The sequence below is a fragment of the Carcharhinus amblyrhynchos genome, chromosome 24 (assembly GCF_965287045.1).
Source record: "Carcharhinus amblyrhynchos chromosome 24, sCarAmb.v2.hapA, whole genome shotgun sequence".
NCBI lineage: Eukaryota > Metazoa > Chordata > Chondrichthyes > Carcharhiniformes > Carcharhinidae > Carcharhinus > Carcharhinus amblyrhynchos.
In genome coordinates, this window is record NC_137347.1 from 44,275,916 (window position 1) to 44,348,004 (window position 72,089).

General features: G+C 43.6%; 2 protein-coding genes across 3 annotated transcripts in view; one reads left to right on the forward strand and one right to left on the reverse strand.

Moving 5' to 3' along the window:
- Positions 1-3,557: 3,557 nt before the first annotated feature.
- LOC145357885 (myotubularin-related protein 9-like) lies at positions 3,558-44,503 on the reverse strand. Of its 2 annotated transcripts, XM_080211443.1 has the most exons (11): positions 43,543-44,503; positions 29,564-29,623; positions 26,405-26,513; positions 24,316-24,441; positions 23,277-23,450; positions 21,724-21,941; positions 19,105-19,266; positions 14,596-14,737; positions 13,409-13,629; positions 9,207-9,358; positions 3,558-5,077 (listed from the first exon to the last, which is right to left on the reverse strand). In XM_080211443.1, the coding sequence occupies exons 1-11, from the start codon at positions 43,743-43,745 to the stop codon at positions 4,932-4,934; spliced, it is 1,713 nt and encodes a 570-aa protein (XP_080067569.1). In that variant the 5' UTR covers positions 43,746-44,503; the 3' UTR covers positions 3,558-4,931. The 2 variants fall into 2 exon arrangements, with proteins under 2 accessions (XP_080067569.1, XP_080067571.1); XM_080211445.1 differs by lacking the exon at positions 29,564-29,623.
- A 19,508-nt stretch (positions 44,504-64,011) lies between these two features.
- The window catches only part of fam167b (family with sequence similarity 167 member B), a 14,096-nt gene continuing 6,018 nt past the window's right edge, over positions 64,012-72,089 (forward strand). Inside the window, exon 1 of the mRNA XM_080211590.1 lies at positions 64,012-64,528. Within this exon, the coding sequence (XP_080067716.1) occupies positions 64,229-64,528 (300 nt within the window). The 5' untranslated portion in view covers positions 64,012-64,228. The remainder of the gene's footprint in view (positions 64,529-72,089) is intronic.

Sequence of the window (72,089 nt, forward strand, 5' to 3'; positions counted from 1 at the left end):
TGTTTTTGGAAAGAGCAATAGGGGCACATACACAATCACCCCCCACAGATTGAGACATGCCACTTTAGCAGTGCTGGAGGGCCATCAACGCAGAAAAACATATTCTTAAATAAAATCAGACATTTATAACATTAATCATCTCCCATAAGCTGTGAAGCATCAACTATCCTATTACCTGTGAGGCCTAAAAGAATTTCATATGTTTTATTCATCCTTTTACATGTGCGCCTACATGGTGCTCAGTCTTCACCCACCAGCCAGTTGGCCTTGCTGGCATAACCTCTGGCGGTCATCCTGTAGCTGCATGGCAGGTCCTGGCACGCTGAGGTGTTCCTGCTCAGGTGCCATTGCAGCACCCTAAGGCAGTGGCAGAGGGACCGAGGGGCCAATTTCCACACTCGAAACACCCGAGAAGAAATCTCCAGAAGCAGATGTGGGACAGGTTCCGGGAATACAAATTCCAGGACAGCAGGGGGTGCTAATGAGCCAGTGTTCTGTTTGATCAATGGTTTCATAGCAATTTAAATGGGGAACAGAGAAAAACTCCAACTAGGCCAGGGAAGAGTGAGTGTGACGCCCCACAAACTGAAAAGCCACAGGGTGCAATAGCCAACGCTCGCCTGAAGCCTTTGAGTGAAGGTATCCCAAAAGATACAGAACAGGAGCTCAGGCAGGTCAGGCTCTGTGCAGAGCACTCTGCAAAGGAGAGCCTGGATCCCTACTGGATGAAGAGGTCTAGCCGTCTAAAACATTGTTACTTTCAGACAGGGAGCCCCAGAAAGGAAACCAGGCAGACACCCCATTGGTGAAGAAACTGTTTTACCCCAATATCAATCCAAACACAAACCTGTATCCCTGCTGGGTAAACAGGAGGAAACCCAACTTTCCAAATTTGGACAGAGAAAAACTCCACTAGACCAGTGAAGGCTGGGAGCCCAGCGAGGGGGCTGGTGATGATTGAGTCTGTTGATCTCTTCATGGCGAAATTCTGTGGAAGCGATTTATTTGATAGTAAATTCACTAGCTTTCGGGTTAGCCCCTTCGTCAGGTGAAGGGGCTAACCCGAAAGCTAGTGAATTTACTATCAAATAAATCGGTTGGACTGAAACCTGGTGTTGTCAGACTGTTTACCCCAGTTCAATGCCGGCATATCCACATCAGAACTTCTGTGGAGCAGAATCGTTTCCAAACTTTGCTCAAAGAGTGAGAGTGATTCCTGTTGTTAAGCCAGAGGTAAAATAAGAACTGAACCTCCACCAGAGAGCAGGAGTGTCCCCAAGCACATGGGGCAGGTTAGGGCAACCCCCCCTCCCCCCGCCTCAAACAAAGGAGGAAGAGAGGAGAACCTACCTTAAGGAACACAGCGTGTGTAGCAGAGTAATCCATTATATCATAGGATACCTACACTGCAGAAGAGGCCATTCAGTCCATCTGAGTCTGCACCGACTCTTGGACAAAGCATCCCACCCAGGCCCTCTCCCCCACCTTGTCCTCATAACCCCACACATTTCTTATGTCTAATCCGTCAAGCCTACACATCTTGGGACACTAAGGGACAATTTAGCATGGCCAATGCACCAAACCTGCACATCTTTGGACAGTGGGAGGAAACCAGAGTGCCTGGAGGAAACCCACGTGGACACTGGGAGAATGTGCAGTCTCTGCACAGACAGTGACCCGAGGCCAGAATTGAAGCTGGGCTCCTGGCACTGTGAGGCAGCAGTGCGAACCACTGGGCCACCGTGCCATCCATGCAGGGGGAGCCCTGGTAAACCAGAGTGATCGAACAAGCTGTTTGATGAGCCGGAACTAGAATTCTTACAGGAGGAGGCAGAACTGCCCTAAATCTCTCATCAATTAGACCTGAGTTGGAACCAGCCAATCCATGGGTCCCAGAGGCAGGAAGATAGTGATACCTGATCGGAATGGCTGAGCCCAACAGCCAAGAAAAATACCCAAACCCCATCAATGATACTTAGTCCAGTGACACAGAGAGGACTGACTGATAGGGCTACCTGCCAGCGCTGCCAGACCCCCACCCCCTGACCCTCCTGCCCCTCATCCCACACTAGTGGAGCCCTCCCTTACAGACATGGACACCAACTATACACCCCCCTCCCCAAAACAGAACACTCCCCAGCATTCAATCCCCCCCACACCCCCACCCCGCCCCCTCAGAACCCTCCAACAGATCCTTCGTCCTACAGAATAAGTAATGGGTTCTCTTTGAGTTGGGTTATCTCAGTCCAGGAAAAGTATGGAACTTGTCAAAAAATGTACTGGATGGGAATTCCTGACGAAGCCAAAGACCTCTCCAGACACACCCAGTTGTGGTGAAGAGAAGTGGAGGGATTGTGGAGGGGGGCCATTGGACAATTCATCTGTGGATTCCCCTGCTTCCTCTTGATTGTATAAGTCATTGGTCAGGCTGCACTTGGAGTACTGTGTACGGTTTTGGTCACCCTGTCTTAAGAAAGGCATCGATAAACTAGAAATGACACAAAGAAGATTTACGAGGATGTTGCCGCGACGTGTGGGCCTGAGTTATAGGGAGAAGTTGGCCAGACTAGGACTTTATTCCTTGGAATGTAGGAGAATGAGGGGTGACCTTATTGAGGTGAATAAAATCATGAGGGGCGTTGATAGGATGAATGCACATAGTCTTTTTCTCAGGGAAGGGGAATTGACAACTAGAAGGCATTGGTTCAAGGTGAGAGACTCTTCCAAGCTTTTCCCCTCTCCCCCATTATACACGTGTATGTGTAACGCAATCATGTAACTTTATTCCTGTGAAATTCATTGGAAACTGAATTTCATACCAAATCATATAAAACCACGGTTCGGCTGCATTTGGAGTATTGTGTGCCGTTCCGGACACCACATAACCTGAAGGACATGGAAGCTTTGGAGTGTAAAGAAGGTTCACCAGGATGTTTCCTGGTCTCGAGGGTATTGGCTATGAGGAGAGGTTGAATAAACTGGAATTGTTTTCACTGGAAAGATTGAGGCTAAGGGGAGACCTGATAGAGTCTACAAAATGATGAGGCACAGACAAGGTGGATAGTCAGAGACTTTTTCCCAGGGTGGAAGTGTCAATTACAAGGGGCACAGGTTCAAGGTGAGAGGGGGCAAGTTTACGGGAGATGTACGGGGAGATTTTTCATGCAGAGAGTGGCGGGTGCCTGGAATGCGCTGCCAGAGGAGGTGGTGGAAGCAGGCACATTAGCAACATTTAACAGGCATCTGGATGGGTGCATGAATAAGGAGGGAATAGAGGGATATGGACTGAATAAGGGCAGAAGTTTCTTTTAGTTTAGTTAGGGCATCATGATCGCACAGGCTTGGAGGGCTGAAGGGCCTGTTCTTTGTTCAGTTACCTATCGGTGACCAAATCTGGAATTGATTTAATTGTAGAAATTGTGTAAAAAAAGTAAAAAAACTTCAAATGTAAATGTTTGACATTGCAAAAAAAGTATTAAAAATACAATGTTACAAATGAGGATTATACTAATAAACTTTATTTAAATTTTGATTTTATACAAATATAAATGCTTTGAAACTTTACTAATTTGCAGAATTAACAAACTCATTCTGACTTTTAAGTGAAATAAAACTTGTCTCAGTCCCATAGACACAAAGCTTTTTGGTCACTTTGTAAAGCACATTAATTTAACAACTCTGTTAAATGTTTACTTAGTGCCATCAAATTTCGAATTGTCTGAAACAACCTATTAAAAATACAGGAAACATTCACTCCAACACACTTTGAAATATGTTATTAACACATTTGGAAAACTGTTCGCTTTCATCATTTAATATCTTTTCAGTGTGTTGCATTTTGCTATGAATTGAACCGACCTCACCCAATATTACTGCAGCATTTCTTCACCAGCACTGGATGGCATTGCATTGCTGGAACCTTCATCTTCATGAAAATGTGAATTATTGAGACAGGAAACCTACAGTAAGATTAGTATCTGTTCTGTTAACTAAAGTTCAATTCCACAACTATTGAGGGTCAAAGCCTCCACACCTCTTACACTTTACCCTTGTCTATCAACCTTCCTATAGAGGAAAATAGATGTCCACGTCATTTAGATAGCTGCCTAGTGAAATATTGGGCTGAATTCTCTGACCTCGCTCACAGTCAGGATTCTCTGCTCCCCTTGCGAGTGATCGGACATTTTGCTGAGTGCCAAACTCTCCATTCTTGCTGGCAGCGATGGTGAGGCATGAACGGCTGCAGAATTCTGGCCATTATCTCTCAATCTGAATGCAGGTTTCTAATGGAGCTTCTCTGCATAAACCAAAGCCATTGATAATTGCATAACTGCAAAGTGAAATTATCAGCTCAAAAACAGACTCTGCCTTGGAATGTCTTCAGGGAAACACTTCAAAAATATAATAAAGTTTTTCAACTTAATTGGAAACCATGCTACCTCTGTATTTAAAACAAAAAGCATCCTGAAAACAGTGTAGGCTTATCCAGTTCCATAACTGGAGAGACTTACCCAGTTGTCCCTTTCTGAAGTTGTATTGTTGGGGCTGTAACCATGAACATGTTTCAGATTGGAAACAAATATAGGTGAGCTGACTAAATAATCAGCAGCTCAGGAGCGAGGGATCTGGTCACAGCTTGTTAACTATTACACATTCACAGCTGGTTTATTATAGTTTTCATATTAACGGAGCAAATAATGGAGTAAAAACTGTGCTTAAAAATCTTTATTCAGCTACAGTTGTATTTCCCCACTGTCCTTCCAACTCAATCATCAACAGTTTCCCCTGTCTGCTTCTGTGGGTACACAGGCTGAGCTTTAGAATCTTCCACAGTCTCACAGCTGGAGATGACCTTGAAATGTTGAGACTGAGAAGTTCTGAAAATCCTTCAGATCGCCACCAGCCTCTGAATACCAAATACTGAAACCTTCCTACTCTCGAGCACTGCCTTCTTTAATAACAGATGGTTCAGTACTTGTTGGATTTGCTTTTCTCTTGCAGTGTTCCATGATGTGATTAATCTGCTCCCAAGCCTCGTTTCGGTGCTCCGGTGATCGAATCCATCTCAGGAATAAACCTGAAATAAAAACAACAAAACATCATTAAGGTGTTGAACTAGGCTAATTCCATATTCACATTTACACCAAGGTGAACTCTTCACAATTTCTCCCTGCTTTATTTATCAGATTTTCTTTTAACATAGAACATAGAACACTACAGCACAAACAGGCCCTTCGGCCCACGAGTTGCGCCGATCACATCAACACCTACCAACCTACAGACCTATCTATAACCCTCAATCTCATTAAACCCCATATACTCATCCAGAAGTCTTTTAAAAGACCCCAGCGAGTTCGCCTCCACCACCACTGACGGCAGCCGATTCCATTCACTCACCACCCTCTGAGTGAAAAACTTACCCCTAACATCACTTCTGAACTTCCCTCCTTGCACCTTAAATCTGTGTCCTCTCGTAGCAACCATTTCAACCCGGGGAAATAGCCTCTGAGAGTCCACCCTATCTATTCCTCTCAACATTTTGTAAACCTCTATCAGGTCGCCTCTCAACCTTCGTCTCTCCAGGGAAAAGAGTCCCAGCTCCCTCAACCTAACTCTTCACTCTCAGCTTTGTTCTCCTTTCCACTTCAATGCTTTCTCCTTTCCTTACAGATTCCTCATTCCCTATCCACCTGTTTCCTCTTTTACCAATTTTCTTCTTCCTCGTGTTTATCCATCATCTTCACTTCTTCCAGAAACATTTTCTCCCATTCTATCTACTCTCTACATTACTTCATTATTCTTCATTCTTTCAGGTTCACATTCATAATCTTCTTTACCTCATCTTCTTTCTCTTCATTCCTCTAATTTTCTTTGCAACATGTTACTGCAGATACAATAGAGCTTTTTCCTTTAGACTTGAGTTGTGGAGTCATAGAATTATACAGCTTCAGCCCATCCAATCTGGATTGACAATAATTACCATTAAAGGCGCGCTAATCTCATTTACCAGCACTTGTCCCATATCCTTGAATGTTATGATGTTTCATGTGCTCATCTAAATATAGTATAAAGGTTGCAAAGTTTCCAGCCTCCACCACCTTCCCAGGCAGTGCATTCCAGACTCCCACCAACCTCTGAGTGAAAAAATGTTTTCTCAAATCCCCTCTGAATCTCCTGCCCCTAAAACCATGCCCCCCTCGTGATTGACCCCTCAACCAAGGGGAACAGCTGCTCCCTACCCACCCTGTCCAAACCCCTCAAAATCTTATACACCTCAATCATGTCCCCCCTCAGCCTCCTCTGCTCTAAAGGAAACAATCCAAGCCTACCCAGCCTCTCCTTATAGCTCAAATACTCCATCGCAGGCAACATCTTGGTGGTGGTGGAGGCGAACTCGTTGGGGTCTTTTAAGAGACTTCTGGATGAGTACATGGGGTTTAATGGGATTGAGGGTTATAGATAGGCCTGGTAGGTATGGATATGATCGGCACAACTTGTGGGCCGAAGGGCCTGTTTGTGCTGTAGTGTTCTACGTTCTATGAATCTCCTCTGTAGCCCCTCTCATGCTATTACATCCTTCCTATAATGAGATGACCAGAACTGCAAACAGTACTCCAGCTGTGGCCTCACCAACATTCTGTATAGCTCTAACATTACCTCCTTACTTTTATAATCTATGTCACGACTGATGAAAGCAAGTGTCCCAAATGCCTTCTTAACTATCCCATTCACCTGCTTTGCTGCCTTCGGCATCTGTGAATAATTACCCCAAGATCCATCTGTTCCTCTGAGCTTCCCGGTGTCCTGCCCTTCATTAAGTATTCCATCATCTTGGGTATGTTTTTTCTTCCAAAGCACACCCCCTTTCACTTATCAGGGTTAAATACCATTTGCCACTGCTTAGCCCATGTGACCAACCCATCTATATCTTCCTGTAACCTATGTTCTTCTTCACTATTAATCACCCTACTAATCTTGGTATCATTTGCTAACTTGCTTATCATTCCCCCCACATTCTGATCTCTGTCATTTACGTATACAACAAACAAGAAAGGTCCCAGCACTGAACCCTGTGGGACACTGGCCTCCAGTCACTCAACCAGCTTTCTACCACTACATTTTGTGTCCTATAATGAAGCCAGTTTTGGATCCATTTCACCAAGTTTCCCTGAATTCCACGTGCTTCAACCTTTTCAATCAGTCTCCCATGTGGGATTTTGTCAAAGACTTTGCTAAAATCCATATAAACTACATCAGCTGCGCTTCCCTCAGCCATATACCCGATCACTTATTTGAAGAATTTATCAAATTTGTTGGCATGCCTTCCCTCTGGCAAAACCAGGCTGACTATCCCTTATCAATCCATGTTTTTCCAAGCAGACATGAATCCTCTCCTTCAGAATTTTCTCTAATAGTTTCCTGGTCACTGATGACAGACTCATCGGTCTGTAATTTCCTGGTTTATCTCTACCACCCTTCTTGAAAAGGGAGACCACATTAGCCACCCCCAGTCCTCCGGCACCTCCCTGTGGCTGGAGAGGAATTAAAAATTTGTGTCAGAGCCCCTGCAATTTCCTGCCTCGCCTCCCATAGCAACCGGGTTCATCTGGGTCAGGGGATTTGTCTATTTTTAAGCCTGACAGAGCCACAAATACTTTCCTATTAAACTGTTCAAGCTCCTCACTGTCCCTTTTCCTGAATTTTGTATCTATGTCCACCTTGTCCTGAATGAAGACCAATGAAAAGTATTTATTTAACACCCTTACAATGTCCTGTGGCTTCACACACAGATTGTTCCCTTGGTCGCTAATGGGCCCTACTCTTTACCTGGTTAACCTTTTCCCCTTAATGTATTTATAGAATATTTTAGAATTCTTCCTAATCTTGTTCACAAGTCCTCCCTCATGCCCCCTTTTTGCTCCTCTAATTGCTTTCTTAAGTTCCCTCTTGCACTTCCTACATTCCTCTACAGCTGCAGCTGAGTTGCTCCCCTTTGGACTTTCTCTTCTTCCTCATCCAGTCCTGAATGCTCCGAGACATCCAGGGTTCCTGGAATTTATTGCCTCTACCTTTCACCCTGAAGTGTTGGACCTGTACTCTCCCCAGCTCCATTTTGAATGTCCCAGTATGAACCAAGCAACTTTATTGTTCGAGAGAGTTCCGTAACAACTTTACTGAAAATTTACAGATAAGAATAATTATCTTTCAGCAACAATCAGACTCTTCTCTGCTATTTTGCCAATGATTGATGAAGGAGAAAGCGTTTATTTAAAACACGCCTCATAAACTTGCTTCTTCCTTTAAATCAGTTGCAAATGAAAGTGACAATTCCATCCTTTCTCCCTTTGGATCATCTTTCATTAATTTGTTCTCCAACTTGCAAACTGATAAGCTTACAAAACCTTTGAGTTGCGAACGAAATGATGTCTATATATTTGGGAAATATTGTTATCCAGTGAAGTTCTCCTTTTCAGCTGTGAACAGTCCTCCGTGGTTTTGACTTGGTTACAATTCCTTCCCCACTCACCCACTTTGAGTGGTTTCAGAAACTCTGCACTGTCAGCAGCATGATGCACATTCTTAAATCCTCCCATCCATCTTGCAGGAGAAATCTCACTTGAGTTTGATTTTTGAACATGGTTGGTCATTTGTTTGGAGTTAATCATTCGAATGTTTTCTCTTCTATCTGTTCCCTCATGGGGGAATGTCAATATCAAAATCTGCTGATAAACTTCTAAACCACAGTGACATAGCCAAAGGAGAGAACCAGAGATGGTGAGAAAGAGAGATAAAGGCAGATGGAGAAGCATAGAGAGAGAGAGAGAGAAAGAGAGAAAGGGAGAAAGAAAGTACTTAGAAAGAATCTTTCACAACTTCAAGGTGACTCAAGTGCTTTACTGTTAATAAAATATTTTGGAGTGTAGTCACTGTTGTAATGTAGGAAACACAGCAGCCAATTTGTGCACAGCAAGATCCCACAAACAGCAATGTGATCATGAGCAGATCATCTTTTTTTTAATCTATGGTGATCAGAGGGTAATTCTCTGCCATCAGTGAGGGTAGATGGGATCTGGTGAAAGCCTCACCTACAATCTATTTCACGTCCCCTGATGCACCAGCTGATGGGTGGGTCAGGGAGAGCAGGCAAAAAGGAGGCAGAGGTTACACAATCTGCCATTATAAGTGAATATTTAAATCAGACATACCTTGCCAAAGTTGCAAGCTTTGTGGAGCAACTGATGGCCATATGGCGAGGCTGTTTCTTTCATATAGAGGATTAACGTACTGTTTTCGCTCAGAAGGACTATTTATCCGAGCCCAAATGGAAATTGTCTGTTCCTTCACGTTCAGAGTAAACCTACAAACAAAAAAGCAAAATATTCCAAAAGTGAATGTACTTTATAGAGTTTCTGCTGTTTCTTTATATTTTCTGCCAATTGTTGCAAACTTGTCAATTGGGAAAAAATTCGATACAACAAATGTGTTTTGCTCTCTTTCCCTTTACAAATGGAACAGGTGGCCTGGGTGGTACGGTGGCACAGTGGTTAGCACGGCTGTCTTACAACTCCGGGGACCTGGATTCAATTCTTGGCTCGGGTCACTGCGTGTTTGTGGAGTTTGCACATTCTCCCCATGTCTGCGTGGGTTTCCTCCAGGTGCTCTTATTTTCTCCCACAGTCTCAAGATGTGCAGGTTAGGTTGATTGGCCAAGCTAAATTGCCCCTAAGTGTCAGGGGATTAGCAGGGTAAATATGTGGAGTTTCGGGGATAGGCTGGGTGGGATTGTGGTCAGTGCAGATGTGATGGGCCAAATGGCCTCCTCCTTCACTGTAGGTGCAAAATAACTATGATAAGTGGCATGAACCAGGATACAATGATAATGGTGCTGAATAATAACAGTGACCCTGAATGGAAGTCTGAGATGGTGACTGTCGCTGATCCACTTGAAGCCTCCTTTTATGTGAGTTGTAATAAAATGGCAATTTATTAATCAGGCCTCAGACTAATTGGCTAATTTACCTTTGATTATTAGATAATGATATGCTAGCTTTTATACCAGATAACATTAATTGTCACAAAGTAAATCTTTTTTACACATTGATTAGGATTAAATTCCTTTCTAAGCAATAACTCAGTTTTGTGTGACACACACTGAAATTTTTAAAATGCAGGAGGAGACTCAAGGAGCAGATAAATGTTTATATTGGTGTGAGGTTCGATGATGGGGAGGTTCAGACAAAGCCCTTGAATCTCTGAGTGTCCTCATGTTTTCATCGGGACCTAATGGGGAGTCCATAGGAAGCAGAACATGTCTCTGATTAACAATCCTGGGATTTAGGAAAAATCATCTCCAGAAGGTCAGCTCAGGGGACAGGGTTTTACTGGAGTGAGCCATCTTGCCACACACGAGTTAGAATTGTTTGTGCAAATTTAGCTTTTAACTTCTTTTGCCCACAAAATTACTGCAGGTGTTGTTACTGGACACCAGGGTGCATTGCAAAAGCATTATTCATTTCAGCAAAATCTGGCCACAGAATTTACATCATTTGTACGGATAGATGCTGCCAGTGGTGGGAATAGCACAGGCTTGTCGCCAGCAGCTCAATATCAATATAAAAGTCTCTTACAATATGCGGAAGAGACACAGTCAAGCTTCTTCTAGTAACATAATTGCCAAATCACATTAAAACGGCCTGATCCAAACTGCAATGATATTGACCACCTGTGTTTTCTCTGATCCAATCCAGGTACAATTCCCCACAATCCTTCTTTAAATTGGACAATTTTACTTGTCTGTCTCCAATAGGAGGAAACAACAAAGGTACCACTTTCCTCTTTCATTTTTAAGATGATGAAATCAAAATCTGCTTTCTCAGTCATAGTGAAAGGAGCAATCTGAGTTACACTGTGGGAAACAACTTCCTCTGATGTGACATTGAATAACTCGAGGAAGGAAGGTACGCCAGGAGTTTAGAGTGAAAAGTAGCTAAGAATTATTCCTCCCACCAGAGAACCAGCTCGTTTCAGAGACAAGATGCTTTTATTAAATGGAATTAGTGACCTTAATGGAGGTCAGTGTGGCTCATGGAAAATAACAAATCATTGCGAGTTCCCAAATCTCCTTCCAATTTGTGTTTTAAATAAACCTAATTTTGAACTTTTTAAGGTTTCTTTCTCTCTGGTAGATTCCCACTAATCTGTGAACTTACTGCTCCTGCAGAAATACTGGTAGTTATTCAAGAGTCCAGATGGTAAAATCTTGGCTAATCGATATAGTCCTGTGTAAGGAAGTTACTCAGTCTGCACACTTAGGAAATCTGGAATCAAGTTCATGTCCTATCGAGCGTTGATATTGTACACGAGCGCAACCAAGGACAAATTCTGATTCTTCCCCCAATCACTGGATTTTGCAAGAGTACTGGTAGCTATGTCTTAACTTCTGCTGAACTGGATTATTTTGATGGTTGGCTGGTCTATATTAAAGTTAGGGAAGTCATTTATTGCACATGAGTAGAATTTCACATATCCGCACCATGTGTCAGTGGACTTGACTGAAACTACAGCCTTTTCCACAGCTAAAGAGGAAGCAGAATTGAAATAGAAACAAAATGATCACCTCCATGTAACTGTTATTTTAGCAAGAGAATTAGTCTCCATTGGCTGGGGTACAGATTTCTCTGAGGGAGCTCAGCGAGGTTTGGGCCATTTAAACGCCTTGGTTTTATTTGAAAAAAAGCAGGACCATCTCAAACTCAGAAGGATGGACTCAGAGCTGATGGTCAGTGATCTGAGGACACTGGGCTCACAATGAACCTGTCCCTGAGCTCTGGCGCTGGGGAGGGGGCTTGAATGAAGAGATTGCCACTGGGAGAAAGCAGTAAGGCTGTGGATGAGGAGGCCAGGGATTTACTGCAAAAATCAGTGGTGCAATTCCATTTCTCCTGCATCCCCCCCGGCCCCCTACTGCACTCCCTCACCCCCACTGCCCTCCCCCCACCCTTCCCCACCCCCCCCACTGCCCTCCCCCCACCCTTCCCCACCCCCCCACCGCCCTCCCCCCACCCCCACCCCCCACCGCCCTCCCCCACCCCCACCCCCCACTGCCCTCCCCCACCCCCACCCCCCCACCGCCCTCCCCCCACCCCCACCCCCCCACCGCCCTCCCCCACCCCCACCCCCCACCACCCTCCCCCACCCCCAGCCCCCACCGCCCTCCCCCCACCCCCACCCCCCTCACCACCCTCCCCCACCCCCACCCCCCCACCACCCTCCCCCACCCCATGAAAGTAAAATGTTGATACTTGTTGAACTGCTGCTTTTTGCCAGGATTTGCTGTCAAATATTTTGGCCTCACAGATTTTTCAGTTGTGCTCAATCACTGGGGCAGGATTTTTATAGGTAATAAAGATCCCCCAACTCCGCAGGAACAGTCAAACATTCCATGATTGATCTAGGGTCAGAGGGTGGAGCTGGAACATTATACCCATACCCCCTCCCCCAAATATTGACTCTCCTACCCACTCCCTTCCTGTTGTGTGGGTCGGCTTGAAGTCAATCCTGGTATTTCCCACCTTTACAATTCTTTGACATTTTTAATGGGCTAAGTTCTGGGAAAGCAGGAAACTGCTGCCACTGGGAAGCACGGGGCAGGTTGATGGGGTAAAGGTGGGTATATTTGGTCATCCATTGCCCATTAGGATTTATTTTATTCATGCCACATGAACTTTATAGTTCACTGTGATGCTGAGAGGTTGTTCCCCCTTGTGGGAGAGTCTAGAACCAAACAGCTTCAATGCAGAGTAAGGAGTCACCCATTTGAGACGGTGATGAGGAAGAATTTTGTTTTAGAGGGTAGTGAATCTGTGGAATTCTTTACCACAGAGGGCTGTAGAGATTCAGTGTGTTTGATGTTGAGATAGACAGATTGTTAATCACTAAGGGAATCGAGGGCTTGGGAGATAAGGCAGGGAGGTGGAGTTGAGGATTATCAGATCAGTCATGGTCTCATTGAATGTCAGAGCAGACTCAGTGGGCCGAATGGCCTACTTCTACTCCTATCTCCTATGATCTTGTGGTCTTTATAATAAGACCATAAGACATAGGAGCAGAATTAGGCCACTCAACCCATTGAATCTGCTCCGCCATTCAACCATGGCTGATTTTTTCCTCATCCTCGTTCTCCTGCTTTTTCCCCATAATCCCTGATCCCTTTATTAATCAAGAACCTATCTATCTCTGTCTTCAAAACATTTAACAGTTTAGAACAGGCAGGAAACATTGACCTAAAGAAGTTCAGTGCTGAGAATATAGTTACTCAGACATCAATCGGAAAGGAGTTGGCAGAGATTCACTGACAGTGACCTTTGCGTTAGGTGGAGTTTGGTGAAATGATTTTCTCGTACATTACCGTTCCTTTTCATTGTTACACAGGAAAGTCCCGAAGCAGGAGGCGTATGCATGTTCAAACAGGGTGATGAGGAAGTGCTCATTAAACTGGAATGAGCAGGGGAATTGGCAACTCAGCTGCCAGCAGCAATCCAGGAAGATGAGGAAGATTGGCGCCTCTTGCTTCAGCTTGGCGTGGGAATAAGCTGAAGTGGCACAGCGAAGCTGGAAAGGGTGGCCCGCCTGAGGAAAAGGAAAATCCAGATGTGATTGAGGGCTCCAGGGTGAGCAACACTTGTCCATTCATATCTTCAAAGATAGCAGAACAGAGACAACTTCAGGATCAGTAAAAGAGAAATAGCATTAACATTCCTTCTCAAAAAAACACTTCTTCATTCTGTGAGCCTGGAGAATGAATGCTGGCAGGCCATTCAACCACGTGAACCGTCACAGCTGAGCATTATCCTGTCTCTCTGCAATGTATAATTCCAGAGGGATCACCAGATAGCTATCAGAAGCTGTGATTCTAGAATCATAGGATGCGATCTCACTGCCCAAACACAACACACTCCCGCTAGGACAAGGTTGGACAATTTGGCAGCCTGCCAAATCTCTGTTCATTGCGGCGGAATGAGAAAATCCCGCCAGTGGGAATGGTGGCAAGATTCTGGAGATAAAATTCTATGTGCAGAAAGAGGCCATTCGGCTCATCAAGTGTCTGCTTGCTCTTTCAAATTGAATTTCACTAGCCCAGCAATGCTTTGCCAATTATAATTTACAAGCCACTGTGTTGCCTGGGAACACCTACACCTTCCAGCTAAGGATGGCTGAGTCCCACATGAGCTTCTGCACAGAGCCGTGGGGACTGCCTGTTTTCACTGTTCAAGGTAGATCCCTCAACCTCTTGAGATTCCAGAGATAGTTAAAGCCCAAGAGATCAAATACTTTGTGGATCAAAGCCTGTTGCTGAGCTGGGGTGGGGCAGCATGGAGACAGCAGCAGGTTAGGATGAATACCAGGTACCACTGTTAACCCAAAGATGTGAGGATGAGTGTAGGGGAATGGCAGGTATTCATGCAGGCTTTAGCCTTCCGTGATTAAATAGGCTGGATATAGTCTCCAATAAGATGGACTGCGCATGGTCTGTGTAAAGAGAAGACTAGGAAGGACTAATTTTTCTTAATCATACCTTTTTCTGACTTTACATACCTGTAACCATTCCCGTTCAATAAGTGCTTGAAAACCACCAATGGTCCTGCAGTCTGGATCCAAGATGATTTGTGCCAGGGATGTGAGCTGTAGTGTTGTGTCTCTCCCCTCGGAGCCATGGATCAGGACAGACGCTTCTTCCCTGTACAGAGTAAGGGCAGAACTCTCATCGATTCAATTATTCAGCCCTTTATTTTTCAGATTTAGCTGCAGTTAGTTAAATTAATTTTAAATTAACTTGATATTTGGTGTTGACGTAATCAAATTCTTTGCTAAAATCCAAATTCTTTGTCCAAAACAAAAAAAAACATTAGCTGAAAGAATTCTTTGGAAGGTTTTTGTCTTCAATGAATTTAATTTTGAAGTGTGGTCCATACTGTGATGCAGACAATCTTTAGGTATTAGGGGGCTAAAGTTACGAGCACCTGTTTAAATCCTGGGGAGATTGCAGCCATTTGGACCCCACCACAAGCTCAGTTGCCCAGTATTGATTCCATCCATCTCCCTGGTTACTGGAAGGCTGAACTGGAACTTTCTAACCCTTGACTCCCTTATGAGCTCCGAATTATATATTTCTGCCATCACTCAGACTGCCTCTTTCCACCTCAGTAACACTGTCTCTTGCTGTCTCTCACTGTCTCTTGCTGTCTCTGCTGCAGAAACCCTCAACCTTGCTTTGTTATCTCTGGGCTTCATTATTTCATTGCACTCCTGATCCAGTTCTCATGCTCTGCTTCACACAAGCTTGAGATCTTCCAGACCTCTGCTGCCTGTGTCACACACACAACAAGCCTTTGTCCGCTATCAATTTCTGCTCACTCGCCTACATGGGCTCCTGGTCCAGTAACGCCTTGGTTTTAAAAATCTCAGCCTTGTTTTTAAAGACCCCCCCCCCCCCCGATCTTGCCCCTCCGTATATCTCTGTAATCTCCTGCAGGTCCACAACTCTCTGAGATCTCAGCACTCCTCCAGTTCTGGCCTCAGAGTAGACCCTTCTGCTGCCTGGATCTGAAGCTCTGGAATTCTCTCCCTGTGGCTTTCCGTCTTGTGACCCACTTCCATTCTTGAAGACACTCCTGAAAAGCTGCCAAGATTTTGTTGTTCTGACCGAATATCTCCTTCTGTGTTTCGATGTCAAACATCATTTGATGATGCTCTCATGATGTAGCCTGGACTGTTTACCACAGTAAGGCTGTTATATAAATACCAGACTTTGTAGATATTGTTAAAATCCACATTTTTCCAATTCTCTTCAAGCAACAAAATTTATATTTTTATGTCTGTGTAATCAGCCACTTTTGTTGCCAACTAAGATGGCTGCTTTGTAGAACATCTTTCCTCAGTTCACAAACATGACCCCAGCCTTCCTATTGCTTGTCATTTTAATTTAACATCTTGCTCCCAGGTCTGTCCTTGACCTGCTGCAGTCTTCCAGTGAAGCTCAACACAAGAGGAGCAGTTTCTCATCTTCTGATTAGACACATTACAGCCTTCAGGACTCAACACTGAGTTCAACAACTTTAGAATATGATCTTCTCCTCCATCTTAAACTGTTTTTAATAAAAATCCACTCATGTATCGTCTCAGTGCAAAAATCCTCCCTCTCCCACACCAGGCCATCTGTTTCTTGTTCTTAAGGTTGCTACACTTTGTTGCAATCTCTCACAGCCACACTTTTAATATCCAACACATTTCCTCCTCTCTTTAATTCTGATGAAGACTCAAATGGACTCAAAACATTAACTCTGTTTTCTCTCTCTAGAGATGCTGCCTGGCTTGTTGGGTTTTTCCAGCATCCTCCGTCCTGTCTCAGATATATTAGTCTGACCGATATCATTTATTTAGAACATTATTTCAAAGTTCCAATTATCAGCATGTTCAAGAAACAGAAAGTGTGCTTCACTGCTACAGAAATACAAATAATCTGATGTTCAATATAAACAAGCAAAGCTATCAAGTCCCAATATTGTAATAAAGTTACCAGAAGAGATTCTGAATTCGCCACTTTTTGCTGTAATGTTTGCCAACATTAAGGGCATTTAAATGGTCATTGGATAAATATATGGATGATATTGAGGGCATCTTGAGGGGAATTGCTTGATAGAGCAGACACAGCACGGTTTCGTTAAGGGGAAGTCATGTCTGACAAATTTACTGGAGTTCTATGAGGATGTGTCTAGGGCGGTGGATAGAGGAGAGCCGGTGGATGTGGTCTTTCTTGATTTTCAGAAGGCGTTTGACAAGGTACCTCACAAGAGGTTATTGCAGAAGGTCAGGGGACATGGAGTTGGGGGTAGGGTGTTAGCGTGGATAGAGGACTGGTTGTCAAATAGGAGGCAGAGAGTGGGGGTTAATGGGTGCTATTCAGATTGGCGGATGGTGACTAGTGGAGTGCCCCAGGGGTTGGTGCTGGGGCCTCAGCTATTTACCATTTATATAGATGATCTGGAGGAGGGAACCGAGTGTATGGTGTCGAAATTTGCTGATGACACCAAGATTGGTGGAACGGCAAATTGCATGGAGGGTGTGGAGAGTCTGCAGAAGGATCTAGATAGGCTGGGCGAATGGGCCAGGAACTGGCAAATGGAATTTAATGTTGGCAAGTGCGAGGTGGTCCACTTTGGTAGGAATAATGGTAGGAAGGACTATTACTTATGTGGCGAAAAACTGCAGCAGGCGACGGTGCAGAGGGACCTTGGGGTCCTTGTGCATGAGTCGCAAAAACCCAGCTTGCAGGTGCAGCAGGTGGTCAGGAAGGCGAATGGGATGCTGGCCTTCATCGCGAGGGGGATTGAATATAAAAGTAGGGAGGTCTTGCTGCGGCTATATAGGGCATTGGTGAGGCCGCAGCTGGAGTACTGTGTGCAGTTTTGGGCGCCGTACTTATGCAAGGATATTTTGGCCTTGGAGGGAGTGCAGAGGAGGTTTACTAGGCTGATGCCGGAGTTGAGGGGGTTGAGCTATGAGGAGAGGCTGAATAAACTAGGCTTGTACTCATTAGAGTTTAGAAGAATGAGGGGAGATCTCATTGAGATGTATAAGATGATGAATGGGATGGATAGGATAGAGGTGGAGAGACTCTTCCCGCTCAGAAAGGACAGTAGGACTAGGGGGCACAGCCTCAAGATAAAGGGGGGGCGGTTTAGAACGGAGTTGAGGAAGAACTTCTTCACTCAAAGGGTGGTGAATCTCTGGGATTCTCTGCCCGTTGAAGTGGTGGAGGCTGCCTCACTAAATATTTTTAAGTCGCGGGTTGATGGGTTTTTGATAAGCGAGGGGATTAAGGGTTATGGGGAGAGGGCGGGAATGTGGAACTGAGCCACGACAGATCAGCCATGATCTTATTGAATGGCGGGGCAGGCTCGAAGGGCTAGATGGCCCACTCCTGCTCCTATTTCTTATGTTCTTATATTGGAATCATGGAGGTTAGATGGGCTTTAGATTGGTTTCACAGGTTGGCGCAACATCGAGGGTTGAAGGGCCTGGACTGCTTTGTGTTCTATATAGTTTTATGTTCTATGTAGTTAGGTCAGTGTAACTGTCTCAATGTTTGTGGGAGGAGTTTTTTAACGAGATATTCTTCTTGATTTCTACCAGGTAACTATGCAAGGAGGAGTGTTTTTATGAACACCAGGAAGATTGTTTGCCATTTTATCACACAATTCTGCTCCCATGGTCACATGTCTGTCCCTGGGCTGCTGCAATGTTCCAGTGACACTCAACGCAAACTGCAGGAACGGCAACTCAGCTTCTGCAGGAACGGCAACTCAGCTTCTGGAGGAATGGCAACTCAGCTTCTGGCTGGCACTTTACAGCCTTCCACTCTCAACATCAAATTCAACAACTTCAGATGATTTGCTCTCCCCCACCTTGAACCCTTTGTTTTCATTCTATTTTGTTTAATTTTTTACTGCTCTCTACCTTCTATTTCTTTATCGTCTTTCTTCTTTTCCTTCCCCACTCTTTCCCCTTACTTCATTCCCCTTCCCTTACCTTTTCTCCCCCTACTTCCCCTTTTCTACATTCTACCTCTCGTTTCCTCTCGCACGCGCCCCCCCTCACATTTTCATCTTTTACAGTTTACAGCTTCTCTGCTGTTTGGCCATTCACACCCTTTATTCTCTCTGTGGACAGTCTTTTCCCCTGGTTTCTGTGGCTATGACTCATTTTTCATTCTCTCTCCCTGCAGTATAAACATCTTCCACTTTCTACGCCTTTTAGCATCTAGACTCGAAACGTCAGCTCTTTTCTCTCCTTACAGATGCTGCCAGACCTGCTGAGATTTTCCAGCATTTTCTCTTTTGGTTTCAGGTTCCAGCATCTGCAGTAATTTTCTTTTAACCAGAAAGATTGGGTTTGACTGCAATGGCTCATAGTTGAATAGGTTGGGGATAATCTACCTCCATTAAGGAGAGAAGAGAAGAAGACTGAGATAGCTGCTGGGGTATGAAAGATGTCCAGGCAGGATATAGTTTTGTTTAAAAAGCAACTAGGGTTCGAGTCCATTACCTCTCGATGCACTGTGCAGCCAGACAAGCTGTTGTCAGGACAGTTTTAACATGAGTCAGCCATTTGGAAGCCTCCAGTTTACTGAGCCACCTGTCAATGCTATTGGATTGGTCATTGCAAGCATCAACTAACTTCACCAGACTTTCCTGCAGCACTCTGCCTCTGCAATAAAGGAAATTAGAAAAAGTTTTGTTCTGTTGACAGTAATTCATTGAAAATAATTCAGCAACACTCTGCCGTTCTGTTTTATCATCGTTACAGTTCTATAGGCTAGTCTGCAGGGACAATGTGTGACAAACTCACTGGTGTTATTTTGCAGGTGGAAATGGGTGTCAGCGGGTTCCATAGCGTATCAGGAAGGGATGTAGTCTCCTCGGAATGGAAGGCTGGATGAAGGAGTCCATCTGCCTGATGTCAGAGGTGATTGTGCTGACACTCCAATGCAACAAAGTCAACACTGGTAGAGTGACAGTCACCATAGACATCTTGGTCCGAGACTTCTGCCCTACAGAGCAGCAGGACACACACCCCATGGTACAGGACACACACCCCATGGTGCAGGACACGCACTCCATGGTGCAGGACACACACCCCATGGTGCTCAATACAGCTGTCCTCCTATCTAAGGGAGAAAGCCAGAGGCCTTTGTGCACTCAAAGAGAGGAGGACCAACTGTAAATGATCTCTCACTAGTTGCCTCTTTAATAGCTCCATGTTCCTCCCCACAAATCAGAGCCATTAAACCAATCCCAGAGTAAACAGAAACAACCCCCACTTAAGCTGTAGGAGCAGTAATTAAAGGAGATCTCCAGTCAAGCTGGTAAGAAATGACATCAGTTGAGGCTATGAGCTAAGAAGCGCTGAAGCTGTGACTACCGCAGAGATCATGATTTAAAAAGAAATCTCTTAAAGGTACACTAACATCACAATCTACACAGGCTACAGAGTTAGCATGCCCATTATCGCTAGATTCATGGAGGATGATGAGGAGATCCAGTGAGGACATCCCATATCTTCACATCAAATCTGTGAGCATTGCTGTCCCATTTGACTGAGGGAGTGCCGCACTGTTAGAGGGTCAGTGCTGAGGGAGCGCTGCACTGTCAGAGGGTCAGTACTGAGGGAGTGCTGCACTGTCAGAGGGTCAGTACTGAGGGAGCGCTGCACTGTCAGAGGGTCAGTATTGAGGGAGTGTTGCATTGTCAGAGGGTCAGTACTGAGGGAGTGCTGCACTGTCAGAAGGTCAGTGCTGAGGGAGTGCTGCACTGTCAGAGGGTCAGTATTGAGGGAGTGTTGCACTGTGAGAGGGTCAGTACTGAGACAGTGTTGCACTGTGAGAGGGTCAGTATTGAGGGAGTGCTGCACTGTCAGAGGGTCAGTACTGAGGGAGTGCTGCACTGTCAGAGGGTCAGTGCTGAGGGAGTGCTGCACTGTCAGAGGGCCAGTACTGAGGGAGTGCCGCACTGTCAGAGGGTCAGTATTGAGGGAGTGCTGCACTGTCAGAGGGTCAGTGCTGAGGGTGTGCCGCACTGTCAGAGGGTCAGTACTGAGGGAGTGCCGCGCTGTCAGAGGGTCAGTACTGAGGGAGTGCCACACTGTCAGAGGATCAGTACTGAGGGAGTGCCGCGCTGTCAGAGGGTCAGTACTGAGGGAGTGCCACACTGTCAGAGGGTCAGTGCTGAGGGAGTGCCGCACTGTCAGAGGGTCAGCACAGAAGAAGTGCCTCACTGTCAGAGGGTCAGTGCTGAGGGAGTGCCGCACTGTCAGAGGGTCAGTACTGAGGGAGTGCCACACTGTCAGAGGGTCAGTGCTGAGGGAGTGCCGCACTGTCAGAGGGTCAGTGCTGAGGGAGTCAGAAGAAGCTTAACACTTGTCCAGAACAAAGCAGCCCGCTTTATTGACACCACATCTACAAACACTCAATCCCTCCACCACTGGCACTCAGTAGCAGCTGTGTATACTATCTACAAGATGCACTGCACCAATCATCAAAGATCCTTAGACATGTATCCATAGACAGCACCTTCCAAACCTACAACCACTTCCATCTAGAAGGACAAGGGCAGCAGACACATCGGAACACCCCCACCTGCAAATTCCCCTCCAAGCCACTCACTATCCTGACTTGGAAATATATCGCCGTTCCTTCACTGTCATTGGATCAAAATCCTGGAATTCCCTCCCTAATGGCATTGTGGGTCAATCCACAGCACGTGGATCGCAGCGATTTGAGAAGGCAGCTCACCACCACCTTCTCAAGGGCAACTAGCAATGGCCAATAAATGCTGGCCAACCAGCGACACCCATGTCCCACAAATGAATAAAAAATTATATAAAGGTGATGATATCACTTTGCAGCGATCTCACCGGTGAACAGAGTAGATTTGAGGAGCGAGGGAGATGAGGAAATCACAGACAGACATTCAGCTCAGGCAGAGTGAGAGCATCGACCCGCTCCCGATTGTTAGAATTGTTAATGGTCATACAGAGAAAAAAAACATCTTTCACCATTTTAATCTTACTCCTAATGGACATGAATTCACTGAAAAATGGCATTGTAATTCCCATTGTTTTTGCACTCCCTGCCCTGAGGAATATCTGTTTTGTTGTGGTCCTTACCTCTCTACGGATCTGTGCAGTCTTTTCCAGTTGTGGTAGTTAGTTTTCGATTCAAAGCCACCACCCTTCACCTTTGCCTGATGTGCCGCCTGTGTTGACCGTGTATCAATGATATAACCCTTCTTATCAGGCTGAAGAACAGCAGCCAGGAAATGTTCATCTTCTTTACATCTCTTTCCATTGGCCCCAGTCAGTGGCTGGCTACTTCGCATTATTACCTACAGTTAACAATATCTTCAGATCAGTCCAAAAACAGCATCAATGAAATCAGAGTCCAATTTACTGTTACCAACTGGACTGGAAAGTAAAATACACAACATTCCCTACTGGCCTATTGGAAGACATTACCCGACATTACCCATCCTGGGCTGGCCGATGTGTGATTTCAGAGCTACAGCAATGTGGTTAACTCTCAACTGCCCTCGGGCAACTAGGAATGGGCAATTAATACTGGCCAGCCAACAGCGTCCATATCCCACAAATGAATTAAAAAAAGATGCAGATTTGAAAGGATATGGTGAACAACTGATTTAGCCATCTACCCCCAGATTTGGCTGGACCATTTAAAAGACATTATTGGGTTCTGCCCTTGTCTGCTGACACTGCTCATGGTTCCAGAATAACCCCAGAATTCAAAGATAACATAGTGGAGCATTTAGAAAGCAGTGGCAGGATCAGACAGAGTCAGCATGGATTTATGAAGGGGGAATCATGCTTGACGAATCTATTGGAATTCTTTGAAGATGTAACTAGTAGAGTTGACAAGGAGGAGCCAGTCGATGTGGTATATTTGGACTTTCAGAAAGCGTTTGACGCAGTCCTGCAAAAGAGATTATTGTGCAAAATTAAAGTGCATGGGATTGGGGGATGTGTGTTAAGATGGATAGAGAACTGGTTGGCAGAGAGGAAACGAAGAATAGGAAGTAATGGGTCCTTTTCAAATTGGCAGGCAGTAACTAGTGGGATGCGACTGGGATTGGAGCTGGGACCCCAGTTATTCACAATATATATTAATGATTTGGATGAGAGAACAAAACGTAACATCTCAAAGTTGGGTGGGAGAGTGAACTGTGATGAGGATGCAGATATCCTTCAACATGATCTGGACAGGTTGGGTGTGTGGGCTAATCAATGGCAGATGCAGTATAATTTGGATAAGTTTGAGGTTATTCACTTTGGAAGCAAAACCAAGAAGATAGCAGCAAGTGAATTCTGGATGAATCAAGTTGCACTCTAAACAGTTTAGATTTGGTGGACAGGTTTACAAAATTAACCAGCTGGACGTCTCATCCGCCAGAACAACAGTGTGAAATACTTGTGAATATTATTTCAGACTAAATTAAATCAACACCTTTTCCTCATTTGTTGTTTGAAAGATGTAGAGCATTCAGGATTTTCTTTGAAAAGATTGATGTCTTTCTCCAGGTGTCAGTGCTGAGTACAGCCGGACAGTTATGGCAGGGGACAGCTTCATAGATATTTGACACTCTAACTACAATAATGAAGGTCTTGAACTGCCACATCGTAAATAGTAATGGAATACGGTTTCTTACCATCCCAGTCTTTTTGTGGTAATAACTGAAGACTGGAAAGCGGCCACCTTGTCGAAAGGCAGCTATAGTTTTCAGTGCTGCATCATCAATAGATCGGTGAACAATCACAGCATCGGGATAGGTTGGGCACACAGCAAAGTCTTTGTTCACGTAGCTAAGCCTCCAATTATCAGTCTGTGTGAGAAAAAACAGTTAACAGACAATGTCTGGTTAATTATTGAACAGAATAGGAACTGTTGCACTGAAAATGAATGGATATATTGAGAGTGGGACACTGGCAGACGGAGTGATGGGTTGCAAGTTCTTGCTGACATGGAGAGTTTTCCATCTTAGGTGGGATACCTTGGGAAAGGCACCCCCATTGCGGAAGGATGCATCTTGAGCCTCCTAACAGCTAACTTGGAGGTAACAATTTAAGGCAGGCACAGATACAGCTGAGTGTGTAAATGGCTGGTCTATGAAAGGGGGAACAGAATACTTTCCAATCCTGGAAACCAGGTTAAAATGGACATGAATTGTCCAATTCAGTAATTTGCCACCAATGTCAAGTGTCTGCAAAACTAATGGATGTCAGCCACCTGCCAAAGGTTCCTGGGAGAAAAGCCATCCTCATTTGGCCTTTTGCTTTGGTGGCTTTGCAACCACACTTTACAAAAGACAAACAAATTGATTGCGTGGCATTCAGAAACATTGAGTCTGAGCTGTCAAAGAACAATCATGTTTGAAAGATTTCTCTCCAGCATTGAAAGCAACACAGCATTTCAATCATTCCTTTCACCAGTCAGTGGCTGCAGGTTTGATAACCAAGTGGTGTTAATGAGCTGGACACGTGTCTTGCTGTGTGGGAGATACAGCTATTTGGATCGTGCATTGACCATGTTCCATTGGTCATGTTCATCTCTGCCCTTCACTCCCACAACAAAAGGGGAGAGAAATTTGAGGGAATAAAATAGGAAAATATTAACTAAACATATTTAAATATGAATAATCTTTACACTTTTTTCTTCAAACATTTTAAAGAGCACATGAATAAACTAACATGTGTAGACAGCTTGGTAAACTGCTCTTCGGGAGTAAATAAGTCCCAACCCTCCTGAAGGTTCAGTTGCATTGGTCGATAGAAGAAGGGGTACATGTGACTTGTAGATTCCAGAGACGACAAAGCCTAAAAAACAAAATCACAGCAAATGAAAATTGGATCAAAGAAATGTACCAGAAACACCAATGAAAATATCTCAAGATTTTGATTGTATCAGATGACAGCACATTAGCTTTTCGAGGTAGGAATAAAATTGGGATATGAAAAGATTTGTAACAAAGGAAAGTGCTGGGATTCTCTTGCAATTAGAAATGTTTTAAAATCTGTTCATATTTTTTGAGGTATTATTAAAAATAAATGAAGCTACCTTATTCATCCCACCACTTATCCAACATAGACAGTCAATGGGTAAGAAAAGATCTTCCCATCCATCACCCCAGCCCCACATTCACAAATGGTGAAATATCTTATCGCCTGCACCCATCCGAGGAGAAGCAAAATCCATCGAGAAAAGAAACATAACCAAAAGCGAGAGAAAATAAAATCAAGAAAATTGGTCTGCCAACTTCCCAGGTAATCAAAATCCAGCCTGAAGATCATATTTATTGACCACATGCAAATTAACTGTGAATCATTTACCTTCTGTGTGATGGACTCTCAGCCCCAGTGTACTGGTGTCTTAGATTGTGTTAATGTTCCGCTTGGGAAACGATGAAATGTATTATTTTCCAGTGATCTTACTGACTGTGATGGACCATTCATATTGCATTTCACTGTGCACTGAAAGTTTAGCATTTATTTGAAGTGAATTGTGATTTATCATTTAGCTGTAAAGACTGGAAATAACACCCATAATGAAACCTGACTTAATTTACCATGACTGGTTTCTTAATTTTCTCACACTCCCCAGTGAAAGATATAAGTGCGGAGAATGAATAATTTTCATTAGTGGGCCTTCTCTGAGCTGCGATTGTGTACATGAACACACACACATTACTCACAGTTAGCACCTAACCTCAAAACTTGTGCCTACCTTGTAAGGTGAATCATTCCCTGGCTGTTCTATGCCTGAATATTAAACTCCAGTCACAATGCTTTGTGAAGGGTTTTGAGTTATTTATGATTTCAAAATTAGTTGGCAGTTTTGTCATCTGAACTGGGACTTATTACTCAAATTTATCACACCAAACCGCCATGTGTTAACATCCGTCCATCTGTGAGAGATGACAAAGAGGCAACAAGCAATGCATTTAGGTGGGAGCTCTTTGTTTGGTGGACTTTGCTGATCTGTGTGAAGGTCAGTCATTGAGAGGGAGGTTCTGTCACAGGCATTGCACATCAAGCATGATGTTGCGGGATATTGTTTTTGGTGTTAGTGCTGGTTGTCATGGTAACCATCAGCAAAAGGGGTTTCCATTCTTTTGGATTAGAGTGACTTCACACTTTGATTTCAAAGGCAAAAGAAGATAAGGATGGTTTCACAATCCCATGGCTTCCAGCAGATTGAGATAATTGAAAAGAACATTTCTCCAGAATTAGAATGAATAAATGCAAAATTGTGACCTATGATCTTTTGTGATGTGCTATTTGGGAGCATCAAACCCAGTTAAATGCACAGTGTCAGGAAATCACCCATATTCCAATATTTGCCCATTCTTCTCATGTGTTGCCTCACAGTACCAGGGACCCAGGTTCGATTCCCGGCTTGGGTCACTGTCTGTGTTGAGTTTCCTCCAGGTGCTCCCGTTTCCTCTCATAGTTCACAGATGTGTGGGTTGGGGGATTGGCTGTGTTAAATAGATGGAGATACGGGATAAAGGAGGGAAGAGGACTTGGTGGGATGCTCTGTCAGAGAGTTGGTGCAAACTTGATGGGCTGAATGACCTCTTCTGCACTTTGGGATTCTATGTTATCTATCTGATGGATAGAAACTGAGTTTCTGTTATTCCCAAGCTGCAAGATTTTCCCAGTCAATTTATTTGAGAAAATCCATTCAGCAGCCGAATTCCTCCCCCAATCTTTTCTTTCCTTAATTCTTCGAGAAGTGGAATAGCGATTTTTACAGATACTTTAGCACTCAATGCATTACCTCAAGAGACTTTGCAATGTTCAAGCATTCCTCCATTCCTGGTATCTCCAGGGACATAACACACAAATCTTTACATTTAATAGTTATTATCCCTGAAGACCCTGCAGATCTGGAAAAGAAAGAAAATGTTTTGTGCTGTTTAAACGCTTTGCAGAATGCAGATATGGGATTCAAAGAAACAAATTCAGATATTTTGTTAACTTCTTCACTCAAAGGGTGGTGAATCTCTGGAATTCTCTGCCCGTTGAAGTGGTGGAGGCTGCCTCGCTCAATATTTTTAAGATGCGGGTTGACAGGTTTTTGATAGACAAGGGGATTAAGGGTTATGGGGAGAGGGCGGGAATGTGGAACTGAGCCACGACAGATCAGCCATGATCTTACTGAATGGCGGGGCAGGCTCGAAGGGTTAGATGGCCTACTCCTGCTCCTATTATGTTCTTATATTCTCCTGATTTCCAGGAATAGGACCATGGGGGTGGGATATTTTTGGTTGCATGTTCTCGTCTCACGTTGTGTAATTTACAATGGCACAATACACAATGGCCTCCAGTTTTACTGCAAAGATCCCTGTCTATTCTTAAAGTGCTAAAAACTTCTTTAATGTTAACAATACATTGCAGTATTCATTTCCACATTGAATTAAAGAGAAGAATAGCGGGGGCAGGTATTTGTGAGGTAGAAGTCTGGACTGATAAGAGTGTGAAGCTTAGCGACTTCTCTAAAAGGAGTGTGAAAGTAGAACCATTGACGCTCCATTTAGTTGTGGTTTTTAATCATAATTTCTAGTGTGGAAAATGACAATTGTGACTGATTTTAGTAACTGCTATTTGATTAATAAAAGTATGTTTTATTGGCTTGTACAAAATATTTATACTTAGAATGTAACAGAATATTTACTGTGATCTTTTGGTGTTTACAAATGAATCAGTCGAGGTTTTGTATCCCTAGGAGGCTTTATTTAACAACAAGACTGAGATGCCAAAATCACATTAAAATGACACATTAAGCATTTCCATGGCGTGGCAGAGAGAATGTTTATGCCCTGTCTAACCATGCCTGATACAATAATGTTATATTCCTCATCGCTAACTTTACTGATTACATTGCAAAATATTCCAGAGTGATGTGGACCAGAGCTGATTTGGGTTACAGCCTGGACCAATCACTTTCAGGGCAAGAATAATGTTTGGTGTTTGTAACTTTTCATTTGGAAACCCTTTCAGTGCCCAGGTAAATACCCACCTCCACAAAGCACAGAGAAGTATGATGCACACATATACACAGCCCCTTTCCCAATGCAAGACCACAGGTATTCTGAGCTGACAAGTTCTGCGTCCCATGTACCATATGTACACATGTTTTTGAGCTTATACGAATCTGAGAAAGGCGACTATTTGGGCCTGTGTCTGTGGGAGTTTGCACGTTCTCCCTGTGGTTGCGTGGGTTTCCTCCGGGTGCTCCGGTTTCCTCCCACATCCCCCAAAGATGTGCTTTTAGGCTGATTGATTGGGTACTAAATTGTCCCTAAATTGGACCTCCCTGATCCTCGCACGTTAGGTGTAGACTAAAATCATGAATAGGTCACTGAGACAGTGGGACGGCGGCGCGGGCTCGTTGGGCCAAAGGGCCTGTTTCCCGTGCTGTGTTGTTCTTTGTTCTTTGTTGACTGCTCTCCGGTAGCTAGAGTGATGCATTCAGAATGGTGACAATCCAATGGATGTTAGGTGTCTACTGTTACAGCCGGCAAGAAGTGCTTAGAACCCGTGTCAAAATCAGTCTTACCGTGACATTAACTGGTAGATAAAGAGAAAACAGATTTCTATGTAAACTCAGAAAATGGAAGTGCTTGTGTGGAAGGCACGAGTCTATAAAGTGGTGTCAGAGCAACATGAATCCATCCAATGGTTGTCACCATAGACAAAGAAATGGTCAGACTCCCATTATTTCAGCTTAATGGATTAAATAGAATCGTAGAGGGTTTACAGCAAGGAAACAGGCCCTTCGGCCCAACTTGTCCACACGGCCCTTTCTTTTTAAAACCCCTAAGCTAATCCCAATTGCCTGCATTTGGCCCATATCCCTCTATACCCATCGTACCCATGTAACTATCTAAATGCTTTTTAAAAGATAAAATTGTACCCGTCTCTACTACTACCTCTGGCAGCTTGTTCCAGGCACTCACCATCCTCAATGTGAAAAAATTGCCCCTCTGGACTCTTTTGGATCTCTCCCCTCTCACCTTAAACCTATGCTCTTTATGATAATATAAAAACAGAGTGGGCGCTCAGAAAGGATAATAGGACTAGGGGGCACAGCCTCAAGATAAAGGGGGGGCGGTTTAGAACGGAGTTGAGGAAGAACTTCTTCACTCAAAGGGTGGTGAATCTCTGGAATTCTCTGCCCGTTGAAGTGGTGGAGGCTGCCTCGCTAAATATATTTAAGACGCGGGTTGATGGGTTTTTGATAAGAGAGGGGATTAAGGGTTATGGGGAGAGGGCGGGAATGTGGAACTGAGCCACGACAGATCAGCCATGATCTTATTGAATGGCGGGGCAGGCTCGAAGGGCTAGATGGCCTACTCCTGCTCCTATTTCTTATGTTCTTATGTATTATTACATCAACATTTATATCTTCATTTCTTTTGTGGTTCAGCGATGAGAAACTATTTCCTTATTTAATAGCTCAGGAAACTGTAAAGGGCATTGACGATGATGCCAGGAAACACTGGGAATGGGAATCTGGAATTTCTCCTCCAAAATACTGGGATTGCTAGATCACTCTCGGGTAAAGGCATTAAGAGTTCTGAGACAAAAACTGACAGATGGAGTTAAGATCCAGATCAGCCAGAAACTGACTGAACAACATAACTGGCCTCAGGGGCTGAATGGCCTCATCCTTTCCAAGGTCCTTTACAGTCACATTGAGTATAACAGATGCAGAAAATGCACAAACATTAGCTTTGCAACACAGCATTAGCAATAACTGAAGCATTTCTTGAAAACAAATCCTTGCAGAAAATAAGACCATTTACACCATTAAAGTTTCTGTTCCATGGAACAAGGAAAGTAAACAATTTATTTCAAAGTCACTCAGGACAAAAGCACAAACGCTTTGTAGCCTAACATGAATGAAGCAGCTGACAGCAATTAAATACCAGACCTGTCCCCGTTCTCCTCATTTACAAATTTGATGCTTTGGAGTCCACTTAGGTTCTGCACACTGATTGAAAAAATAGAGAGAGAGAAAAAAGACAAACACAGGAGATATTAGTGTCAGAAAGAAGCATTTGTTAAATATCGAACTCTGATTTAACAAATCCTGCTTCCTCTAATCATGTTATCGACAAAGTCAGGTTAGCTCCTGTGGGTTAAATACAGATTATTGTTAATGATGTGAATTTAGATCTTAAACACATACAGCAGGTAAATAAGCTGTTGAAAGAGAAAATTTGTTAAACAGAACTGGAATTAGATTATTGTTAATGTTATTATTACTGTCACAAATAGGCTTACATTAACACTGCAATGAAGTTACTGTTTGGACACACTGAGGGAGAACTTAGCATGGCCAATGTATCTATGTTATGTTATGTTATTTGTTATGCAATAGTTTCAAATACCTCTGGGTCCAAAGTGAGGATTCATTCATATAATGTAAACTTTAAAAAACACACAATCCTGTCTTAACTTTTCACAATGTTTAATCATGAGTTAATTATTAAAAGGGTCAAAGCATTATTGAAACAAGGTTCTACCTTGAACCTTTTTATGCAATCAAATATCTCAGTGTCAATATCATAGTTCTGTATTTATATGAGTGTGTATGTGTAATCTTTAACTACAGAATTCAGTGCACACATGGCCTTGTTCCTCATTGAGAGTTCTATTGCATGTGCAAAGGTTAAGTCTGGGGCTCGGAAGCATAAAGCTCCTCTTGCAGTATGGGGGAGCTGGTATGGCACAAAGAGCTCTTTTAGGTATTGAAAATATATCAAACACCAATTCCAGAAGACCACGGCAACTGTACTTCTATTGCTTGCAATTTTCTTTCCATTTTTATGCTCACTTTGTGGTGAGTTTGTGCCTTAGATATTAGCCCTGTGAAAAGTCAACACAATGGAAAAAAATCACTTATACCCTTTAAAGAATTCTCATCGTTGGGAATTTTATTGACATCACCGCAGAGAGTGGACAGATTTCCTGAAACAGGAGTTTCTGCAACGCGGCAGATAGTTCGGCATCATTTGATACAGCGATTGATACATAAGTCCCTGTTGGTCAGGCTTTGAAGGGAGAAGACGCACAGATACTTCCGGTATCAGTATGTGTAGAGAGTGCTGTAAAGAGGCAACTGGTGGCTAGGGAAGCACAGACTGGAAAAATACAACTGGCAACTAAATGGATATTTAATGGAGCAGATGATGGAGGAATATTAGCTTTGAAACACATCAGATTCAGAATCTGTACTTGTCCTGGATTTTCCTGTATTGCTATGACTAAGGAAAATAAAATAAATCTTTTTGAAAATTAGTATTAGTATCAACAATAAGAGAATGATGCCTCATTTGACTCCTATACTAACCCATGTTATATCTTGCTTTGGTGTGATTTATTTATTCTTCCTGTGAATAATAATAGTTATTTGGATAAAGGGACAAATAAGATTTCAGGTTATCTTCTTTTCATAACTTTATGAGAGTTCAGCTGCTGGATGGAAGTCAGAGGTTTTTGGACAATTGAACACCCTAAAAATGTGAACACCATTGGGTTGTTCTGTAATGGGAGAGGGAATGTCGAGGGGGCTTTGAATCATCTCTGAAGGAACCTGAAGCAATTTCCCTCACCTCCTGTAACACAGGATCATAGAATCCCTATCGTGCAAAAGGAGGCCATTTGGCCCATTGACTCTGCACCAACTCTCCAGAAGAGTAACTTACCCAGGTCCTATCCCCTGCTTTATCCCCATAACTCCGCACATTTATCATGACCAAACCACCTGACCTGCACATCTTTGGCGTGTGGGAGGAAACCGGAGCACCTGGACAAAACCCACGCAGACACGGGGAGAATGTGCAAACTCCACACAGAAGTTGACCCAAGGTGAAATTGAACCGGGGTCCCTGGTGCTGGGAGGCAGCAATGCCAAACACCGTGCCACTGTGTGATCATGCCACTGGTGACATCAAAGAAATCAGCAGCTTCCCCTCATTTCAGCTACAGGACATTTCCCACCTACCTGACAACAAAGGGATTCAATGGATCATTACACAGCAACTGGGAGAAAAGAAAATGGAAAGGAAATGATTTGATTTATTATTGTCATATGTATTAGTATACAGTGAAAAGTATTGTTTCTTGTGTGCTGTATTGACTAAGCGTACCATTCATAGAGAAGGAAAGGAGAGAGTGCAGAATGTAGTGTTGCAGTCATAGCTGGGATGTGGAGAAAAATCAACTTAATGCAAGTTAGGTCCATTCGAAAGTCTGATGAAGGGATAGCTGTTGCAATCACTCACTTCCAGTCACATTCATCCCATCCAATTTTCACTTCCAAGGCACACAGCTCAAGCTGAGAAATTTCCCAGCTTGCAATGTCTGTCTCAGGGAAAAGCTCCCCAGATATCATGGGTTCTGCTTCAGGGGCTCAGGGAAAGGTGGTGTTGAATAGAGTCAAACCCACTGACCCCAGGGCAGAGCACAAGTGGCCACAGGGATCACCAGGTGCTGAGGTGGGCTGGTTGGAAAGTCTGCCTCAGTTCTATAAGCTTTTAGCCTTCAGCCCTCACCCCTCAGACCCCCTCCTCCACCCATCCCCAAAGCGCTTCATACCCCCATGCCAACTCATGTCAATTTGCCCAGTTTCTAATCTACACAAACTTCAAAAGCTATGTCGAGGTTAAATAAATAATGTTCTAAAAATTTAATACAGATTTAACTGTACATATTTGATAGTAAAACACATTCTCTGTAATCAAAGCCTATTACAGAGTCGTAGAGTCATAGAGGTTTACAGTGTGGAAACAGGCCCTTCGGCCCAACTTGTCCATGCTGCCCTTTTTCTTAAATCACTAAGCTAATCCCAATTGCCTACATTTGGCCCATATCCCTCGGTACCCATCTTACCCATGTAACTGTCTAAATGCTTTTTAAACAATAAAATTGTACCCGCCTCTACTACTACCTCTGGCAGCTTGTTCCAGACACTCACCACCCTCTGTGTGAAAAAATTGTCCCTCTGGATCCTTTTGTATCTCTCCCCTCTCATCTTAAACCTATGCCCTCTAGTTTTAGATCCCCCTACCTTTGGAAAAAGATATTGACTATCTAGCTGATCTGTGCCCCTCATTATTTTATAAGCCTCTATAAGATCACTCCTCAGACCCCCACACTCCAGAGGGAAAAGTCCCAGTCTATCTCACCTCTCCTTGTAACCCAAACCATCAAGTCCCAACAGCATCCCAATAAATCTTTTCCGACTCCTTCTAGTTTAATAATATCCTTTCTATAATAGGGTTTCAAAGTGTTTATTCAAATCTCAAATGCAGAATGTTGTATAAAAACAAATTCTTTTATTCAGACCTTCAACAAAGTTAATTAATCCTTTAATATCCTTATTGAGCTGTCAAACAAACTGGGAACTCAAAATCCCCTTGCCGAGATAATTGCAGCTTTGGAAATCAGCCAAGCATTTATAAAGATTCCATAAGAAAATGCCAAAAAATTGCTATTAAAATTGTTAGAAGATTTTTTTTAACTCTCACTGACATGTGCAGCCTATTTTTGCATTTCATTTTTAATGGGCTGCAGTTTTAAATAACATCACATAATGACAGTAAAATAGAACGTAGCTGCCCTTCAAGACCTTTTATGTCTCCTCCATGAATTTGTGACTCCCACACTGCATCAGCCAAAATGGAGTCTGCATTTTGCACAGTTTTCCTCACAGGTGAATCATGCCTCACCCCTTTTCCCTTACTGGGAAAATGTGGATTTGAGAGACTTCCACATTTGGGTGCCACCCATCATTTTGAAAACTTTATGGAATCTCCACGACTCTGTGAAAATCCAAGGCAAAGTGTTGAGGATGGGGGCACAAACAGGAACAATTACTTCTTCACTCAGAAGAAGTAATTGGTCATGTTGCAACTATACAAAACTCTGATGTGGTCGCACGTGGAGTATTGTGTACAGTTCTGGTCGCTGCATTATAAGAAAGATGTGGAGGCATTGGAAAGGGTGCAGAGGAGGTTTACCAGGATGTTGCCTGGTATGGTGGGAAGGTCTTATGAGGAAAGGCTGAGGGACTTGAGGTTGTTTTCATTAGAGAGAAGAAGGCTACGAGGTGACCTAATTGAAGCACACAAGATGATCAAAGCATTAGATAGAGTGGACAGTGAGAGCCTTTTTCCTCGGATGGTGACGGCTAACACGAGGGGACATAGCTTTAAATAGAGGGGCGGTAATTATAGGATGGATGTCAGAGGTAGGTTCTTTACTCAGAGGGTAGTACAGGCGTGGAATGCCCTGCCTGCAGCAGTTGTGGACTCGCCAACTTTAAGGGCATTCAAATGGTCAGTGGATAGGCATATGGATAACATTGGAATAGTTTAGGTTAGAGGATCGTTAGATTGGTTCCACTGGTCGGCACAACATCGAGGGCCGAAGGGTAATGTTCTATGTTCTATTAAGATTGTGAAGTTCTAGAATTCTCTATCCCAGAAAGCTGTGGATGCTCTCTTATTGAATATATTTGAAATATGAGATTGACCGATTTCTGGATTCTCAATGAATTAAGGATAATGAGAATAGAGCAGAAAGATGGCATTGTGATGGAAAACCATCTGTAATCTTATTGAATGGTGAAGCAGCTGTGAGAGCCTGAGTGCCCTACTCCTGCTTTATTTCCTGGGTTCTCTCCGTGTTTGTTGCATTGTTTCTTTAAATGATAAGGCACTGACATCCCACCAATCTGCTTTCAATATAATTCTGAAGTTTCTTTTTAACAAACAAGAGTGAGGAAAGAAAAGTAGGACTAGACCATTCAGCCCATCGAGCCTGTTCTGCCATTCAATACAGTCATGGCTGATCTTGGGTTTCAGCTCCACATTCCCACCTTCTCTCCATATCCCTTACTCCCCGACAGACCATAATTCCATCTCTCCCAACCTTAAATATATTCAACAATCGAGCAGCCATAACATTCTGGGGGACAGAATCACAAAGTTTCACAACCCTTTGAGTGAAGAAATTTCTCTTCGTCTGAGTGAAATAATCGGCTCCTTTCCTGAGGCTGCATCCCCGTGTTTTAGATTCCTCAACCAGCAGAAACATCTCACAGTGTCCACCAATCAAACCCCTTCAGAATTTTGTAGGGTTCAATGAGTTTGCCTCTGAGTTAAACTCCAGAGGCCCAATTTACTCAGCACACACTCTAATATATACAGCTGAACTGGTTTCACTCTCTTCTTCCCAGTGCTGTGAGCTACGATCATAAATGATAATCAGAATGTGTTGCTGGGGTTGCATTTGTCAGCTGCAGAAGAGAAAAACGCAGCCATCAAGAATGCCACACTCTCACAGGACAATTCCGCAAATTGTGAAATGGTTTTGAAGCAACAGATGTTGCACACGTGGTTTTTACAAACCTACAAGGCTAAGGAGAGCCAGGATTGTTTTAAGATGATCTTTGGTTTAATTGCTGCCTCGCCTTTCTATAAACTGTACACCTCACAGTAAATGTCTGAGCTGCCTTTGCAGATAACAGTGGCTCTTTCATCTCCTTCCAGTTCATTGTCAATGAGGCCAACAACTTTTTCTGAACTGGTTAACAGTTAATTTAACTTTCACAGAACATAAAGCGTTTCCTGTTCAAAGACATCTGTTTGGCATGGAAATGGAGCAGAAATTTGATCTTTTTTTTAAGGCACTTGCCTTATCCTCCTGAATGGGCCTTTGGAAATGTTGTCAGTTGTTACTCAAGCACTGGTTACTGAGGAATATGTGAAATGTAGATTGACAAATTGCATAAAAATTGAACATGAAATACATCTTTAGCTTGTAAACCTGTATAACATGGACAATACAGTGGCACAGTGGTTAGGGCAGCTGCCTCATAGCACCAGGAGCCCAGGTTCAATTCCCGGCTTGGGTCACTGTCCTTGTGGAGTTTGCACAATCTCCCTGTGTCTACATGAATTTCCTCCCACAGACAAAGACGTGTGAGTTAGGTGGACTGGCTATGCTAAATTACCCTTTAGTGTCAAGGGGGACTGGTTAGGGTAAATGCATGGGATTATGGAGATAGGGCCTGGGTGGGATTGTGGTCAGTACAGACTCAATAGCCTGAATGGCCTCCTTTTGCCCTGTAGGATTCTATGGTTCTATAACTTCCTTTCGTCAATATCAATTATTTTTGTTTTTTTCTTCTTGCTTTTCCTCTTAACTTTTTAAAAACTTTCTCTCCATGGACTGTTCTCAATTTGCTGCAAATCAGTTGAAGCTATTTGATTGGGCAAGTATTCTAACACAAGGGCAACTAGGGATGGGCAATAAATGCTGATCTAACCAGCGACACTCACGTCCCATAAATGAATGAAGAAAATCTTCATTCACCCAATAACACAATGGTGTCATCGAGGGCAAGGTTTAGAAGTGAACATTTGTTGTGAATCCCAAGCTGTTCAGAGCTGTTCCTGAGGTGCACTTTCTATAAATATTAACAGCAGGTAAAGGCAGGTCAAACTGGAGCAGTGAATTACTCTCATTCAAGAATTGATGGGGAGCAGAATTTTAGCTTTGACCGTTATATATTTAAGGTCACCTCCAAAAGACAACAGCTTACAGCTTTTTGGACAGGATTTTCTCTCTCTCTGCGGTGTGTTTTGCAGAGGTGGGAGGTTGTGCATCGCTTGCTGCCTGTGGGATCTTATGGGGTTTCCCACTCAATGCACTTCTTTCCATCAGGAAACCCGCAGCAGGGGGTACGCTATCAGCAGGGCCATAAGATCCTGCCAGTGTGAAGGGCAGCAAGATTCTGGTGAATGTCTTTTTCCAGCTATCCTCTGCTCTTCTTAGAGATATAGCATGAGAGACTGCAGCTAATGTCCGCTATGAATGACCTATCCATGGGAGAGTGATCACTCCCAGTCACAACATAATAAACAGGCAGCTCTTCCACAAGCAGTCTGCAGAAAAACCTCAGTCATCAATGGGTCGGAACTATTATTGAAACATAGCTCATGTATTGTTATCAACATTGATTGTTCTTTCAGTGTCCATTTTTCTTGTGTTCCTTAATCAGTAAATCCATAAACAATTAGAGGCAAAAAAATCAAAGATTTTTTATTACCTCCAATTTTACAGTATTCTAAAATGTCTTGACAAGACTTTATCCAAAGCCTTTCTGCCATTGCAGGTGGATGTAAATGATCTCATGCCACGTTTCAAAGAAGAGCAGGGGATAGCTGAAAAAAGACATTGTGTCGAAGTTTTTTGTCTTGCACTTATCAGGGCAATCGCAGAAATCCCAATGTTAGGGGAAACAACAATTTTATACTATATGAGAAAAGGATACTGATTGGTTGGCAGGTAGACCCAGATTAGTAGAGGGGTTGTCATGAAGAATGCACCAGTTGATCATGGCTGACAGTTAACTGCCTTGTGTTGTTTAAAATATAAATCAGGCAGCTTGACTTTGATTGGTCAAGGCATTGCCTTGTGTTATGAACCAGCGAATGGCTATCACATTTTTTGTTTAGCTTAAACAGGAGCAATGTGTGTACATGTTCTTTCTGACTACAGTGAACAGGACTCTGTGCACTAATATATGTAGCCTTCAGTTCATGCAAATGTGACAAACTATGAGCATGACTGACAATCTTAAATTGGTTGTTATGTAATTTTTCAACACAGAGAAGATTATTTAGCAAATGTTGTCCAGTTAAGGAATCACATCTAATTTTGGACATTCTAGTTTGTATTTTGCAAACAAGGGCTGGTTGGGAAGGGGAGGTATTTACTTCGCCTGTTGTAACAGTGACTGATTGATAAAATCACCAATGTTTGGGACATACACTTTACCCAGCATCACACCAGCTCGGAAATTCATTTACCACCTCACTCATTTATGTGCTAGGCAGAAGGCATTGTTGGCTTGATGGCAGCATTCTGTTAGTGTCTAATATCAGTCATGTTGTTGCTGCATTGTAACAGCGTGAAACAGCTAGCTTCATTTGTTGCTTAAATGTTTGAGATACTTTACCCTTCCAGAGTAATCCGAGGTAGACCGGGCACTTTTCAGGGCCTGAAGTAAGCGGATTGAAGGTCAAAGTGCCGATGTGAAGCTATCCAATACCGGACAGTGGCCAGCTAGCTGAAACTGAGACTGCCTGGTACAAGGCTGGACAACTGCCCACCCTATCACCTGCAGCAAGAGATGGAGGAAAACAAAGTTCCAGGGGAAGGTGTAGATCTGGAAATTACCATAGCAGCCAACGGTGAGGCCATGAAGAGAATTAAACATGAGGATGAAATGGCCAGAATTGATGGATCTGGGTAAGTACTCAGACCGTGTGGGCCCTCAACTGTCTTAGAAAATGAGAAATGGGGTTTCGGTTAAGCTAAGGTTAATGGAAGATGGTGGCGAGGAATGTCAGTCACTCTGAGTCAAAAAGAATAATTTACTCTTTTAACATCAGTGAGATGCTTGTTGACCATTCTTGTGACTGTGATATATTCCATAAGAACATAAGAAATAGGAGCAGGAGTAGGCCATCTAGCCCTTCGAGCCTGCCCCGCCATTCAACAAGATCATGGCTGATCTGAAGTGGATCAGTTCCACTTTCCCGCTTTCTCCCCATAACCCTTAATTCCCTTGTCTGTCAGAAACCTATCTACCCGTGACTTAAATATATTTAGCGAGGTAGCCTCCACCACTTCAACGGGCAGAGGATTCCAGAGATTCACCACCCTTTAAGTGAAGAAGTTCCTCCTCAACTCCGATCTAAACTGCACCCCCCCTTATTTTGAGGCTGTGCCCTCTAGTTCTGCTATCCTTTTTAAGCGGGAAGAATCTCTCTACCTCTACTCTATCTAGCCCCTTCATTATCTTATATGTCTCTCTAAGATCCCCCCTCAGTCTTCTAAACTCCCTCAGAAAACAACAGCTGAGCAAAATCCAGAGAAAAACGAATAAAAAACACTCTCACTGTAAAGTCTGAAACTATCCCTCCTTATTAGAATGTTGCGCAGTCTCATAAAATTGTATTTCTGCATCTGCATTGTCACAATGATGGTTGTTAATGGATAGTTTATATAGCTGAAACTTATAACAATCAGTACAAATTAGGAATAAAAACAGGAAATGCTGGAAAAATGTGGTGGAGAACATTTCAACTTCTGAAGAAGAGTCACACCAGCTCGAAGACTTAATTCCATTTCTCTCTCCAAAGATGCTGCCAGACCCACTGAGATTTTCCAGCATTTGCTGTTTTGTTTCAGGTTCCAGCATCTGCAGTAATTTGTTTTTACCTTAGCATTGCCATCCAGATTTGTGTTAAAGCAAGATGTCGTTACAACCACAAATAGAACATTTTATATGTTTTTAGTGTTCACTACAAAATATTAGCCTTAACTTACTTGTGATTTGGTTGTTTCTTACTTCATTTCAGGCTACACAATTCCTGATCACTCCGATCTCACTGAATATCTAAATACAGATGTTTGTGTCGGTGACTTCTTCTTTTCACATTAAACAGTTCTCTGCAAAATGTGAACTGACAAACACAACACACAGAGGAAATACATTCGACACAAAGATAAAGTCAGACACATGGGAATTAAGTCAATTTGATTTGAGCAACAGCTGTTTTGAGCTTGATTTGCTCAAATCAAGGGGGAGGGGGAGGGAGCAGTGATAGCAGCAGCCAAAGGCTCCAGGTTATGAAGCTGTACACCCCCTCCCTCTATACAGTACATATGAAATTAAACTGATTACTGAAATTGTCAGGCCTGTGCTAACTAAACTCCATCTTGGCAAAAATAGTGTCAGCCTTCAGCCAGTTAATGGCAAGGATGTACTGGGTCCAACCATGGGCTGTTTACAAAGGCAATCATCTTCAGAGTGGTGGCAAACAGACACCCTCCAGTTCAAGTGGAAAATTGCTGTGGATGTTGGTATGGGATTGCAGACAAAGCCCCACCAATCATGAACACTGTACACTCACTCACTAACTGCACATTAAATAGAATAAAAATAATAAATGTGTTTAATTGTATATAATAATATTTTGCTAAGTAATTGTGTTAGAACATAAGAACATAAGAAATAGGAGCAGGAGTAGGCCATCTAGCCCTTCGAGCCTGCCCCACCATTCAATAAGATCATGGCTGATCTGAAGTGGATCAGTTCCACTTTCCCGCTTTCTCCCCATAACCCTTAATTCCCTTGCCTACCAAAAACCTATCTACGCGTGACTTAAATATATTTAGCGAGGTAGCCTCCACCACTTCAACAGGCAGAGAGTTCCAGAGATTCACCACCCTTTGACTGAAGAAGTTCCTCCTCAACTCCGTTCTAAACTGCACCCCCACCTTATCTTGAGGCTGTGCCCTCTAGTCCTGCTATCCTTTCTGAGCGGGAAGAATCTCTCTACCTCTACCCTATCCATCCCTTTCATTATCTTATACGTCTCTATAAGATCCCCCCTCATCCTTCTAAACTCCAACGAGTACAGACCCAGTCTATTTAGTCTCTCTTCATAGTCCAACCCCCTCATCTCTGGTATCAGCCTAGTGAACCTCCTCTGCACTCCCTCCAAGGCCAAAATATCCTTGCGCAAGTGCGGCGACCAAAACTGCACACAGTACTCCAGCTGCGGCCTCACCAGAGCCCTGTACAGTTGCAGCAAGACCTCCCTGCTTTTATATTCTGTCCCCCTAGCTATAAAGGCCAGCATTCCATTTGCCTTCTTGATCACCTGCTGCACCTGCGGACTGGGTTTTTGCGACTCATGCACAAGGACCCTCAGGTCCCTCTGCACTGTAGCATGCTGTAGCTTTTCGCCCTTTAAATAGTAATCCCTCCTACTATTATTCCTGCCAAAGTGGATAACCTCACACTTGCTAACATTGTACTCCATCTGCCAGGTCCTCGCCCACTTGCTCAGCCTATCCAGATCCCTCTGCAGACTCTCCACACCCTCTGTGCAATTTGCTTTTCCACTCATCTTCGTGTCATCAGCAAATTTCATCACCCTACACTTAGCCCCCTCCTCCAGATCATCTATATAAATGGTAAATAGCTGAGGCCCCAGCACCGATCCCTGCGGCACTCCACTAGTCACCATCCGCCAATCAGAATAGCAGCCATTGATACCCACTCTCTGCCTCCTATTAGACAACCAATCCTCTATCCACGCTAACACCCTACCCCCAACTCCATGCCCCCTAACCTTCTGACGCAACCTTTTGTGCAGCACCTTATCAAACGCCTTTTGAAAATCGAGAAACACCGCATCCACCGGTTCCTGTCTGTCTACCGCACTAGTCACATCATCATAGAATTCCAATAAATTCGTCAAACACGACTTTCCCTTAACAAATCCGTGCTACGTCTGCTCTATCAAACCATTCCTTTCCAGGTGCCTCGCTATTTCTTCTTTGATGACGGATTCAAGCATTTTTCCAACCACTGTTATGTTATGGGGATCTGTGGAAGTTCTATAACATGGGGCAGAGTTGAAAATCCAGTCAGGATAGGAATCACTAAACTCCAAAATTCCTAAAACTGCCATCTGAATTATCCTAAAATATCATCCAGGTGGAGAGAGGACAATCAAAAATATAGAATCAATATAGTTTGGCTGTCAGCTATACTGCAATGTACACACACAGACTTTGCTCTGCCACTGTCTCCCTGTGTTGGGGAAGTGCCTTACATAATCAGTTTAAATGATGACTGGCTTGTCCAAGGAATGTATGAAATGCACAATGCTTGGTTATCATTGGCTGGTCTGCTTTCCATTTGAGCTTTAATCTTGTCTGGACTTATCTACATTAGAGTTGAGAGTGATACAAGGCACGGTGCTGAGATTTCATGTCACCTTTTGAATACCAAGGGACAGAATCAGATAGTGCAAAACAGCACAAGCAGCAGGGGCAACACCAGATGGTATATCAAATATCAGAAATTCCATACTGTACTTCCTGTGAATCAGGAAGGGTTTAGATTTTGATCTCTGCACATTTTACTGATTTTGTTTAACTGTAATTAGTTTTAAACATTTTCAACAGGTTCCCTTCATTTTTAATTTCTACAATTTATAAATTTTCCTAAATGTTTTATTATCCAGTTCAACCCAGATAAGTGTGTGGTGATCCATTTTGGCCAGTCAAATAAGATGACAGAATATAATATTAAGGCAAGACTCTTGGCAGTGTGGAAGATCAGAAGGATCTTGGGGTCCGGGTTCATAGGATGCTCAAATCAGCTTCGCAGTTAGAGGCTGTGGTTAAGAAGGCGTATGGTGTAATAGCCTTCATCAATCGAGGAATTGAGTTTAGGAATCAGGAGATAATGCTGCAGCTGTATTAGACCCTGATCAGACCCCACTTGGAGTACTGTGCTCAGTCTGGTCACCTCATTACAGGAAGGATGTGGAAACCATTGAAAGGGTGCAGAAGAGAATTACAAGGATGTCGCCTGGATTGGGTGGCATGCCTTATGAGGATAGGTTGAGTGAGCTTGGTCTTTTCTCCCTGGAGAGACAAAGGATGAGAGGTGACCTGATAGAGGTGTATAAGATGTTGAGAGGTATTGATCGAGTGGATGCTCAGAGGCTTTTTCCCAGGGCTGAAATGGCTGCCACAAGAGGACACAGGTTTAGGGTGCTGGGGAGTAGGTACAGAGGAGGTGTCAGGGGTGAAGTGGTGGAGGCTGCCTCGCTAAATATTTTTAAGACGCGGGTTGATGGGTTTTTGATAAGAGAGGGGATTAAGGGTTATGGGGAGAGGGCGGGAAAGTGGAACTGAGCAGCGACAGATCAGCCATGATCTTATTGAATGGCGGGGCAGGCTCGAGGGGCTAGATGGCCTACTCCTGCTCCTATTTCTTATGTTCTTATGTAAGTTTTTCACTTAGAGGGTGGTTGGTGAGTGGAATTGGCTGCTGGCAGTGGTGGTGGAGGCAGATTCTATAGGGCCTTTTAAGAGATTTTTGGAAAAGTACATGGCATTTACTAAGATAGAGGGTTATAGGTAAGCCTAGTAGTTAGGGACATGTTCGGTGCAACTTGTGGGCCAAAGGGCCTGTTTTGTGCTGTAGTGTCCTATGTTTCTATCCTTTTGAATACACATCAACCAAGTTAACTACAGTGTATTATTCTTCTATAGAACACTTTACCCTCCTGTGAGAAGGACAATGCATATGTGGAAAAAGAATCCTGGTATAACTATTCTTTCACATGTTAGATGATGTGAAGTTGTGCAAGTGAATGGACTGCAAGCTGATGTCGCTGGTTGGAAATCAAAACAAAAATAGGAAGCAACTAAATGGAATTAGGAATTCCAATGGGGAAAGCCACCAACTGGAGTAAACCAGCCCATGGGAACAAACAGGCAGAAAGTACACAGTTTAGTGAAAAGTTCTGACAGGATGTTCGCTCGTATATAACCGTGCGGTTTAGATCACATTTATAAACTCTCCCAGTGGGTTTATGTCAACATCGGGATCTTTGAAGATACTTTATAACTTCGGGCCAAGTTCCAGTTCTATTAAACTCTAAATGCAGATTTCTAAAATAGTAAAACCCCTGGAGATATTTGCAAATCCTATAAAAACAGGCAACAGAAATGTCTTCAGAATAAACAGCGTGCGCTGCAGGAAGTCAGAATGATGCATTTCCTAGTCAGCTAAAATAAAGTTGTGAGATAAAACCAGGCATCTTTTCTGACAGGTTCCGTATTCGTATCCGGGACGACTTTAAACTTTTGCGTTTGACTTTCGCCCTCACTGACATTTTTAGAAATGAGCCAAAGTCACAAGAGGAGGGGGTTTGTTTTTAGACTGTTCAGTATCTCCCCGGATTATTTGATTACAGATTTAACTCCGGGCGGACTCTTCAGCAGTTGGAATAAACTGACCTCTTTTCGATGGCATCGATGTTCCTGATCAGCAGCCAGAGTTCCTCTTTGTCTCCGGCTCGGGAGGAGAGCAGGAGGTGATGGCTACTAACACACAGGGTCCCTTTCACCGGCTGCACGAAAGGGCGAGAGAGCAGGACATTGTCAACTTTGCAAGTTTCGATTAACTCGGACAGCTCCATTGCTGCGGGGAGCAAGAACATTCACAACTAGTGAGCACTCCCCATCTCCACAACAAAAAGCAGCAGCATCTGAGGAGTCGGAAAAGGAATGCACTGTATCTTACACCTCATTTAAATATAACGTAACAAAGAACTATTGAAAATTTACCTAATTTGGCAGCTTGCTCTGTGAATAACGTGCAGAAATATGAAATGTCTGTATTAATGGCACGGAAGTGGCCTGCCTGCTATGTGCTTCTTTTAGCTTTACTGATAGAATTAACGGTTTACAGGAACCTCTCCCTCTTGTTAAAGAATGGGCGGATCCAGAGGGATATTTAAAGTGATTTGCTGGCCGCATCAGTCATTTTTTTATGTATCAGTCTCGGCCTCACACACAGTCCAGCTCAATAAACGTCTGCTTTTAATCCACATTCTGGGCTACAGCAGAGTTTGAGAAAGAAAAGCGCAACTTTGGGCGTTTTATATCATTCAATTCTCTGTTTTTAAGATGCAATCTCAAACATTTTAAGAGCAGATGTGCACAATATTTCCCCCCAAAGTGTCCCTTACATGGCGAGAGGAATCAGTTTGTTTTAGGAACTGGAATTGGCAATTCCTCTGATCATTGCTAACTCACTAGTTCACATATCCAGGTAACCAGTAAAGATTGTACGGAGGCGGGGATTGTACAGACAGAACCAAAACACTTCCATTTATTTCTGATGTGTTGACAATATTCCTGCTCCCAACAAAAGCCGCCACTTCACTGCTGAAATTTCGTGAGTTTCGACGTGAGTTTAGAGGAAGTTTTGGAACAAACTCGCCTGATATTGGAGCAGAGCCCAAACTTTATTCTACTCCACTTGAAAATGTCCCAAAGGGAAATGAGGCCAGCTCACTCTGGGGGTGAGAATCCTAAACTCAGGTCCCACCTCCCCTTTCCAAATTGAGATTTCCAGATGCCTTTAAACCCAGAAACTGCAGCCCCACTCACCCCACTGACACTAAACACAGAGCTACAGGCACCCAGGGGAGAATCAACCTCAACATTGCTGCTCAGGGCAGCTCAGGCGGAACAACATCGAGCCTGTGCTTATTTTAGATTATTTTTAGTTTAAAATCTCATTCCCTCGTGCTTTCTGATTGGCAACTTTGATCAACCTTCAGAATAAGGAGTTTTAAGTTCCACTTCTGGCATTTGGAGCAATTATTTTGCTTGAAATATTGATTTTTTTATTCATGTCCTCTTGTATTTTAATGATTGCGAGGGGGAATTCCATGAGCTCAATGTGACAATACTCTGATCCAGCAGAGAGAGGCGCTGGGCTTCTCTGTGTGAATTGTGCTCACAGCAGCGATGGGGCTGATTGGTGAGGAACAGCAGTTTGTGAAATAGCACATGTAGAAATTCGGAATAATATTGGCAGGATTTGATGGCGCACTGACTCAGATAATGCGCTCTAAGTGAAAGTAAAGCGTGTTTCACTGCAGCGTTTAAACCGAAACTTAGACTGAGGTGATTTAAGGTCGGATGACCAAAAGGTTGGTCAAAAGGCAAGGTTTTAAGAAGCGTCAGAAAGAAGGAAAGTGAGGCAGAAAAACTCCTCTAGTTACCTATCCAAAAAAGATGGTTCCCTGAGCAGACTGTCAGTGTCATCAGGCAGAACGCCTCATCACCAGAACTCACTAACAAGCACTAAGATCTGGCTTGGCTGGTGGTGAGAAGGGCACTCCCCGTCAGATCCTTTATACACACTCGAGGTCTCAACAGCACCGCACGCTGCCCTCGAAGCGGCTGCGGGGCTGACGAGACGGTCGCACACCTCCTTGTGGAATGTGCCTTTGCAAAGAAGGTCTGGAGCGAGATGCAGTGGTATTTGTCGAGGTTCGTCCCGAGCAGCTCGGTGACGCAGGACTCTGTGCTCTACGGGCTGTTTCCGGGAACGCACACCGAGACAAATATCAACTGCTGCTGGAGGGTCATCAACTCGGTGAAGGACGCACTTTGGTCCGCCCGAAACTTGCTGATCTTCCAGCTGAAAGAACTGTCCTCGACCGAGTGTTGCAGACTGGCACATTCCAAGGTCCAGGACTACGTGCTGAGGGATGGGCTGAAGCTTGGAGCAGCTGCTGCAAAGGCACAGTGGGGAAAGGCCACACTGTAAGGCCTTTTAACGGAGGCAGACCGAGGGCCCGGGAACTGCAGAATACCCTCGACCTGCGGAGCTGTGTGCCAATCTGAGCAATAACGGCACACAGTAATTTATTGAGGCGTGTATATAGTTTTAAGTTTTGAAATGTAATGACTAATTTGTATAGGACTGTAAAAATGGTTTTATTCTACACTGTTTGCAATTTATAGACATGTAGGTTTGCAACGGTTTAATTGAGATTTTTATGAATAAAGCATATTTTTGAAATAAAAAAGGTTTCTTTATTAGTTTCACAAGTAGGCGTACATTAACACTGCAATGAAGTTACTGTGAAAATTCCTTAGTTGCCACACACTCTGGTGCCTGTTTGGGTACACTGAGGGAGAAGTTAGCATGGCCACTGCACATCTTGTGGGAGGAAACTGGAGCATCCAGAGGAAACCCATGCAAACTCAGGGAGAACATGCAGACTCCACACAGACCCGAGGCCGGGATCAAACCCGGATCCCTGGCACTGTGAGATAGCAGTGATAACCAGTATGCCACTGTGCCACCCATAACCACCATGCTGCACATAATGTATTCAGTTGTGCAGAAATAGCTTTACCATATGAAGCCTCCTCCTGCATTGTAGGGATTCTGTGATTCAATGATTCTATGATATGCACAATTGGTCAAGTGGGGTATTTGATTTCATGTATAGTTGGATATTAATTTCTGCTACACTTTATGAACTTAGTCCCATGGTAGTTCTATGTATTATAGTCCTGTGGTGTAGGAGTAAAGTATTAGTATGAACGGAGGGTTAGCTAGCTAACAGGGAATAGAGAGTCACCACAAATATGTAATTGTTGGCTTGGCAAGATTTGAAAGTGGAATGCCACAGAATTCAGCGTTGGGTTCTCAACTATTTACAATTTATACCAATTACTTGGATGAAGGGACCAAATATATACTTGCAAAATTGGCTGATGATACAAAAATAGTTGGAAAAGTAAGTTGTGAAGAGCATATAAAGTGATATAGATAGGTGAAGTGACTAGGCTGGAAATTGGCAGAAGGAGTATAATCTGAAGTTGTCCACAAGAGGAATAGAAAAAACAATATATTGTTTAAAGGGAGAGAGATTGCAGAATACTGGGGTGCAGAGGGATGGAGAGAGATTGCAGAATACTGGGGTACAGAGCGATGGAGAGAGATTGCAGGATGCTGGGGTGCAGAGGGATGGAGAGAGATTGCAGAATACTGGGGTGCAGAGGGATGGAGAGAGATTGCAGAATACTGGGGTACAGAGGGATGGGGAGAGATTGCAGAATACTGGGGTACAGAGCGATGGAGAGAGATTGCAGAATACTGGGGTACAGAGGGATGGAGAGAGATTGCAGAATGCTGGGGTACAGAGCGATGGAGAGAGATTGCAGAATGCTGGGGTACAGAGGGATGGAGAGGGATTGCAGAATGCTGGGGTACAGAGGGATGGAGAGAGATTGCAGAATGCTGGGGTACAGAGCGATGGAGAGAGATTGCAGAATACTGGGGTACAGAGGGATGGAGAGAGATTGCAGAATACTGGGGTACAGAACGATGGAGAGAGATTGCAGAATACTGGGGTACAGAGCGATGGAGAGAGATTGCAGAATGCTGGGGTACAGAGGGATGGAGAGAGATTGCAGAATGCTGGGGTACAGAGGGATGGAGAGAGATTGCAGAATACTGGGGTACAGAACGATGGAGAGAGATTGCAGAATACTGGGGTACAGAGGGCTGGAGAGAGATTGCAGAATACTGGGGTACAGAGGGATGGAGAGAGATTGCAGAATACTGGGGTACACTGGGATGGAGAGAGATTGCAGGATGCTGGGGTACAGAGGGATCCGGATGTCCTGGTATATGAGTCACAAAAAGTTAATACGCAACTGCAAATGATTAGTGAGACAAATGAAATGTTGTTTATTGCAAGAGGAGAATATAAATTAAGGGATGTTTTGCTGCAATTGTACAGGGTGAGACTACAGTGTTGGTCTCCTTATATAAGAAAGGATATAGATTCATTAGAAGAAACTCAGAGATAGGTTAATGTGACTGGTACCTGGGTTGGGGTTGGGGGAATTGGGAGTTGCTTATTTATGAGGAAAGGTTGAACAGGCTGGATCTGTATCCACTGGCGTTTAGAAGAATGATCTTAAAGTCCTGAGGGGAACTGACAAGGTGGACACTGTACGGATGTGCACCTTTGGCGGGAGAAACTAGAACAATTGGACACAATTTAAAATGAGAAAAAATTCTCATCATCTCCGACTTATATGAGAGACGCTTTATTTTTAAACAAGAGATCCCCAATTTATGATGGAGATAAGGAGAATATTTCTATCTCAGAGGGCCATGAGGCTTTGGAACTCTTTTCCCTGAGAACAATGGAGGCAGGCTCATTGAAAATTTTTCAGCAGAGGCAGATAGATCCTTGACTGACCGATGAATCAAAGGTTATTGGGAGTAGGAGAGAATGTGGAGTTGAGATCACAATCAGTTTAAGAGGCTGAATGGTCCACACCTGCTACTAATTCTGACGTATCCTCATATAAATATCGATTGTAATCATACCCTGCTGTCATATATCATGGAGATGCACACAGCTGATCATGTTGAACACTGTGTGCTATATCTTGGGGAACATAATAACATTTTCTAATAAAACTGTCAAAAATAACAAATCAAAACATATGTGTTTGACATGCTTGCTATCACGTAAGAAATAGTAGCAGAAGTTGGCAAATTCAGCCCTCTGAGCCTGCTCCGTGTTAACTGGATCAGTACTGGTTGGTGAAGTCAAAACTCAGGCATAGAACATTTCCGTACTGAGAGTTTATTGATTTTGGTCAGTGTCAGCACTCCTCATGCACACTCCGTGTCCCAGCTGTCCCCCATTTAGATGGTCTTTAAAATAAACAATACATTTATAACAGTAACAAATTAATATAATGATAGCCCCTTAAAGGGATACTGTAACAAAAAAAGGAACATTTATCTAATTAAATGAAAATGTCATTCCCGTCTATGTATATGTGTTCAAACACCCATCACCAGTTTACCTTAATATAATTGTGGATGGCACAGTGGTTAGCACTGCTGCCTCACTTTGGTTTTGGTTGCCGCACTTGCGCAAAGATATTTTGGCCTTGGAGGGAGTGCAGAGGAGGTTCACTAGGCTGATTCCAGAGATGAGGGGGTTGGACAATGAAGAGAGACTAAATAGACTGGGTCTGTACTTGTTGGAGTTTAGAAGGATGAGGGGGGATCTTATAGAGACGTATAAGATAATGAAGGGGATGGATAGGGTAGAGGTAGAGAGATTCTTCCTGCTTAGAAAGGATAGCAGGACTAGAGGGCACAGCCTCAAGATAAGGGGGGGTGCAGTTTAGATCAGAGTTGAGGAGGAACTTCTTCAGTCAAAGGGTGGTGAATCTCTGGAATTCTCTGCCTGTTGAAGTGGTGGAGGCTACCTCGCTAAATATATTTAAGTCACGGGTAGATAGGTTTTTGACAGACAGGGGAATTAAGGGTTATGGGGAGAAAGCGGGAAAGTGGAACTGATCCACTTCAGATCAGCCATGATCTTATTGAATGGCGGGGCAGGCTTGAAGGGCTAGATGGCCTACTCCTGCTCCTATTTCTTATGTTCTTATGTTCTCACAGGGGTCCAGGTTTGATTCCCGGCTTGGGTCACTGTCTGAGCGAAGTTTGCATGTTCTCCTTGTGTCTGCATGGATTTCCCTGGGTGCTCCAGTTTCCTCCCACAGTCTGAAAGATGTGCTGTTTAGGGTGCATTGACAGGTGCTGGAATATGACGACTAGAGGAACTTCACATTAACTTCATTGTAGTGTTAATGAAAGCCTTACTTGTGACTAATGAACTTTAAATAAATGGAGCTTAACAATGTAATCAACAAGACACTGACACTGTGTTTCAGAATGGCATTACATAAAAAAACCTCAACAACCACAGGATGACCATAAACTACTACTTGTCAAATTTTCAGTGTACCATTTCATCCAAACAATAGCATCTCCAGCAATGCAGCCTCCCTCAGTACTGGACTAAAGCTCTAACTTCTCAACCTCGATAGTGCTATGCACTGAAGACTAAACTCACAGCCTCCTGACTCAGAGATAAAGATAATAGCTCACAGCCAAGGGCAACACTATTTCTGGGATGGTTGTTTTGGCACCCACGAGAAATGATTGAGTAGAATTGGATCATATTCTCTGAAGTTGAGAAGAATAAGATATAATCTCATTGAAACATGCAACATTACATCCAAAGATATAAATTAGGAGAAGGAGTTTTGAAGATGCTGCCGAAGGAGCCTTGATGAGTTCCTGCAGTGTGTCTTGTAGATGGTACACACTGTTCTCCCTGTTCATCAGTGGTGGAGGGATTAATGCTTCTGGAAGGGGTAGCAATCAAGTGAGTTGCTTTGTCCTGGATGATATCGAGCTTTGTGAATGTTGTTGGAGTTGCACTCATCCAAGCAAGTGGGCAGCATTCCATCAAATTCTTAATTTCATAGCATCCCTACAGTGTAGAAGGAGGCCATTCCACCCATCAGGTCTATACCATCAAGAATCCCACCCAGACACTATTCTGTATCCCCTCAAATTTACACTGCTAATCCCCTGACACTAAGGGGCAATTGAGCAAGGCCAATCAATCTAACCTGCGCGTCTTTGGAGTGTGGAAGGAAAACTGGAGCACCCGGAGGAAACCCATGCAGACACAGGGAAAATGTGCAAACTCTACACGCAGACAGTGACCCAAGCCAGGAATCGAACCCGGGTCCCTGACTTGTGCCTTATAGATGGTGGACAGGCTTTGGGGAGTCAAGAGTTGAGTTACTCCTGCAGGATTCCTAGCCACTGACCTGCTCCTGTAGTCAGCATATTTATTTGGCTGGGCCAGTTCAGTTTCTGGTCAATAGTAACTCCCAGGATATTGAGAATGGCAGATTCAGTGATGGTAATGACCATTCCATGTCAAGGAATGATAGCTAAATCCTCTCTTGACATTGGAGATTGTCATTGCCTGCCATTTGTGTGACACAAATGATACTTGCTGCTTGTCAGAAGGACAAGAGTAGCAGATACATAGGAACACGACCACCTGCGAGTTCCCCTCCGAATCACTTACTGAATTGAAAATATATCACCGTTCCTTCGCAGTCGCTGGGTCAAAATCCAGGAATTTCTTCCTTAGCGGCATTGTGGGTCAACCCATAGCGCATGGACTGCAGAAATTCCAGAAGGCAGCCCACCACCACCTTCTCAAGGGCAACTAGGGATGGGTAATAAACACTGGAAGCCAGCAACGCCCATGTCCTATGAATAAACTTTTAAAAAGCCCAAACCTGGACAGGTTTTGCTGCATTTGGACTTGAACTGATTCAGTATCTGAGGAGATTTGCAATCATCAGCGAATATCTCCTCTTCCTCTAGTGGAAGGAAGGTAATTTGCCCATTCACAAAACTTATCTATATCCCTTCATAGCTCCTTGTGTCCTCTTCTCATCTGATTTTACCAGCTATCTTTGTGTTATCACACCATGTGCTTTTATTTCCCACAATAACTTTTGATGTGGCACATTATCAAATGTCTTCTGGAAATCTAAGTCCAGTAGATCCACTGGTTCCCCTGTATCCATAGCAGGTATTACTTCTTCAAAAGAACGCCAATATATTGGTGAAACATGATTTCCCTTTCACAAAGCTATGTTGACTCTGCCTGATTACCCTAAATTTTTCCAAGTGCCTGCTGCAACATCTTATTTAATAATAGCTTCTAATATTTTCCCTTTTATTTTTACAGGTCAGAGATTCATGAGGTATTGACAAGGTAGATGCTGAGAGGTGTTTACCACTGGCTGGAGAGTCCAGAACTCAGAATCATTTTTTTTGAGGGTAAAGGGCTGGACATTTATTGGTGGAGGTGAGAAGAAATTTCTTCATCTATAGAGTTGTGATTTGTTGGAATTCTCTACCTCAAAGATATTCAGCTGTTGAATAATGTCGATGCTGAGATCAATAGGTTTTGGCGCAAAAAAGGGAATCAAGTGATAAAGAGAGACTGGGGAAGTGAAGTTATGGTAGAAGATCAGCTATTATCTTATTGAAGGGGAGAGCAGACTGGAGGAGTTGAGTGCCCATTCCTGCTTCTATTTATTGTGTTCTTATTAAAGCACTGTCCACATTCCAAGTTCTTGACAGATTGATTACAGACATGTAATCTGATGTTATAAATTCCACGCTCGATCCTCTGATTCTGCACATCCTCATGATACCAGATTTGCCAAATACCTTCTGGTGAACATAATGTTCTTTTAAACTTGTGGATTTACAATTCCTAATTCCTCTGAATTACATAGAATTTACAGCTCAGAAACAGTCCCTGTAGTCTCATTGGTCAACGCTGTTGTTTATGTGCCATTTGGCCTCTTCCCACTCCATTTTATCTCACCCCTATCAGCAGAACTTTCTGACCACACTTATAAATTTCACTTATAAGTGTTACCTATAAGTGAAGTGATCAGCCTAATAAGACTGTCTTGTGAGACAAACTTAGATAGCAAGGCATTGTAGCACTGTTGCCTCATAGTGCCAGGGACCCGGGTTCAATTCCAACCCTGAGTGAGTGTTTGTGTGGAGTTTACCAGTTCTCTCCATGACTGCATGTGTTTCCTCTGGGAGCTCCGGTTTCCTCCCACATTCCAAAGATGTACAGGTTAGATGGATTAGCAGGATAGGTGTTTGGGGTTATGGGGATAGAGCAGGGGGTGGGTCTGAGTAAGCTGCTCTGATGGAGAGTCAATGCAGACTCTCAATGGGTTGAATGGCCTCCTTCTGTACAATGATATTGGGTCGGATTCTCTGACCTCTCCTGCAGCTGGGATTCTCCAGTCCTGCAGCTGGTATTCTCCAGTCCTGCTGCAGTGAATGGAGATTTGGTTGAGTGCCAAATTCTCTATTCTTGCTGGCAGTGTTGGTGAGGCGTGAGCAGCTGGAGAATTCTGGCCATAAATAATCTTCTTAGACCAGCACTTCATATGATTATTAAAATGTTATAAGACCCTTGTCAGGCCTCAGTTGGAGTACTGTGCGCAGTTCTGGTCGCCTCACTATGGGAAAGACGTAGAAGCTATTGAAAGGGTACAGAGGAGATTTACAAGGATGTTGCCTGGACTGGGAGGCATGCCTTATGAAGTTAGGTTGAGGGAGCTGGGTCTCTTTTCCCTGGAGAGACGAAGGTTGAGAGGCGACCTGATAGAAGTTTATAACATGTTGAGAGGAATAGATAGGGTGGATTCTCAGAGGCTATTTCCCCGGGTTGAAATGGTCGCTACGAGAGGACACAGATTTAAGGTGCGGGGAGGAAAGTACAGAAGTGATGTTAGGGGTAAGTTTTTCACTCAGAGGGTGGTGAGTGAATGGAATCGGCTGCCGTCAGTGGTGGTGGAGGCAAACTCGCTGGGGTCTTTTAAAAGACTTCTGGATGAGTATATGGGGTTTTATGGAATTGGGGGTTATAGATAGGTCTATAGATTGGTAGGTGTTGATGTGATTGGCGCAACTCGTGGGCCGAAGGGCCTGTTTGTGCTGTAGTGTTCTATGTTCTATGTTCTATGTTATATCGGAGTCTATTAGAATGTTCACTGTTCAAGGAGGTCACTCAGACATTTTATCCATTAAATTTAAATAGCAAAAATTACATTTTTCAAATTTATTCAGAATCTGATGCAATACTTTGATGTCCCCAATAGCATTTCTGTATTAGAATTAAAATATAACTAGATTATTCACTGGATATGAGTGTCATTGGTAAATCAGTATTTATTGCTCATTCCTATTGCTCTTAAGGTACAACTAAATGACTTGCTGAATTTCAGAGTTCAGTTAGGAGTTATCACATTGCTGTGTCTCTGGAGGCACATGTAGGCCAAACCAGGTAAGGATGGTGGATTCTTTCCCTAAGGGACATTAGCGAACAAGATGAGTTTTTACAACAATCATTACTAGCTCCATGCCCTAAGGGAAATGGATTGTTATGACAATCCAGTAATTTCATGATCACATTACTGAGACTATTTTTTTTATTTCAAAATTTATTCAAATAACTGGATTGAAACACTTCAGCTGCTATGGTGGCCTTTCAACAATATCTGGAGTTTATCAGTCCAGTAATGGATGCTAACTCTGTAACATAACCACGATACTACTGTACCCTATTCTTGGAGATGAATCACACAATATTTTGAAATAACAAATGATTTGTGGTTCCTTAATGGCCCCATTAAATCACTTAAACATTTGATGGTGGAGGAATGTATTGCTAAAGTAATATGTTATGGGCAGATAGATCATCATAGAATCCCTACAGTGCAGAAAGAGGCCATTTGGCCCATTGAGTCTGCACTGACCATAATCCCACCCAGGCCCTACCCCCATATCCTTACATAGTTACTCACTAATCCCTCTAACCTACACAACTCAGGACACTAAGGGGCAATTTTAGCATGGCCAATCAACCTAACCCACACATTTTTGGACTGTGGGAAGAAACCAGAGCACCTGGAGGAAACCCACGCAGACACGGGGAGAATATGCAAGCTCCACATAGACAGTTACCCAAGCTGGGAATTGAACCTAGGTCCCTGGAGCTATGAAGCAGCAGTGCTAACCACTGTGCTACCATGCCGCCTATAGTTCTATAATGTCTATAACTCCAATAATATCCACTAGAGGCATCAGGTGGAGGAGTTTAGGAATAGGTTCAATAATAAAGAACAAAGAACAACACAGCACAGGAAACAGGCCTTTTGGCCCTACAAGCCCGTGCCACCCATTTTAACACTCAGTGATTGCCTGATTCCAATCCTTCTTCTACCTATGACTTTTGTCTACATTTCGTGGGCTCCACAATAAAGGGGTGCAAATTTAGAGAATTGTATGTGTGCCAGATTAAGGGAGATCCAATTCAGGGACTATTTATTAACACCTATCAGCCTAAAAGCACGTTTTTGGGGTGTGGGAGGAAACCGGAGCACCCGGAGAAAACCCATGCAAGCACGGGGAGAATGTGCAAACTCCCACAGACACCGACCCAAGTCGGAAATCCGACCCGGGTCCCTGTAACTGCACAGCAAACAGTGATAGTCACTGAGCTGTCATGTTGCCTGTCAATTGGTCCAGTTTAAACGTGAACTAACGACGTGAAGCACCAGGCAACTCTTGAAGCAACATCCAAGAGCAGCCCTCTATAATCACAAGCAAATTGAATGAGTTGATCTCAGCTAGTGTGCCAATTCCTTTAGGGTGGAGTTGGCAGCACCGGTGGACGGGATGTGGACTTCTGGACATTGTCTAGCTTCTCAACCGAGGAATGATTTATTAGATAGAAATTGAAAATACTGGAAATCATCAAACAATCATCATGAATAGGAAAGTCATATTCAACAAACTATTGGGATCGAGGGCAACAAGTCCCCAGGGCATGATGGACTACACCTTAGGGTATTAAAGGAAGTGGCCGTGCACATAGTGGATCCATTTGTTTTAATATTCCAAAATTCCCAGGATGTGGGAAAGGTTCCAGTGGATTGGAAAAATGCAAATGTAATGCCATTATTCAAGAAGGGAGGGAGGCAAAATGTAGGAAACATCTGTTGTTGGTAAATTGTTAAAATCCACTATTAAAGAAGTCATACTGGGACATTTTAAAAGTCAAAACACAATCCATCAGAGTCAGCATGGTTTTATAAAAGGTAAATTACATTTGACTAATTTACTAGAGTTCTTTGAAGATGTAACAAGCCAAGTAGACAAAGGGGATCCTGTAGATGTAGCATAGCTGGACTTCAAGAAAGGTTTTGATAAGGTGCCACACTGAAGGTTAATAACATGGGGTTAGGGGGAATTTATTAGCTTGGATAGATGAATGGCTAACTGACAGAAGGCAGAGAGTTGGGATAAATAGGTTTTTTTCTGATTGGTGAAATATAACTAGTGGCGTGCCACAGGATTCAGTTCTTGGGCCTCAGCTGTTTACAATCTGAGTGAATGACTTGGACACAGAGACAGGAGGTAATGTAGCCAAATTTGCAGATGACACTAAAATAGGTGGGATGATAAGTTACAATGAAGAAATAAGAAATTTATGATTGGATATGGATAGATTAGATAAATGAGCCAAAATGTGGCAGATGGAGTTTAACGTGGATAAGAATGAAGTTATCCATTTTCATTGGAAAAATGGAAAGGAAACTTATTATCTAAATGGAGAGTGACTTTGGGGTGCTCCGGTGCAGAGGGATCTGGGTGCCCTTGTGCATGAGTCCCAGAAAACTAGTATGCAGCCACAGCAGGTGATAAGAAAAGTAAATGGAAGTTTGGCATTTATAATTAAAGGAATAAAGGATAAACATAATGAAGTTGTGATAACCCTTACGAGGTCCATGGGAATCATTTATTGATCTCCCTGTGGGGCATGTTGAGTAACAGGCAGTGGCCTGCACAACTGAACCTCTTATAAGGAAGGGCCAGGACTGGGTCTGGTGAATTGTAGTCCCAGGCAGGGACTACTATATGTTCCTTTCCAGCCAGGCTTCCTGAGTCATTACACAAGTGCTGCTGCAACTATACAAGGCATTGGTGAGGCCGCACCTGGAGCACAGCGTACAGTTTTGGTTCCCTAATTTGAGGACGGATGTAGTGGCATTGGAGGCAATTCACAAGAGGTTCACCAGATTGATTCCAGAGATGAGGGGTTTGTCTTATGGCCTATACTCTCTGGAATTTTTAAGAATGAGGGAGATATAATTGAGATATATAAGATGTTAAATGTGGAGAGGATGTTTCTCCTTGTGAAGCAATCGAGAGCAAGAGACCATAGTTTTACGATAAGGGTAGCAGATTTAAAACAGAGATATGGAGAAATGACTTCCCTCAAAGGGTTGTGAGTCTGTGGAATTCGCTACCCTGGAGTGTGGTGGATGCCAGGACTTGAGTAAATTTAAGGAAGAGATAGATTTTTATTTAGTAATGGGCTTGAAGGGCTATGGAGAACAGGCAGGAAAGTGGAGGCCAAGACAAGATCAGCCATGATCGTATTCAATGGCAGAGTAGGCTTGAGGGGCTGAATGGCCTATTCCAACTCCTAGTCTGATGTTCTTATGAAATAATCAGCAGGTCAGACAGTATCTGTGAAGAAAGCAACATAATAAACATTCCAGGTCAATGACCTTTCATCAGATCCTGAAGAGGTTGTTGATCTGAAAGATGCTGCTTGACATGCTAAATATTTCTGGCATTTTCTATCTTTATTTCAGCTTTCCAGCATCTACAGTATTTTGCTTGTGATTTATGGCATTGTGGAGACATATAAAACTGCCAAGAAAAATTAACGTTCTGCGATAGAGCAAAATGCTGTACATACCACAGCTAGTGTCCAAAGATCTCAAATATTAATACACTTAAGTGCTTTAGACATGAAATGTACAGTTCACAGGCTTTGATTTGTTCTGTTTCAAAAAGATCTTTGTTTTTGCAGCAGTGGATTTCCTTCCAGATATTGAGCGACTGCTCATTATACTCAGCAGACCTTGTGATTTCAACAGTGATGTTTGCTTTATTTCAGTGCATGTTACAGGGGAATGGCCCACCCTGTTTCCATTATTTATAGATAATAGAAGGCATTAACAGCAGCAACACTTGCCATCAATTTGATAAAATTATAGTGTAATATTTGTAAAAGTGTCAGACCTCTTTAGAAATAAGAACATCTCGACATAAAGCAGAATGTGATGATTAAATTGGTACATCTGGACAATATTCCTAAATGGATGCAAAAGTTGGAGTTTGAGCAAATAAATGGAAAGTAAGCTAAAGGCAACAGAGATATAGGCCAGAATTCTCCAGCCATCCACACCCCACTGCCAGCAAGAACGGAGAATTTGGCGCTCTGCCAAATCTCCATTCACAGCAGCGGGACTGGAGAATCCCAGCCACGGACACGGTCAGAGAATTTAGTCCATAGTTTCTGAAACTTATGATGGGGATCAGTTGGAAAACACACAATAAATCTTGAGAAAAGTAGATTTTTTGTAGATGATCAACAGTAGACACTTGTTTGTGCATGTACTTAGGAGAGAGAAACTAAAATATCTGGTGGTGATTGGGAAAGCTGAGGTCATTAGAGCTAGAGGGAACCAAAGGAGGAAATACACTGACAGTTTAAGAAGTAGAACTGATAAAAGATTTGAGAACAACATCAGAATGTTGGCAGTTTTTGAGAACCGTGAAAGTTGGAGAGCTATGATAGGTGGCATTGTAAAACATGGTACTTGAAGAAGAATAGTGTAAATGTAGATCAAATATCATTTTTATTTTAACTTTGTTCGGGTGACATCTAAATCCTGTGATGTCAGTGTGTTTCCATGGTACTTTGCTGTTTTTAAATGTTTGTGCATGTTATTGCAATGTTGCAGGGTGTGAGATAGTACTTCGGGCTCTGACAGTGTGGTAGAGAAAATACGGTTTAGTCTCTGTCCATTGTCATTGTTTGTGGTTAGTGTCCATGTTCTGGTCAGTGTGTGTGGTCAGCGTCTGTGGATTGGGAGTGGTTGTCTTTCTTCCTTTTAAAAGACTGACCTGGTTTTGATGAGTTTTATGAAAACCATGGTGTGTACCACATTGAAACCCTCATTAGAAATCATAGAAACCCTACAGCACAGAAAGAGGCCATTCGAGTCTGCACCGACCACAATCCCAACCAGACCCTACCCCCATATCCCTACGTATGTACCCACTAATCCCTCTAACCAGTGTATCTCAGGGCACTAAGGGCAATTTTAGCATGGCCAATCAACCTAACCCGCACAGCTTTGGACTGTGGGAGGAAACTGGAGCACCCGGAGGAAACCCACGCAGACATGAGAAGAATGTGCAAACTCCACACAGACAGTGACCCAAGTCAGGAATTGAACCCAGGTCACTAGAGCTGTGAAGCAGCAGTGCTAACCACTGTGCTACCGTGCCACCCAATTCATGCCTTTCTTATGTCTAGACTTGACTACTTCAACACATTCATTGTTGGTCACCCACATTCTACCTTCTCTCACCTTGTGATCATCCAAACCTTTACTCAGCGTGTCTTAACTCGCAGGAGGTTCTGTTCCTCTATCACTCCTGCATTCGCTGAGTTACACTGGCTCCAGTAAAACAGTGTCTGGATTATAATATTCTAATCCGTCTTTCAAATTCCTCCATGGTCTCACACCTTCCTATCTCTGTAATTTTCTCCAGCCCCACACCTCCAAGGTATCTGCGCTCTTCCAGTTCTGGCTCTTGTGCATTCCTAATTTTAATTGCTCTCCCATTGGCGACCGCACCTCCAGTTGTCAAGGCTCTGAGCTCTGGAATTCCCTCTCTACATCACACTGTCTTTCTGCCTTATTTCCCTCCTTGCTGGCAGTATTTAAAACCAATCTCTTTGTGCAAACCTTTGGCCAGATGACCTAAGCATAGCCTTCTGCAGCTCGAATCCATTTTTATTTTTATAATGTTCATAGAATCCCAACAGTCCAACAGAGGCCATTCAGCCCATCAAGTCTGTTTTGACTCTCTGACAGAGTATCTTACCTAGGCCCTCACCCCTGCCCTATCTCCATGCCTCCACACGTTTACCATGGCTAATTTGCATAATCTCCATATCTTGTGACACTAAGGGGCAATTTAACTTGGCCAATCCACTTAATCTCCACATCTTTGGCCTGTGGGAGGAAACCAGAGCACCCGGAGGAAACCCATGTAGAGATGAGGAGAATGTGCAAACTCCACATGGACAGTGATCTGAGGCCAGAATTGAACCTGGGTCCCTGGAGGTCTACTAGCCATTGTGCCACCACGCCATTTTATATTTGAAGCACCTTGGGGTAAAGGCTCTATATAAATGCAAGTTATTGTTATTGCTGTTGAGCCCTGATTTAAAGGACACTTTTCTTATGAATTCTTTAGACTCCAGCATCGTTTACCTTTGCTCAGCTGATGAAATAGAGCATTTCCCTTCATGTTGGAATGCTCCTGTGTAGTATCTTTTTTGTGGAGTCAGGGATAAAACCCTAACAGTACAGAAGAGGCCATTTGGCCCATCAAGTCTACACCGACTCTTTGACTGAGCATCTGTTTAAGATTTAAACTTGTTTACTACCTGTCATCTGCTGAAAGTATCTTATTGTAACGGGAGATTTCTAATAATATGTAATTGCAAATATTGTGTAATTATCATTATCATAAAGATCTTAATGCTGATATAAATTCTGATGGAAAGGAACATATTTTGCAGGATTCCATTATTTCAATATTCTGCCATCATTTTAAGGAGACATTGTGAATATGAGTGCTTCAGAGAATCACTAACATTTATATAATCCCAGGATCAAAGGAGAGTTGTCATGGAAATAGAAGGTTCTCGAGTCACAAGCAGACATTCCAGGGAATTCTCCGCCCATCGACATTGTCACGTGAAGTGAGAAAATGTTAGCAGGCTGAATCAGGAGCCTTCATAAGGTTTTTCTCTCCCCGTCAATCCAGCGTCCGATGTTTATGTCCCAAGAATTACCTTGGCTAAGATCACCTTTGCTCACTGGCTCACCTTAATTAATTTTAATCTTGACTTACCCTTTTGATTTGATTTGATTTATTATTGTCACATGTATTAGCATACAAAGAAAAATATTGGTTCTTGCGTGCTATACAGACAAAACATACCTTTCATAGAGAAGGAAACAAGAGAGTGCAAAATGTAATGTTACAGTCATAGCTAGGGTTTAGAGAAAGATCAGCTTAATACAAGGTAGGTCCATCCAAAAGTCTGACAGCAGCAGGGAAGAAGCTGATCTTGAGCCAGTCGGTACGTGACCTCAGACTTTTGTATCTTTTTCCTGACGGAAGAAGGTGGAAGAGAGAATGTCCAGGGTGTGGGGCTCCTTAATTATGCTGGCTACTTTTCCGAGGCAGCGGGAAGTGTAGACAGAGTCAATGGATGGGAGGCTGATTTACATGATGGATTGGGTTACATTCACAACCTTTTGTAATTCCTTGTGGTCTTGGGCAGAGCAGGAGCCATACTAAGCTGTGATACAACCAGAAAGAATGCTTTCGATGGTGCGTCTGTAAAAGTTGGTGAGAGTCATAGCTGACGTGCCAAATTTCCTTAGTCTCTGAGAAAGTAGAAGCATTGGTGAGCTTACCCTTTGACAGAATTAGCTGTAACGTTGATAGTGAGTGAAGTGGAAACAGAGTTCTCTTTAGTCTTGTGTTAAATCTGCATCTAAAGCTATTGTTTGTAATCAGACAAGGCTTGCAATCTTCCAGCAGCTTCAGGAAAGCTAATGTTCTCTGAGCAAAATCATTCTATCTGCTATTGGTGGGCTAAAGAGTGGAGTTAAGGCCATAGTCTGATCAGCCTCAGTCCTGTTGAATGGTGGAGCAGGCTTGATGGGCTGAATGGCCTATTTTTGCTCCTATTTCTTGTGGTCTCATGCTCCTCTAATGGCCCAATGGATAAATGCACTGTCTGGTGTGTGCTTCTTGTGCCGGATGCATCCAGCAGAATTTTATGAAAGTATTAAACTGCATTCCAATAAACCCAGATCTCAATTCCTGAGCAGTTCACCTGGAGACAATTTTCATTTATTTTCTCTTTGCACATCTTCATCTTCAGCAACACACACAGAGCTCGGCACCATCCGAGACAAAGCAGCTTGCCTGATTGGCATCCCATCTGCCACCTTAACCATTCACTCTCTCCACCTCCAGTGCACAGTGGCAGCATCGTTTACCATCTTTAAAATGCACTGTAGCAATTTGCCAAAGCTCCTTCAACTCCATCTTCCAAACCTGCGACCTCTAACATCCAGGACAAGGGCAGCAGATACTGGGAACACCACCACCTGGAGGCTCCCCCCTCGTCACACACCATCTTGACTTGGAAATATATCATCGTTCCTTCACTGTGGCAGGGTCAAAATCCTGGAATTCCTTCCCTAACAGCACTGTGGGTGTACTTACACCACATGGGTTGCAGCGGGTTCAAGAGCTGATTCAGCAGCACCTTCTGGAGGGCAATTAACAATGGTAACAAATGCTGGCCTTAGACCCACATCCTGTAAAGGAAGCTCTGTGTGGTGATTGGGTTAGGTAGGGTGAGGAAAGGTGAGACAAGGAAGTGAAATCAGATGAAACATCAACTGGATAATTAATAAAACCATAGAACCATTGAACATTACAGCTCAGAAATGGGTCTTTTGGCCCTTCTTGTCTGTGCTGAACCATTTTTCTGCCTAGTCCCACTGACCTGCACCTGGACCATATCCCCCCACACCCCTCTCATCCATGTACCTGTCCAAGATTTTCTTAAATGTTAAAAGTGACCCCGCATTTACCACTTCATGTGGCAGCTCATTCCACATTCCCACCTCTCTCTGTGTGAAGCTCCCCCACTAATATTCCCTTTAAACTTTTCCCCCTTCACCCTTAACCCATGTCCTCTAGTTTTATTCTCCCCTAGCCTCAGTGGGAAAAGCCTGCTTGCATCTATCTATACCCATCATAATTTTATACACCTCTGTCAAATCTCCCCTCATTCTTCTACACTCCAGGGAATAAAGACCTAACCTATTCAACCTTTCTCTTAACTCAGTTTCTCAAGTCCGGCAACATCCTTGTAAACCTTCTCTGCACTCTTTCAACCTTATTAATATCCTTCCTGTAATTAAGTGACCAAAACTGCACACAATACTCTAAATTCAGCCTCAATGTCTTATACAACCTCACCATAACATTCCAACTCTTATACTCAATACCTTGATTTATAAAGATCAATGTACTAAAAGCACTTTTTACGACCCTATCTACCTGTGACACCACTTTTAGGGAACAATATATCTATTCCCACATCCCTCTGACCTACTGCATTCTCCAGTGTCCTACCATTTACCTTGTATGTTCTACCTTGGTTTGTCCTTCCAAAGCACATTAAACTCCATCTGCCATTTTTCAGCCCATTTTTCTAGTTGGTCCAAATCCCTTTGCAAGCTCTGAAAACCTTCCTCACTGTCCGCTACACCTCCAATCTTTGTATCATCAACAAATTTGCTGATCCAATTTACCACATTATCATCCAGATCCTCGATATAGATGACAAACAACAATGGACCCAACACCGGTCCCTGCAGCACACCACTAGTCACAGGCCTCCACTCAGAGAAGCAATCCTCCACTACCACTCTCTGGCTTCTTCCATTGAGCCAGTGTCTAATCCAATTTACTACCTCTCCATGTATACCTAGCAACTGAACTTTCCTAGCTAACCTCCCATGCAGGATCTTGTCAAAGGCCTTATTTAATGAAATAACACATTTGAAGCAGGTTTTGAACTTTTTGACTTGATTTGATTTATTATTGTTACATATATTAGTATACAGGATTGTTTCTTGCACACTATACAGACAAGGCACACTGTTCAAAGAGAAGGAAACAAATGAGTATAGAATGTAGTGTTACAGTCATAGCTAGAGTGTAGAGAAAGATCAGCTTAGTGCAAGATAAGTCCATTCAACAGTCTGACCACAGCAGGGAACAAGCTGTTCTTGAGTCAGTTGGCAGGTGATTTTTTCCCGACTGTAGAAGATTGAAGAGAGAATGTTCAGGGTGCTGTGGTCCTTAATTATACTGGCTGCTTTGCTGAGGCAGCAGGAAGTGTAGATATTTTTCCTGCACTATTTCATTACAAATTCATTGAAGAAGAAAATTACACAAATTAAGCTAAAATATTCAATAATATGAAAGCAAAATACTGTGGATGCTGGAATTTAAAACAAAAACAGAAAATGCTGGAAAATCTCAGCAGGTCTGACAGTATCTGTGGGGAGAGAGAATAGAACTCACGTTTCAAGTCTAGATGATCCTGCGTCAGAATAAAATATTCAATATTTCTCTAAAAGTACAGCGACGTCTCTCAGGGGGCGGGGAATGTGTAACAGACAGTGAATTAATGATTTGAAAGTTTGGTGAAAATACAAATGGGATATTAAAAAGCGCGGGTCGAGATTGGGCTGGAAGATTGGGAATGTGATGGGGTTAATGTGGGAATTGCAAGGTGAAAGGACCTGAGTGCTTTCGGTGCAGGTTAGAGCTCAGCCAGGACTCTGGGTGGTCCCTTTAAGGTGACTGGTCCATCCTGTTAAAAAGTAACCGGGAGCAGATATAAAACCCAGCGCCGCTCCCAGTGTAGCATCACTCGGGCCGCTCTCCTCCCAGTCACTGATGTCTCTCTCTCTCAGTCCCCAAACTGCGGGCAGCGACTGCTCTGACCTGGAGCCGGATGACCATCTGGGCCGGGTGAAAGCCCTGACAGCAAAATTAAACCTCCAGACCCGGAGACCATCGTTCGCCGAATGGAAGGAGAAGCTGGAAAGCCAGCCCTGGAAAACGGGAGAACCTGAGTCTGGAACAGAGAGTGAGAGAAACAGCAAACTGTCACCGGGGCACAGTGACATCTCTCTCACTAATATCTGCGGCTTCGCAAACATCGGGGAAGCTTTGGACTGGCTCAGAAAAGAATTAGTAAGTAATGCAATAACTTCTCATTCTATCTTGGCCAAATATCTTCAGAACATTCTTTTATATAAACTTGCTCATGCTGTATTAATGTGGACGGGTCTTTATTTGATGGTGTTGGAGAGTTTCCATTTAACTTTAACTAAACCTTCCCAGTTATTTTACTCTTTGTTTCCAGCTCCTGTGCATGTCCCAACACCAGTCGGAAATGAATAATCATTCCCACCGAGACAAATCATGCTGATTTGCTGAGTCTGGTCGTGTTTTTTATCCTGATTCACAATGCTGCCCTCTCTCTCAGTCTGTCTGATCCCACTGCCAGTCCCACATACACACACACACTGCCACAAACCTTTCCCCACTCCCTGGGGCTGCCAGTGTCTGAGAGCCACAGGCAGCAACTTTCAGAAACAACACATTCAAACAAATGTTTGATAAAGGACCCCCCGAGTGTCAGCTGCGTTTGAGCCGAGTTATTTTGTCGCTGGACAGTTGGGTTTTTGTCCACACGGACCCGTTGTGAGTCATTCCCGGACACTTGTCAACCGCTTTCACCCAAACAGCATTCTTTACTTTTTATTATTCCTTTCGGCTGCTCCTGATTCCAGTTTGATCTCTCCAATTCTCACCCTGCAGCATCGGAAAGTGAGCCCGCTTCACAGCTCCTTTAACAGGGAAATGAAAATCTGCAGAGACAGGGGGTAGTTATCAGGGGAACGGGGTTTTAGGAACTGCTTCTTCAGATTGGGAGGAATTGGGGTCGAGTGAAGTCTGGATTGCCATTGTCACTAAAACTGTGTCAGACTAATGTTGGACAGACACCTTATCCAATTCTGATTGGTTGCAATCAAACAATTTGGCATCTCAGTGCGTAAAAGGATTGTCACCAAATCTCTTCCAATATAGAGAGCACTGAGCTACAAATCAACTCCCGTGCTGTGTAAACAGTGTAGCCGCCGGCCCCTGAAACTCCAAAGTCCTTAACAAAAGGCAAAGTGAGTTTGAGTATTGGGTGTACAATGGGTACTCTATACCAGGCTAGGGTATTGGGCATACAATGTGTATTTTACACCAGGCTGGGTATTGGAATATATAACAGGAAGAGAACTGGCAATATTCTTCCTTTGCTCAGCTTGATGTTGCCATCATTCTCCAGCCAGCTCAAGCCTGCACTCGTTTCCCTTTCCAATCCTCTCAGTTCAAGCTGCTTCCTGTCCTGATCAGTCGGCTGTTCTTCCAACTTCACCACGTTAGCAATCTCCCTCCACACACACCTCAAAACACAATTCTCAGTTTCTATCTTACTATTTTTCACTATCCATTTGGCTCCTCTCCATCCCACTGCCCTTATACTGCTTTTTGACATACATTACACAAAGTGATTACAGTTGCTACTAGGAAAAGTAGGAATTTTTTTTATTCATTTGTGGGACATGGGCATCGCTGGCTGGCCAGCATTTATTGCCCATCCCTCGGCCCCTAGTTGCCCTTGAGAAGGTGGGGGTGAGTGGCCTTTTTGAATGGCTGCAGTCCATTGCTGTGGGTTGACCCCAATGCTGTAAGGGAGGGGATCCCAGGATTTTGACTCACCGGCTGTGTAAATGGGCATGGAAGTGCCATAGCTTGATGTGGATGCAAGTGAGACCAAAGTGGATGCAGTATTGAGGTAGTGTGGATGGAATATGTTGGGGAGTGAGGGGTGAGGACGAAAGGGTCCAGTTTTAACTGGATGAAGCCTAACAGCAGCAGGTGGAACTCTTACACTGCTGGCCTCAGCACCCTTTAGCTCTTGGGGCTGCCTCTGAGCTCTTTCCTGGGTTGGCTGGCTCAGCTACAGTCCAAATCCTCATGCACCAACCCCCCCCTCCCCCCCACTGCCCCAACCCCCACCTTTGTGAGCACTCTCTCCCAAGGCTGATGAGCCCAGCCAGGAATTTTCTTCACTCCTGTGGCCTGCCTTAAGGACGAAAATGCAGGCCATCATCTCCAGACTGGATACTTTGGACCGAGGTTAGAGCTTTCTTCACTCAAAGGGTTGTGAATCCTTGGATCAGTGTAAATATGGACTTGGGGAAACAGAGTGGTCACAACTAAACCCTGTTTTGGTTTGAATGCAGAATTAGAATTCCTATAGTGCAGAAGGAGGTTATTTAGTCCATCGAGTCTGCGTTGATTCTCTGGCAGACCCTCTTACCCAGGCGAGAGGGGAGGAGGCCTGAAATTCAGTTTCTCTATCGCCTGTTGCTGCATTTCTGAACATAAATTATCATCTTCAACAAAATATTGCTGAATTTTCTTTGTTCATTTCGCAGGATTATCAATGAAAAACCCATCAGAGGAAACGTGTCAGCAGAAAGTTGGCTAAATGAAATTCCTATAGCACCTTTCAGTAAATATCTGAACTTTTATAGTGCAGTCATTGTTGTAATGTCAGAAACGATGTGGAGATGCCGGCGTTGGACTGGGGTAAACACAGTGAGAAGTCTCTCAACACCAGGTTAAAGTCCAACAGGTTTATTTGGTAGCAAACACCACTAGCTTTCAGAACACTGCTCGTTCATCAGGTGAGTGGGGAATTCTGATCACAAACAGGCCATATAAAGGCACACACTCAGTTGACAGAATACTGATTATAATGCAAGTCTTTACAGCTAATCAAGTCTTAAAGATGCAGACAGTATGAGTGGAGATAGCATTAAGCATAGATTAAAGAGATGTGTATTGTCTCCAGGACAGTAAGTGAGATGTTGCAAGCCCAGACAAGTCGTGGGGCTAATAATTAGTGTGACATGAACCCAAGATCCCAGTTGAGGCTGTCCTCATGTGTGTGGAACTTGGCTATCAGTCTCTGCTCAGCAACCCTGTGTTGGCGTGTGCTGTGAAGGCCGCCTTGGTGAACATTTACCTGAAGATCAGAGGCCGAATGCCCATGACCACTGAAGTGTTCGCCAACAGGAAGAGAACAGTCTTTTCTGGTGATTGTTGAGTAGTGTTCATTCATCTGTTGTCGTAGCATCTGCATGGTCTCCCCAATGTGCCATGTCTCGGGACATCCTTTCTTGCAGCGTATCAGGTAGACAATGTTGGCCAAGTTGCAAGAGTATGTGCCGTGTAACTGGTGGATAGTGTCCTCACGTTAGGTGATGGCGTCCGTATCAATGATCTGGCATGTCTTACAGAGGTTGCTGTGGCAGGATTGTGTGGTGTTGTGGTCACTGTTCTCCTGAAGGCTGGGTAATTTGCTGTGGACAATTGTTTGAGGTTGTGTGGTTGTTTGAAGGCAAGAAATGGGAGTGTGGGGATGGCCCTGGTGAAATGTTCATCTTCATCAATGACGTGTTGAAGACTCCGGAGAAGATGTCGTAGCTTCTCCGCTCTAGGGAAGTACTGGATGCTGAAGGGTACTCTGTTCACGGAGGGTGCTCTGAATGTCCAGATCAACTGAACAACGAGGAACACTACAGACAGTTACCCGCAGATCCAACCAAAGAACGCACCCGCCAACTCAACACTCCAATCAAGACCTTTGAACTGGACCTTCAGAGCACCCTCCACGCTCTCATACCACGTACACCCTGAGTTGGAGATCTCTACTGCCTCCCAAAGATACACAAGGCAAACACACCCGGCCGTCCCATCATATCGGGCAACGAGACCCTGTGCGAGAGCCTCTCCGGCTATGTCAAGGGCATCCTGAAACCCATTGTACAAAGAACCCCCAGCTTTTGTCACAACACTATGCACTTTCTACAGAAACTCAGCAAACATGGAGCAGTTGAACCAGGAACACTCCTCGGCACAATGGATGTCTTGGTGCTCTACACCAGCATCCCCCACGGCGATGGCATTGCTGCAACTGCCTCAGTTCTCAACGCCGACAACTGCCAGTTTCCAGATGCAATTTTATAACTCATCCACTTCATTCTGGACCACAATGTCTTCACCTTCAACAACCAGTTCTTCATCCAGACACACAGAACAGCCATGGGGACCAAATTCACACTTCCAATATGCCAACATTTTCATGCACAGGTTTGAACAAGACTTCTTCGTTGCACAGGACTGTCAACCAATGCTGTACACAAGATACATCGATGACATTTTCTTCCTTTAGACTCATGGTGAACAATCACTGAAACAACTATATGATGACATCAATAAGTTCCATCCTACCACCAGACTCACCATGGACTACTCTCTGGAATCAGTTGCATTCTTGGACACACGCATCTCCATTAAGGACGGTCACCTCAGCACCTCACTGCACCGCAAGGCCATGGATAACCTCACAATGCTCCACTTCTCCAGCTTCCACCCTAAACACGTTAAAGAAGCCATCCCCTATGGACAAGCCCTCCGTATACACAGGATCTGCTCAGATAAGGAGGATCGTGTCAGACACCTCCAGACACTGAAAGATGCCCTCATAAGAAAAGAATATGGCGCTTGACTCATCGATCGACAGTTCTGACGTTCCACAGCAAAAAACCGCACCGACCTCCTCAGAAGACAAACACAGGACACGGTGGACAGAGTACCCTTCGTCGTCCAGTACTTCCCCGGAGTGGAGAAGCTACGACATCTTCTCCAAAATCTTCAACATGTCATTGATGAAAACGAACATCTCACCAAGGCCACGCCACCCCCCCCACCCCCCGCCTTCTCACCTTCAAACAACCGCATGACCTCAAACAGACCACTGTCCTCAGCAAACTACCCAGCCTTCAGGAGAACAGTGACCACGACACCACACAACCCTGCCACAGTAACCTCTGCAAGACATGCCGGATCATCGACATGGATACCATCATCACACGAGAACACCATCCACCAGGTACACGGTACATAGTCTTGCAATTCAGCCAATGTTGTCTACCTGATACGCTGCAGGAAAGGATGTCCCGAAGCATGGTACATTGGGGAGACCATGCAGACACTACGACAACAAATGAATGACCATCGCTCGACAATCACCAGGCAAGACTGTTCCCTTCCTGTTGGCGAATATTTAAGTGGTCACAGGCATTCGGCCTCTGATCTTCGGGTAAGCATTCTCCAAGGTGGCCTTCACGACACACGATAGTGTAAAGTCACTGAGCAGAGACTGATAGCCAAGTTCTGCACACATGAGGGTGGCCTCAACTGGGATCTGGGGTTCATGTCACACTATTTGAAACCCCCATGACTTGCCTGGGCTTGCAAAATCTCCCTTACTGTCCTGTCTGGAGACAATATACATCTCTTTAACCTGTGCTTAATGCTATCTCCACTCACATTATCTGCACCTTTAAGACTTGATTAGAATGTGAGTCTTTACAGCTAATCAGTATTCTGTAAACTGAGTGTGTGCCTTTATATGCCCTTTTTGTGATCAGAACTCCCCATTCATCTGATGAAGGAGCAGTGCTCCAAAAGCTAGTGGCATTTGCTACCAAATAAACCTGTTCAACTTTAACCTGGTGTTGTGATACTTTGTAATGTCAGAAAGACAGCAGCCACATTCAAAAAGTGTCATGGAAAATAACATGTTCATGACCAAATAACCTATTTCAGTGATCTTGCTTAAAGGATAAATATATTGGCTCCAAGACACCAAAAATAACTTTCTTACTCCACCTGATGGGACAGGCTGGGCCTCAGTTTCATGTCTCATGTGAAAAACAACACCTCCAACACTCCCTCAGCACAGCAGTAGAGTGTTTTGTCCTTGAGTGCTGGAATGGAACATGAACCCACAACCTCTGGCTCAAAGGCAAGGAAGCTAACAATTGAGCGATGGCTAACAGAATGGTGGAAAGATGTCTCCTGGGCTGCAGTTTATAAACAAGACTGAGGGATCATTGTTCAGATCATTGATCTTCTCAATACATAAAAATCATCTAGATAGACATGAATATTGGGGGTGAGGGATGGGTTACAATATCAAAACTTAAAGATAGTGCAGAAATAAGGGGTTAACTGCGCAGAGAACTAATCATGGATTGTGGAGGACATTGTATGGCAGATGGGAGTTCATAGATAAAGTTTATTGCAGAAACATTTAAGCTGATATATTTTCAGAAGAACAACATGAAGAGGAAATAGAACATAGAACATTACAGCACAGTACAGACCCTTCGCCCCTCGATGTTGCGCCGACCAGTGGAACCAATCTAATGACCCTCTAACCTAAACTATTCCAATGTTACCCATATGCCTATCCACTGACCATTGGAACGCCCTTAAAGTTGGCGATTCCACAACAGCTGCAGGCAGGGCATTCCACACCCTTACTACCCTCTGAGTAAAGAACCTGCCTCTGACACCCGTCCTATAACTACCACACCTCAATTTAAAGCTATGTCCCCTCGTGCTAGCCATCACCATCCGAGGAAAAAGGCTCTCACTGTCCACCCTATCCAATCCTCTGATCATCTTGTATGCCTCAATTAGGTCACCTCGTAACCTTCTTCTCTCTAATGAAAATAACCTCAAGTCCCTCTGCCTTTCCTCAGAAGACCTTCCCACCATACCAGGCAACGTCCTGGTAAACCTCCTCTGCACCCTTTCCAATGCCTCCACATCTTTCTTATAATGCGGCGACCAGAACTGTACGCAGTACTCCAAGTGCGGCCACACCAGAGTTTTGTACATTTGCAACACGATCTCATGGCTCCGACATTCAATCCCTCTACCAATAAAAGCTAACACACCGTACGCCTTCTTAACAACCTTATCAACCTGGGTGCCAACTTTCAGGGATCTATACACATGTACACTGAGATCTCTCTGCTCGTCGACACTACTACGAGTCCTTCCATTAGCCCTATATTCTGTACTCCTGTTACTCTTACCAAAGTGAATCACCTCACACTTTTCCTAATTAAACTCCATCTGCCACCTCTTGGCCCAGCTCTGCAGCTTATCTATGTCCCTCTGCAAACTGTAACATCCATCCTCACTGTCTACAACTCCTCTGACTTTGATGTCGTCAGCAAATTTATTAACCCATCCTTCTACACCCTCATCTAGGTCATTTATAAAAATGACAAACAGCAGTGGCTCCAAAACAGATCCCTGAGGTACACCCATCAACCACCACCCTCTGTCTTCTATCAGCTAGCCAATTCCTGATCCAAACTGCTAAATCACCCTCAATCCCATGCATCTGCATTTTCTGCAGTAGCCTACCATGGGGAACCTTATCAAACCCTTTGCTAAAATCCATATACACCACGTCAACTACCTTACCCTTATCCACCTCTTTGGTCACCTTTTCAAAAAACTCGATAAGGTTTGTGAGGCACGACCTACCCTTCACAAAACCGTGTTGACTATCCCTAATCAATTTATTTCTCTCTAGATGATTATAAATCCTATCCCTTATAATTCTTTCCAAAACTTTGCCCACAACAGAAGTAAGGCTCACTAGTCTATAATTCCCAGGATGGTCTGTACTCCCCTTCTTGAACAAGGGGACAACATTTGCTATCCTCCAGTCTTCAAAATAAACTCCAAATGGTAACATTTTAAAATGAGTAGAATGGCAGAGTGACTCAGAGATTTATACACACACATTAGGAAAGGG

Coding starts and splice junctions, on each gene's coding strand:
- LOC145357885 (XM_080211443.1), bottom strand. CDS start 43,745: ATGTTCTTGCTCCCCGCAGCAATGGAGCTGTCCGAGTTAATCGAAACT. Junction 13,630..14,595: donor TTGAACGGGAATGGTTACAG/GTATGTAAAGTC, acceptor CCTTTTCCTCAG/GCGGGCCACCCTTTCCAGCT. Junction 9,359..13,408: donor TGTAACAATGAAAAGGAACG/GTAATGTACGAG, acceptor TTTTGTTTGTAG/GTTTACTCTGAACGTGAAGG.